Source organism: Nicotiana tomentosiformis, chromosome 6 (genome assembly GCF_000390325.3).
Source record: "Nicotiana tomentosiformis chromosome 6, ASM39032v3, whole genome shotgun sequence".
NCBI classification, from domain to species: domain Eukaryota; kingdom Viridiplantae; phylum Streptophyta; class Magnoliopsida; order Solanales; family Solanaceae; genus Nicotiana; species Nicotiana tomentosiformis.
The window spans coordinates 122030928-122103016 of record NC_090817.1 but is presented as its reverse complement, the minus strand read 5'-3'; the positions used below and the strand labels follow the sequence as shown (position 1 = coordinate 122103016).

Genomic DNA, 72089 nt, shown 5'->3' with positions numbered 1-72089 from the left:
CACATATCGGACTCGGACTCTTAATTAGCTGCCTCAATAGGATGACCTCTCCACTGCACTCGAACTGAAGGGTAACTCTTTGATCTCAACTGGCGAACTTGCCGGGCTAGAATTGCCACCGGGTCCTCCTCGTAAGTCAAATCCTTGTCCAATTGGACGGAGCTGAACTCTAACATATGGGACGGATCGCCGTGATACTTTCGAAGCATGGAAACATCGAATACCGGATGAACAACTGCTAAACTAGGTGGCAATGCAAGCCTATAAGCCATCTCTCCCACTCTCTCCAGAATCTCAAAAGGTCCGATATACCTAGGGCTCAACTTTCCCTTCTTTCCGAACCTCATTACACCCTTCATGGGTGATACCCGAAGTAACACTCTCTCTCTGACCATGAATACAACATCACGAACTCTACGGTCAACATAACTCTTCTACCTGGACTGAGATGTGCGAATTCGATCCTGAATAATCTTGACCTTATCCAAGGCATCCTGTACTAAGTCTGTGCCCAAAAACTGAGCCTCTCCCGGCTCGAACCACACAACTGGCGAACGATATCGCCTTCCGTATAATGCCTCATATGGAGCCATTTGAATGCTCGACTGGTAACTATTATTATAAGCAAACTCCACAAGTGGCAAGAAATGATCCCAAGAACCTCTAAAGTCTACAATACAAGCACGAAGCATATCCTCCAATATTTGAATAGTGCGCTCTGACTGCCCGTCCGTCTGAGGATGGAATGCAGTGCTCAGCTCAACCCGCGTACCCAACTCATGCTATACTGCCCGCCAGAAGTGCGAGGTGAACTGTGTACCTCGGTCAGATATAATGGACACGGGCACACCGTGAAGACGGACGATCTCCCGAATGTAAATCTCTGCTAACCGCTCCGAGGAATAGGTAACTGCCACAAGAATGAAATGCGCTGACTTAGTCAGCCTGTCCACAATGACCCAAACTGCCTCGAACTTCCTTTGAGCCCGTGGAAGTCCAACAACAAAATCCATAGTGATACGCTCCCACATTCACTCAGGAATCTCTAACCTCTGAAGTAAACTACCAGGTCTCTGATGCTCACACTTTACCTACTGGAAATTTACGCATCGAGCTACATAGGCAACTATGTCTTTCTTCATCCTCCTCCACCAGTAATGCTACCGCAGGTCCTGGTACATCTTGGCAGTGCCCGGGTGAATAGAATATCGAGAACTGTGAGCCTCCTTAAGGATCAACTCACGAAGCCCATCCACATTAGGCACACAAATACGACCCTGCATCCTCAAAACTCTGTCATCTCCAACAGTAACCTGCTTGGAACCACCGTGCTGCACTGTGTCTCTAAGGACAAGAAAATGAGGATCGTCATCCTGCCGATCTCTGATGCGCTCAAAAAAAGAATACCGAGCAACTGTACAAGCTAGGACACGACTGGGCTCAGAAACATCCAACTTCGCGAACTGGTTGGCCAAGGCTTGAACATCCAATGCAAATGGTCTCTCACCAATTGGAATATATGTAAGGCTACCCATACTGACTGACTTTCTACTCAAAGCATCGGCCACCACATTGGCCTTCCCGGGAAGATACAATATGGTGATATCATAGTCTTTAAATTGCTCCAGCCACCTCATCTGCCTAAAATTGAGTTCCTTCTGCTTGAACAAATACTGCAAGCTCCGATGATCAATGAATACCTCACATGGAACGTCGTAAAGATAGTGCCTCCAAATCTTTAGCGCATGAAAAATGGCTGCCAGCTTTAGATCATGAACAGGGTAATTCTTCTCGTGAACCTTAAGCTGCCGTAAAGCATATGCAATAACCTTGCCACCCTGCATCAACATTGCACCCAGACCAATACGAGATGCGTCACAATATACTGTATAAGATCTTGAACCTGTAGGTAACACCAATACCGGTGCCGTAGTCAAAGTTGTCTTGAGCTTCTAAAAGCTCGCTTCATACTCGTCTGACCACCTGAACGGGGCACCCTTCTGGGTCAATCTGGTCAACGGGGCTGCTATGGATAAATACCCCTCCATAAATCGACGGTAATAGCCCACCAAACCCAGGAAACTACGGATCTCTGTAGCTGATGTGGGTCTAGGCCAGTTCTGAACAGCCTTAATCTTCTTAGGATCCACCTGAATACCCTCTGATGATACAACGTGACCCAAGAAAGCAACTGAACTCAACCAAAATATGCATTTTGAGAACTTATCATATAACTGGCTGTCTCTGTGAGTCTGAAGAACGATCCAAAGGTGCTGCTCATGCTCCTCACGGCTGTGAGAGTAGATCAAGATATCATCAATAAACACAACCATAAAGGAATCCAAGTAGGGCTTGAACACCCGGTTAGTCAAATCCATGAATGATGCTGGGGAATTTGTCAGCCCAAATGACATCACTAGAAACTCATAATGCCCATACGGAGTCCGAAAAGCTATCTTAGGAACATCGGATGCCCTAATCCTCAACTGATGGTAGCCAGATCTCAAATCAATCTTTGAAAACACCTTGGCACCCTGAAGCTGATCAAATAAATCATCAATCCTCAGCAATGGATACTTGTTCTTGATGGTGACTTTGTTCAACTGCCGATAATCCATACACATCCTCATTGATCCATCTTTCTTCTTTACAAACAACACGGGTGCACCTCAGGGTGATACACTAGGTCTAATGAAGCCCTTATCAAGCAAATCTTGCAACTGCTCCTTCAATTCTTTCAACTCTGGTGGGGCCATGCGATATGGCAGAATGGAGATATGCTTAGTGCCCGGAGCCAAATCAATGCAGAAATCAATATCCTTGTCGGGTGGCATCCCCAGCAGGTCTGTAGGAAATACCTCTGGAAACTCACGAACAACCGGCACCGAATCCATGGAAGGAACCTCCGCACTAGAATCGTGGACATAAGACAAATAAGCTAGACACCCCTTCTTGACCATATGCCGAGCCTTCACATAAGAGATGACCCTGCTGGCAGAATGGACAAGACTCCCTCTCCACTCTAATCGAGGCAACCCCTGCAAGGCTAAGGTCACCGTCTTAGCATGACAATCTAATATAGCATGATAAGGTGATAGCCAATCCATACCCAGTATGACATCAAAATCAACCATGTCAAGAAGTAGAAGATCTACACGAGTCTCAAGACTCCCAATGGTGATCACACACGAACAATAAACACGATCTACAACAATAGCATCTCCCACTGGTGTGGACACATATACAGGAGCATTCAAATAATCACGGGGCACAACCAAATAGGAAGCAAAATAAAATGACACATAGGAGTAAGTAGATCCCGGATCAAAGAGAACTGAAGCATCTCTACTGCAAACTGAAATAGTACCTGTGATTACAGTGTCAGATGACTCAGCCTCAGGCCTGGCTCGGAAAGCATAACACTGGGACTGGGGCCCACCACCCTAAACTACGTCCCTGGGATGGCCTCTAACTGGCTGGTCTCCACCTCTAACAGTCTGGCCTCTATCTCGGGCTGCCTAACCCCTGCCTCTGGCTGTGAGCTGTGAGCTGCCCATTGCTCGAGGGCAAAATCTAGCAATGTGCCTCTGATCACCACAAGTATAACATATCCTCGACTGTTGTGACTGCTGACCCTGAATTTGACCCTGCCGACCTGAATAACCACCATGCTAACTCTAGAGTAGAGGTGCACTAATAGGACCTGGTGGTGCACCATAGGCTAGCTGGTCGGAATAATGCATCTGAGGGCCACAACCACCTGAGGCACCGTGTGATGACTGGAGCACTGAATGAAACGGCCTGGGAGGATGGCCTCTACCAAAAGTACTCATGCCTCTAGATGAGGCACTGCTGAACTCACCGGAATGATGAGGTCTCTTGTCAGACCCCTAACCTACCTGAGTAAGAACCATTTTGACTCATTTGGCGACATTAGCAGCCGCCTGACAAGAAATCTCACTCCGAGTCTCCTTAGCCATCTGCAATCTGATAGGCTGAGCAATTCCATCAATAAACCTCCTCACCCTCTCTCTCTCTCGGTGGGAAGCAGAAGAATAGCATGACGGGCCAAATCCACAAAATGGGTCTCATACTGAGTAACAGTCATACTGCCCTACTGAAGACACTCAAACTGACGGCGACGCTCCTCTCTCAATGTGATAGGCAGAAACTTCTTTATGAAGAGATGAGAGAACTGGTCCCAAGTAAGAGCAGGCAACCCAGCTGGTCTGGTCAACAAGTAATCTCTCCACCACTTCAGGCGGAACCAGTCATCTGAAATGCAGCAAAATCGACCCCATTGGTCTCCACTATACCCATGTTTTGTTGAACCTCGTGACGGCTGTCAAGATACTCCTGGGGGTCCTCTGAAAGAGCACCACTGAAGTGAACAGGAAAGAGCTTGGTAAACCTGTCCAATCTCCATAAAGCCTCAGAAGACATAGCTGGCCCATCTCCGACCTGTGCCGCAATAACCGGCTGAATTAATCCGACTGGCTCAGCTGCTGGAGCCTGATACTGGGGAGCTATCTTCTCCGGAGTGGGAGTGGTGGGAGTCTGGGCTCCTCCCCAGTCTGAGAGACTGCTGGTGCCATGGGAAATGCTCCAGTCTGGGCCACACTCTCCATAAGGCCCACCAAACAGACCAAAGCGTCCTGAAGTACTGGGGTAGCAATGAACCCCTCTGGAACTTGAGCTGGTCTGGTAGGAACAGTATGGGATGGAACCTCCTCGTCAAGCTCTATCTGAAACTCCACTGCTGGGGCTGCTACTCGGTCTCTATGCTGAGCCTTGCCCCTGCCTCGGTATCGACCTCTGCCCCGCGTAGGAGCTACCACTGGAGGCTCTGACTGCTGAGGAAGCGGTATGTGTTCTCGCCATCTGCGAGCGAATAAGAGTAGAAGAGTTCAATCATCATTGAGAAAGCAAAATCGCACGAAGAGAAGAATAGAAGTGAAACGTGTTCGTAAACTTCATAGCCTCTGGAAGATAAGCACAGACGTCTCCGTACCGATCCTCCAGACTCTACTAAGCTTGCTCGTGAATCGTGAGACCTAGGCAACCTAGTGCTCTGATACCAACTGTCACGACCCAAAATTTCTCACCGACGGGATCGTGATGACACCTAACATTTCACTTGCTAGGCAAGCAAATGTTAGAGAATCATTAAACCAATTCCTTATTCTCATTCAGTAATTAACAATAATTAACTAAGATAAAATATAATAAGTGCGGAATATCATAAAACTGTATTAATTACTACCACCCGGATCTGGAGTCACAATTCACGAGCATTCTAGAATTTACTGCAAGTAATAGTCTGGAAAAATACAATTGTCTGAATGAAAGAAAGAGTAGAACAGAAAAGATAGACGGGAACTTCAAGGTCTGTGAATGCCGACAGGTCTACCTTGAGTCTCCGGACAGCGGACCAATAGCAAAATCTCGATCAACCTGAGCCGGTATCAAGATCTGCATAGAAAGCGCAAAGTGCAGTATCAGTACAACCGACCCTATGTATTGGTAAGTGTCGAGCCTAACCTCGATGAAGTAGTGACGAGGCTAAGGCAAGGCACCTACAAATCAACTTGTACAATTTAACAGTGTATATACAAATAACATTAATGAAGAACTAAACAGGAAATGTCGGGAGGGGAACATACTGAGGGGAATACAAGATAAAGAACTACAACAAAATGATCATCGGAGCAGTCAATATACCATGAATCAATAGGAATAGTGAATACAGTAAGGAAATATTCACGGCATCACCCTTCGTGCTTTTACTCTCAATCTCACCATAAAATTAATAGAAAAGGCACGGAATCACCCTTCGTGCATTAACTCTCATATTATGGCACGGCATCATCCTTCGTGCTTTTACACTTATAATATGGCACGGCATCACCCTTCGTGCTTTTACACTCATAATATGGCACGACATCACCCTTCGTGCATTAACACTCTCCCTTAACATAATGCAATGCATAAATAACAACAGGGAGATAGAATAACGAGTACAAACCTTACTTCAATATTTTGTTCCACAATATAAATCTCAACTTTTAAATAAATAATTGATTACCAACAGAAAATCCGTAAACATGATAATGACGATCAATTTAACAATACTAGTATAACACGTAGCAATTAGGCATAGGAAGAGACAATATAAGAAAACGGAAAAAACATGGAAAACAGGTAAATTGGCGGCACATAATTACTCGTCACCTCACATATACGCCGCTCACATGAATTTCACTTAGCAAGTAAACTAAGGTTACTAATTCCCTCAAGTCAGGGTTAGACACAACACTTACCTCGCTCCGAAGGCCACTTAATTCTCAATCACATCTTTTCCTTTGGAATTCACCTCCAAACCACTCATATCTATTCAAATATGACTCAATAATATTAAATATTGCTAATGAAATTATTTATATTGCATAAATTAAATTTTCTAAAATTTCCTCCAAAAAGTTGAAAAATCGACCTCGAGCCCGCTTGGTCAAAATCTGAAGTTCGGACCAAAAAGCACTTACCCATTCACCGCCAAGCCCGAATATATAATTAGTTTTCGAATCCGACCTCAAATTGAGGTCTAAATCCTCAAATTCTCGAAATCTCTAGTTTCTACCCTAACCCGTAATTCTACCATGAAAACTCTAGATTTTAGGTTGAATTCTTGTAAAATGAAGTAAAAGATTGAAAGTAACGAGAAAAAAAATGGTTGGAGTCCAAATTCAATGAACTCACTGCCCAGCGACCTTCGCACCTGCGGTGCTTTGGTCGCACCTGCGCATTTGCACGTGCGGACAGGACGTGCGCTTCTGCGGAAAAGGACTGGGCCAACTGGGGCCGCACCGGCGGACAGGGTTCCGGTTCTGCGGTCCCGTTCCTGCGGAGAGAAGTCCGCATCTGCGGAAAAACTAAAGTCCAGGCCTGGGTCGCACCTGCGGGGCTATCGCTCGCACCTGCGACCAAAGGCTCACAGGTGCAGGCACACCAGATTTGTTGCACCAGCAGCCTTGTTGAGGTTTGAGCTCAACTCGCGCATCGCCCAAATGGAACCCAAGCCCTCGGGTCTCCAAACCAGACATGCACGCAAGTCTAAAAATATCATACAGACTTGATCGCGCGATCAAATCGCCAAAATAACACCTAGAACCAGAATACGGACCCAGCACTAACAATGCCAAACACCAATCAATTCTGAAAAATAATTAATTTTTCAGACTTTTAATTTTCATCAAAAATTCATAACATGAGCTAGGGATCCACCATAATTCGACACGGATCCACCAGGACCATCTAAATACGGATCCGGGCCTGTTTACCAAAATTGTTAACCGAAGTCAACTAAAATCAACTTTTAAGGCAAAAATTCTTATTTTCATTAGTTTTTAACATAAAAGCTTTTCAGAAATATGCCCGGACTGTGCACGTAAATCGAGGAGGGTAAAAATGAGATTTTTAAGGCTTAAGAGCGCATATTCGAGTTCTAAAACATAAGATGACCCTTTTGGGTCATCATACTTGTATGTTCCTTGCTTTATTGGGGAAAGGAGCAGCACTTCAAATTGTCCCCATTATGTTGTGTTTCCCACTCAAATTGTCTCACATTATGTTGTGTTTCCCTTCCACTTTGAATCTCCCATTTTACAGAATCTGCAAACACACACTTGTATAACATTAGTCAAGACTTCTTTATGGATATTGATCATTATTAAAATTCTAAACCTAACAATCTCCCCCTTTGTGATGATGGTAATAAGCTAAAAAGAGTTTGACTAATTTATGGATATTTTCCTTTTCTTTTCAAGTGTGCTCCCCCTATCTTTAAGCTGGTTGTTGATTTGAATCTGCACTTAAGAACCTGTAGCTCACATGTAACACACCTGCAATTCTTTTTCTTCCTTCTCCCCCTTTGACATCAATCAAAAAAAGAACAAGAGAAACTACTTGCAGTAATAGTACTAACTAAACAGGCATAAAATTTGTACAGCTAAGCAGTTATAGTGAGCATAGTCGACTAATACTCACCCCAGACACAACCAAAAGAAATAGTCTTAAACTATCACACAAAGGAAAAAGAATTGTCTTAAGCATCCTAAACATTCATTGCCTTCCAAGAAAATATTTCAGGGTGTTGATCACTTTAGTGCAGAATCTCTCATAAGAGGCATCAATGTCCTTGGTGAGGTTAGTAATTCCTTGATACCTGCAATGGTGTGCTGCATCAGCAACAACTGGTCTGAAGAAGAGGATTTGTTGACTTCAGATTTTAGTCCCACACTGCTCTGAGTAGGGATGACCTCTGATGCTTTGTCCTTTTTAAGCCAAGTTCCCTCAATTAAGGTATACCTCATCATGGCAAAGACGGTCTTGTCATAGGTGCTGGAGATAATCTTTGGAACATAGAGAGATAGGTCCACTTTCATGACTTTCAGAATGTGAGAAACTAGTAAACCATAAGGTAGGCTACTCGTAGAAGAGGAAATATCCCTGATACTTTCAAAACTGTATTGACGTACCCAGGAAAACCAGTTTATAGCTTTACTATTTACCAAACAGTACATAACAAATATATCTCTGAGAGACAAAGTACTCAGAGAACCAGTACGGGGTAGCAAAGTGGTTGCAATAATATGGGCTAGAACACGATGTCCAAATTTCAAGTTCTTAGAACCTATATCGGGGGGTTTTCAGACAGAATACTTTTGGCCTCATCAAAAGATACTTCAAATTTATCTGGCCAGGAATATTTCATAAAGAAATTGTATCCAACAAACTTTATAGCAAAGATTTTTTCAAACTGATAAGAATCAAGGATGATGCGAGTTTCTAAGACCATGGTTTCTAGATCGTCTTTATCATTCACAAAAAATTTGCATAGAACATGCGCACATGCTCTTCATAGACAGTGTTGCCAACAATATCAAATAGGGAGACAAGTTGGCAATCCATTAAGTACAAAGCATAAAAGATTGCATCAAAGACTTAATTAAAGTGCATCTAAAGTAATAAGCTAGATAGACTAGTTACTTTCCTGAAATATTCCGTTTATATCGAGCTTATTCTTCCATGGCAGGTAAAGGCTCCCCCTTATTCTAAGGGTTCCATAGTCATGCTCCCCTTACCGGGTGGAAACATCTTGCAGAAATTATGTAAGCAAGTATTCACAATTACATAATTTAGTCGAAAGTTTAGTATAATCATTAGAATGAAGCGTAGCAAAAATTAAAAAGAAACTCACGAGACACTTGGTTTTTCCAAAGCATCATTTAGCATATAAGAAGGTGTAATCGCACATAATCACTTAAAAATCACTAGATGATTAAAAAGATTAAGAACCTTTTGATAACCTCAAATGTTAAACTTTCAAAATTTTGAACAAAAGCTTAAGACCCTTAGAAAGATTACAGCGTATTAATGCATATAGGAGTCAAGAAATGGTTATGTGTTCATATTACATGACAGTCAATTTCTTTTGTAGAATAGATCTTCATGAAATGACTATTTGACTATTTCCTTCAAACAACTACCCTTCACACATGAATAAAGGAACCATATTCTAAAGGATTCATCACTCAACAAGAAGTCATATAATCTTGCTTATCTAGTCTTAGAACCATTTTTAAGCACAAAATAAGTCATTAGTAACGAGTGATTCATCTGACTTTCAGGTCAACTTTTCTTTTCTCAATGTGAAAAAATGTCTACACGCTGTAATAGCTTCACATGGAGAAATATTCACTCTTGGCTAGATGAGCCAGTTGAACCTTACACTTATCTTTTTCATGACATAAAAATATTAAAAATCTCCAATCCAATAATTATATTTCAGTCCACTTTGTTGCATGCAAGGTTTACATCTGAGTATATCCTACTAGATCAACTCAATTAGTTCTTGCATACAATAAGCCACAATTTAGAAGTCAATCAAAAATCTTTTGTGGCGCTACACCGGTATTCTATAGGATCGGGTATACCAAAATATCTGTTATAAAAATGCAATAGAGAGCCGTTCATACCTTGATACTTTATTCGATCGGTGGACTTACTAATTTTCTTTTTGCTTCACATTATATGGAATGTGAAGATAAAGGTTAATTCTCTATCATGCTCATTTCCAAACCGATCAACTTCCAGAGGCTTGAAGCTTGTCATGCTTTTAGTTAGTATTAGATAAATATGCTCTTAAAAGCATAGTTAAAAAAAATAATTGTCAAATGATAATCATGAAATTCTTTTAAATGATAACGAGTCTTGGTCACAAAAATGTGGTCCAAAAACTTTTAAATTCAGAGAAAGACGAGAGAGCGAGATTATGCTATTTTCAAATCATTTAAAGAATATTTCAACATCCAAGGGTCTTAGGGGTAGGTCGATTGGCCTATCCAGAGGCTCAAACTGGGATCTTTCTCTTATGTATTCACAAGATGCATCCAAAATTTGCAACATCTCCGCAACCTCTTCTTCCAGTTCCAAGTGATTGAACAACATCAATGCCTTTTCTAGTGCATCCTCTTTAAATGCACTTGGCTCAACAACTGGTTCATTTATCTTCACCACAGAAATCATGGACAGGTCCTCGTAATGACGAGGCAACTGAATGGCTCGATATACATTGAAGACCGCTTCTTCATTGTCCACCCTCAGAATCATCTTACCTTCTCGAACTTTGATAATGGCATCTCCAGTGGCCAAAAGAGACCGTCCCAAGATGATAGGAACTAACTCATCAGCCTCGTATTCCAGGATGATAAAATCTGCAGGGAAAATAAACTTTCCAATCTGCAGCAAGACGTCCTCAATTACCCCCTCAGGATAGATATAAGATCTGTCAGCTAACTGTAGCAATACCGTGGTGGGTTTCGGAGCTCCTAATCCCAATTGTTTGAACACTGACAATGGCATCAGGTTGATACTTGCACCCAAATCACACAAGGCTCTACCCACATCAATTTCACCAATCCTCACGGGGATGGTAAAACTACCCGGATCCTTAAGCTTTTCTGGAAGCTTATTTTGAATCCTGGAAGTGCACTCCTCAGTAAGTGCGCCGGTCTCAAATTCAGTTAACCTCCTCTTATTTGCCACTATATCCTTAATATATTTTACATATTTTGGGACCTCACGGATCATGTCCACCAAAGGGATGTTCAAGTGTATCTGCTTCAGCATATCTAAAAATTTGTGAAACATGTAGTCATCATTCTTCTTTCTCAGTCTTTGAGGAAAAGGAAGTGGCACCCTCTCTGATATTTGCTCAGACTCTGTTTTGTTTCTCTCATCTACCTCTACAGGTTTTGACACTCTTTCTTCTTCGAGCCTAGACTGCTAATTTTTCTTCTTAGGCACTTCTACTAACTCTCTCCCATTTCTCAACGTCACTGCATTGACTTGAGGATTTTTCTCTGTATCACTTGGGAGAGCTCCATCAGGTCTAATATTCTAATTGTTAGCCATTTGCCCAAACTGCCCTCTAGATTTCTGAACTCTATGCGCAATTGTTGATTCTCAGCCATAACTTTCTGATTGTCTAGCAAGAGCTTTTTCATCATGTCAGTCAAACTCTCTTCTGATTGCTGTGGAGGTTGAGGTGGATGATTATAATTTGCTTGAGGCTTGATGTTCTGATTTCCACCCCAAGAGAATTTAGGATGATTCCTCCAGTTCGGATTGTATGAGTTACCATATTGAGCATTTTGATTCATCGACCCTCTAGCTTGTTGCCCCACGTAGTAGATAGATTCAGGATTCACGGGGCATATGCCACTTGTGTGACCTTCACCACATAACTCGCAGCAAGTAGACATATGTTGCACATGATGCATCTGTTGTGCTTGGTGCATTGTCATCTTATTCATCTGATTTGCTAATCTCGCTATATATGCCCTCATGGCTGAGAAATCATCAAGATCGATCACACCTGTTGTCTTTTGTTTAAGTGCAATTCTACTAACTCTCTCCCATTTCTCAACGTCACTGCATTGACTTGAGGATTTTTCTCTGTATCACTTGGGAGAGCTCCATCAGGTCTAATATTCTGATTGTTAGCCATTTACCCAAACTGCCTCTCTAGATTTCTGAACTGTGTGCGCAATTGTTGATTCTCAGCCATAACTTTCTGATTGTCTAGCAAGAGCTTTTTCATCATGTCAGTAAAACTCTCTTCTGATTGCTGTGGAGGTTGAGGTGGATGATTATAATTCGCTTGAGGCCTGATGTTCTGATTTCCACCCCAAGAGAAGTTAAGATGATTCCTCCGGTTCGGATTGTATGAGTTAACATATTGAGCATTTTGATTCATCGGCCCTCTAGCTTGTTTCCCCATATAGTAGATGGATTCAGGATTCACGGGGCATATGTTACTTGTGTGACCTTCACCACATAACTCGCAGCATGTAGACATATGTTGCACATGATGCATTTGTTGTGCTTGGTGCATTGTCATCTTATTCATCTGATTTGCTAATCTCGCTATATATGCCCTCATGGCTGAGAAATCATCAAGCTTGATCACACCTGCTGTCTTTTGTTTAAGTGCACTTTGTGGTTTCCCATCAACTTCCCTCCTCACTCTATGAAGTGTTCGTTCTATCTCAGGATCAAGAGGAAGGATATTGTTTGCGCTTCTACTCCTCCGCATTCAAGAGAAGAACCTGCGTTATCACAAATAAAGCAAACTAAAAATTAAAACTTGAATAAATAACGAATAAAATCTTAACTTAGATAAACAATCAATAACTAAGTCCCCGGCAACGGCGCCAAAAACTTGTTGGTTACCCAAGTGCACGCAAGTATACGTGGCCGTCAAGCAATAAAGTGACTCGAAAGTCGGATGTCGAACCCACAGAGACTTAGATCAATTGTCAACTAAGCAAAAAAATCAATTAATTTTCCAAGATATTTAAGAGTGGTGTTTTTTCTATTAATCTACTATTGCGGAAATTAAACAAGTAACAACTAATTTATCAAGAATGCAAATGTGTATGATGAGATTTTAATTTAGAAGAGGTGAAAATTCCAGGGTTGTGGTTGGTTTATCAATCCTATTAAGTTTAATAATTACATTCGTTAATCCAGATTATCTATGGTTGCTAATTAACCGAATCGTTTATATGAATAGCATGTTCCCACAATACTACTCGTCTGCCCATAATATATCAATCCTATATTCCTATGGTATTAATTCTATCATGAACGAATATAATATGGTATTCAATTAAGCAAGACTGTTAGGTATATTCTTATCCTAACCGCGAAATCATCCCCCGAGCCACGGGTTCAGAAACAAGCTCTCTCTAATTCTACTCTAATCTAAACACGGCTTTTCTAAGCATAGCATAGATAGTAGGGTGAATTGGTAGCTACAACAATTCACAAGTTAAAACTAGAATTAAAGAAACAACCACAAGATGATAATCCGAATTAATGAAGATGTAATTAATAAACGTTAATAATCATGTCAACCACAACCCTAGAACTAGAGTGCTTAGCCAACCATGTTCGTAGTAATAATTTTTCAAGTATTTTTGCATAAACAAATTACAAAGAAAAGATAAAGGAATAAAGAACTCGATGATTTTCTCCTCCAAAAGTTGTTCCACGTGATGTTCTTGCCTTCGGTCGCAAAAACTCCTCTAAAAATGGTGTTTAATGACTATTTATATGTGTAGGGAAAAATCCTAGACGAAATAACCAAGTCCAAAATCAAAAAGGAGATAAAATAGGGTTTAAAACCCGGAACACCCTCGCTACAGGCCTCGCGGCCTTGCTGTGAACACCCAAGTTACACGAGTTACACACGATAAAACTATACGAACAAGAGATAAAGCCGCTTTATTAACGTTCCGCCTAGTCCATGGAAGGACAAATCATTGAATTAATTCTTCAAACACAAACAATCCCCAATAATTTGTCTGAATGTGGAAACTTAGGAGTTAAATAATAGAAACGATGTACTCTATTTATTCATTTATCATGAGTAATCTTTTTTCTTTAAAAAAAAAACCAATGTTAAAACTTCCAAAAATATGTTATTTTTACATATGACATTATCCTTGGCTTTTAAAAAAAATAGAATTTGATATTTTTATTTATTTTAAAAGGCATATACTAAAATAATATTGGCAGAATACATAGACAGATATTTTAACTATCCCAGAAATTCCACTTGAACACCTCAACTAAGCCATTTACTAACGGAACACTTTAACTCTATCTTTACTGTACCATTTTAACACGTTCGACTGACATGGAAAATAATGTGAGCATCACTGTTGTTGAGCGCGTGAACATTAAAAATATGCTGACAAAAACTATTTCAACGGTAAAATACAAACGGTAAAAATATACCCCTTCCCTATTATATAAACCCTTGTCCCTTTTCACTTTGTCTCTTAAATCCAGCCATATTTCTTCACCCTTTTCTTGATTTTATGGTTAAAAAATTCTACTCTTCTCTCCAAATTGAAAGCAGTCTCGCCTGAGTGTTCGAATTTTGGCTTAATCTCTCAATTTTGTGGATAATGTCTCTCACACTAAGAATCGATTCATGCTGGTGTGATCATGAATGTCAATTAAAAATTTCATGGTCTCCATCTAATCCTGGAAGGAGGTTCTACGGATGCAAAATTGAAAAGATAAGTGTTAATTAACTACAATTAATTATTTTTACTATGTTGTCCCCGATTTTAGTTTGAATCAATTTCTTTTTTTTTTGAAGGACAAAGGTGGATATAAGTATTTTAGGTGGGTTAATGACGATTTTCCTAGCCAAGCGAATAGGGTTATTTGGGGTTTATTGAACAAGGTCAAAGCTTTTGAAAAAGAAAGGGCTCGAGCAAGAAAATGGAGGAAGAAATTGGCTTATGTTATAGTAATAATGCTAAATATCTGGGTTTGCTATTGTGCCTTCGATCGTTGAAGTTGTGGTTCTGCATGTGGTTGGAGTAGAAGCGTTTTGATACCATTATGTCATCTATGTCTTAGCTCTTGTATTTTGCGTTTGTAATGGTGGTTGATATATTTTGGATGTGTCTTAACTTGTAGTTTGCGTGAATGTAATTGTAGTCTGTGGCCTTATTTCAATGAATTGAAGAAATTTTCTGCCATTGCTTTATGTACTGGTTCAAATACTGAATTCGAAGTGCTAACATGTTGAAGTTATAATTGAACTCAACTGATAAGTACTTAACAAACATCCATCGCAGCCTACCATCTTCCAGATTTACCAAGCACATACAGTCTAACTTATGATCCATATCTTATGTTCATTTGAAGAAAAAGCACAGCAATTGCATTCACAACTGTTGCAAAGGTTGTTGAGGCTGCCAACTGATGTTATAAAAGCAACAAATAGCACGAATGTTGAGGCTACCAATAGCATTTAAATTGCATTCACAACTAAATTGTTATACAACACCAGTCATATTTCCAAAAGTTGAATAGAAATGAAACAAAGCTTGAATATAACTTCTTAAAGTAGTGTCAACTAGTGACCCAAAAAAGATAGAATAATTAATCCAAATCTGGATATTTAGCAAAATACATGAACTCAAAATAGCATAATCATAACACAACTACATTCTTGAGGATGTTCTTTTGCATTATGGTGCTGGAGGGGCTGGACTTGTAACCGAAGAGGTAGTTGATAAAGATCCAATTTGGTTTCTCGTGTTTGCACTTAGTTGTTGTAGCCGGGAAGTAGTAATAACATTTCTGCCTTTAAACTTAATCCCAGAAGGTTTAAAATCAAGATCAATATTGACTGTACTAGTATCCTTCACAACCTTAGTCCCATTTGATTGCTCTTTTAACCCCAACAGTAAATTTTCTAGGAGCTGTTGCTGGAGGTGCATTTGGAATGCACCCATGCCAAATCTAGTATTGTTTCCCCTTCCTCTGCCACTGCTTGTATTAGTTACACTAGATTCTTGAGTTGCTTGACTTCCTTAGTTTTCTTGAGTTGCTTGAGTTGACTGTCTACTTGTAGACTCTCCAATTCCACCCTAAACAAAATTCCAATTATAACATTTATTTAAGTTAGCATTTGAAGTGAAAAGAAAGGTGAAAAACATTACAACTTACCCTTGATTGGAAGGAAGACTTGTTATGGCCTGCTTGATGACATTTTGAACATGTCATCTTCACTCCTTGCTTGGAGAGCTTGCCATACTTCTTTTTTTAAGGCTCATTCTTGGCCTTCCTTCTATTTTTTGGGGGTCTGCCTGGCATTGGCTTTGGTGCTAGAGGCTCAATTACCATGTTATTAGTGTCAGGACACATCTTCATGTTAGGGATTTGTTCAAGAAAGTATTGATATGCCTTGAGAAATGTCTCCTTTCTATGACAGTTATCCACATAATTATATGGTTCTTCTTCTTGTTGATAGATTGCATATATTGAATGTGCACAAGAGATCCCTCTTAACTGCCAGGATCTATAAGTGCATGAATGTGATGACCAAAATGTCATCTTTAAATTTAATAATTAATTTTATATTTTAAGACCTCAAAAAGCACTATTTATTATTTCTCGACTTGCGTGCACAGTCTGTAAAAAATTTCGAAAAGTTTTCAGGTAAAAAATGGATTAAAATATGAATTAGAGCTTTAAAACTCAACTAGTTGACTTTGGTCAACATTTTGAGCAAACGGACTTGGATCAGTATTTTGAAAGTTTTGGTAGGTCCGTATCGTGATTTGGGACTTGGGCGTATGCCGCAAATCAAATTCCGAGGTCCCAAGCCTGAGATATGGAATTTTGAAGAAAAATTAAAAGTTTAAGTTCAAATAGTGACCGGATATCGAATTATATGTAAACGACCCCAGAATAAAGTTTTGATGATTCCAACAGCTCCGTATGGTGATTTTGGACTTAGGAGCGTGATCGAAATTTTATTTGAAAGTCCGTAGTGAAATTAGGCTTGGAATGGCTAAAATAGGAATTTAAAGTTTGGAAGTTTGACCGAGGAGTTGACTTTTTGATATCGGGGTCGGAATCCAGTTCTGAAAATTTTTACAGCTCCGTTATATCATTTATGACTTGGGTGCAAAATTTGAGGTCAATCGGACTTGATTTGATAGGTTTCGACATCAAATGTAGAAGTTGGAAATTCTAAGTTTCATTAAGCTTGAATTGGAGCATGATTCGTGATTTTAGCATTATTTGATGTGATTTGAGGTTTCAAATAAGTTCGTATGATATTTTAGGACTTGTTGGTGTATTTGGTTGAGGTCCCGAGGGCCTCGGGTGAGTTTCAGATGGTTAACGGATCAAAAGTTGGACTTAAAACAGCTACTGCAATTTTTCTCTGCTGCTGGAAATTCTGGGCTACGATCGAGGCAGCCCAAGAAAGAGGTAGCCCAAGATCGAGGCCCAAGATAAGGCAGCCCAAGATCGAGGTAGCCCAAGATCGACGCACCCCAAGATCGGACTCCCCATGATCGGACTCCCATGATCGGACTCACTATGATCGGACTCCCCATGATCGAACTCCCCATGATCGGACTCCCCCATGATCGGACTCCCCATGATCGAGGTCCAAGATCATACTCCATGATCGAGGTCAGCCTAGACAGATCAGTAAGTTATAAAAACAGGGGGGGCTTCGTCCCATTCGCCATTTTTAACAACTTGGAGCTTGAGCAGAGGTGATTTTTGATATATTTTCAAGGAAAAACATTGGGGTAAGTGATTCTAACTCGGATTTTGTCAATATACACGAATATATCATTATTTTCACCATTTAATTAGTGTTTTGAGATAGAAATTTGGAAAAATTTTAGAAATCTCATAGAAACGAATTTTTGAGATTTCGGTGTCGATCTGGAGTCGGATTTGAGTAAAACTAGTATGGTTGGACTCGTAATTGAATGGGTTATCGGATTTTATAAGTTTCGTTGGATTCCGAGATGTGGGCCCCACAGGCAAAATTTGAGCTAATTTCAGATTTTATTGAAAAATATAATATTTTCTTATGAAATTGATTACTATAATTTTTATTGACTGTATCGAATTAATTATGACTAGATACGAGTCGGTCGGAGTCAAAAAATCGAGGAAAAAGCATAATACTTAGTTAAATTGGAGCAAGTCGAGATAAGTGACATGTCTAACCTTGTGGGGGGGAAATTTCCCCTATAATTGATATTGACGTGATTATTGAAATGTGTTGAAAGTCGTGTACACGAGGTGACGAGTGTGTACACGGGCTAAATGTGAAAGATTATACTTTTAAATTGTATAAATTATTGTTGCGCATTAATTAAATTATTTTATTTTGTTATATTCTTCATTATTGATTTAATGTTTATATTTTAAATTTGCTTGACCTTTTCCTGGTAAATATTATTAATATGAAGTATTTGACATTTTTAAACTTGATATTGAAGCAACGTATTAAAGATTTTGAAATATTATTTTCCTGAATTATTTACTCCTGAATATTTTTATAAGATTTTCGTACTCATTGTGATGGAGCAGTGAGCTCTTTATTGTGAAAAAATATTATTGTTGAATTATTTTGACATGAGCCGTGAGCTCTTTATTGTGGAAAAATATTGTTGTTGAATTATTTTGACATGAGCCGTGAGCTCTTTATTGTGGAAAAATATTGTTGTTGAATTATTTTGGCAAGTTAAATTATTAGAGCACCTGAGGTGCAAATTGTGATATATTGTGATATTGATACGCATGCGGTGGTATAAGGTTTGGGTATTAAAATGCATGTGGTGAGATAAGGGTGGCTTGATGCGCATGGCTAGTAGGGGGAACTACTAGAAGTCATGCGGTGTGATAAGGATGGTTAAAATGCGGGAAGCTATTTCGGAAAAAAATATTTTCTTTAAAAATAAATTATGAAGGCTCCCGCGGTGAGATAAGAAAATGAGATATTGTGAATTTATTTATGATTTGGGACTACGAGGCGGTACCTCGGGAGTGCCCTTGTTGATATTGATTTATGGCCGCATTTGCCTTTGATTATTGTTGTGATTTTCTTAAAGTTGAAAAGAATTTTGTTTTGTTTCCACGAGGTATTTATTTGCCATTATTTGATGTAATTAAATGTGACATACTACTTGATTTATTTCCATTGTCATTTTATCTTATAATATTGTTTAAACATTTTACCATGCCATTATTTATTCTCCAGTAAGGCCTGACCTGACCTCGTCACTACTCTACCGAGGTTAGGCTTGGCACTTACTAGGTACCGCTGTGGTGTACTCATACTACGCTTCTGCACATATTTTTGTGCAGATTCAGGTACATCTTATCAGACCACGCATCAGTAAACTAGTTGTACGAGGAAACTTCGAGGTATATCTGCCAGCGTCTGCAGACTCCGGAGTCCCCTTCTATCTTACTATGTTGTCTTCCTTATTTTCTTTAGACTCTTATGTATAGAGACATAGAGAATAAATTCTTAAAAGCTTGTGGCTTATTTCTACCCGGTTTTGGGAGTTAAAATTGTTTGAATTATAGTTTAATTATTTCAGATATTTATTATTATTTTGCATTGATAGGCTTACCTAGTCTTAGAGACTAGGTGCCATCACGACATCCTACAGAGGGAATTTGGGGTCGTGACAAGTTGGTATCAGAGCTCTAGGTTCATAGGTGTTATGAGTCACAAGCAGGTTTAGTAGAGTCTTGTGAATCGGTACGGAGACGTCTGCACTTATCTTCGGGAGGCTATGGAACTGTCAGGAAGATATTCACTTCTTTGATTCCTTATCGTGCGGCATTGATTTAGCTTGAAACATATATCTCATATTCCTTTGTATCCACTCGTGTATGACATTGCGCACTCGGTATCAGTTGTGCGTCGATGGTTCGTGGTGCCGCAGATGAACTGCGAGGGAGCCAGAGATGCTCAAACATTGCCTTAACGTGTGGTTCCGACTGAAGATGCGGGCGTATTGAAAGATCACCAAGTGAATCATGTGCGGGGTGCAACGGAAATTGGCGTCTGATTGATTTATACGAGCTGTGAAGGTTATTATTATGGATCATCGTACGTTGTGACCTATGACTTCACGCCGTCCACTATCAATGGGTGGATTGCGGGGTCATGTATTATATCAGTTTTGGGCCTGAAATGTATATATGTGATACTGAAAGGTTTCCTAAAATTTACACATATTTAAGGCCTGAGATTTTGTAGAGGATAAGGTTGGGACTTGCGGTATGTCCGCCTCCTTAATAATCCTATATTTCAATACCAAATGAGTTATAAAAACAACTCTAAATTTGTAGAAGGTCTACTCAGCGTGGACGTCACTGTTGCGAATTTTGGGGTGCTTCGGAGGAAGTACACTTGTTGACAAGAGTCTGGACTATATGGTTCGTGACAAGATTTGTCTGTATGGAGCTCTACTTTTGTGATTGCTGTGTATAAATAGGGGTAAGGGTTACCCCAAAGAAGAATCGAAGAGTATGTTAAGAAATGGGTCAGCTCAACAGTGTTGAGTCAGCATAACAAAAGAAGAAATTTGCCTTGGGAGAGATAATTCTCCACCGGTGTTCGTGGCAAGCCTATGAAGAGGGCAGACCAGCCAATGCAACACTACCCACTTGGCTCAGTTCTTAGAAAATCTTTTGAAAGAGTTTGTTTCTCGGACTCTTCATAATGCGTGGCGCATAGGGTTTGAACGGTTGCGTCAGGTCACCATTGACGGTGTCAGAATATGCCATCAAGTTCAATAAGTTAGCTCGTCATACTCCTACTTTGCTTTCTACAGCCAGAGGGCGAGTCCACAGACTCATTAAAGGACTCAATTATGATCGTAAAATTTTGTACGACTCGGGAGCTAAAAGTTGATACTTCATTTCTGCTAGTTGTACTAATTGCCAAGATATTAGAATGTATTCGAGGTGAGGAAAAAAGGAAACTAAGGAGACCAAGACGTCTCGAGGTTCGGATAATTGTAAGTGTCTGTAATTTCCACGAAGTTCTGAATGTGACTCTGCGGGTCTTCATGAGATAGACCCATATATTGCCCTGTGGACTGAATCAGTTGTACCATGTACTGTTTGAGTTCAAAGTGACCCGTGATCTCAGGCTTCACAATTGCCTGAGTCATATTAGCAAGATTGGGCCTTGAAACTTCTATCACCGGACGTCCTTCATTACATGCCAATTTCGTCTTCAACGTACCTACACATAAAATAAACTCAATTAAGCACAAATATAGTATAGTTTAGCATTAAAGCCCCAAAATGTAAGGTAAGTAATGCACTAAAAATATAAAATTATAGCCAAACATCAGAAATCACTCGGATAAATAGTCATTCGTGAAAGGGGATATCCTATAATTATAATAGATCAATATACAATCTGTATCAAGAAACTGTTTGATTCTTAATGGTAAAATACTTGCACGATAGTTATATCAAATACGAATTGTCTTTATACGAACCTCAAAAAAAAATTCACTAACTCTGAATCCGTCGGTCGAAATCGATACCCTTCTCCAAGATTATCTAACTCCATCATATTCATTGTTTCTTGAATATGAAGATGAAAAAAACGCAGCGGCCGAGACTAGAGAGTTTTGAGTGATAAAATAGGGCTATATATATGACTTAGGAGTTTAGATACTTTGTATTTATAGAACAAAAGGTTGATTATGATCAACGGCAATGAGTTCGATTTTAGGGAAGTACGTGAAGCCCAAGTATATTCAACAAATTTTACCTGAAATCCCTGCCTTTGTAGGAAACCAAACGTGTAACAATTTAGGAAACTTTCTTCGAACGGTCGAAATTGTTCGTTGTAAAATAATTAAAAAAAGGAACTGTTAATATATGGAAACATGGGAGTCAAATAATAAAAACAATGTACACTATTTATTCATTTAGCATGTAGTAATCTTTCAAAGAAACAAAAGAGTTAAAAGAATTTCCAAATTAATATATTTTTGTCAATCTTACCGTGAAATATATGTTATTTTTGTGTATGACATTATCCCTGGTTTTTTATTTTTTTTTATAGAATTTAAAGTTTATATTCATTTTAAAAGGTAATAAAAATAGTTAATATATAGAAATTGTTCATAGTAAATAAAAATAAAATAAATTGGTAATATGTGGAAACTTAGCATATTCTTTCGTAAGGCAACAAATAATTATTAAACAGCCAAGCCAAAACAGAGTTACGTTAGGGAGAATCCCTGTTGATCTCTAAATGAGAAGCATTAAAACAAAATATAGAAGTTAAACTTGAAAGATAGAAATCCCAAGTTACACTAGTTGCATACGATAAAGCTATACGAGCAAGAGAGAGAGCCGCTTTATTAGCATATCTCACCTAGTCCATGGAAGGACAAATCATTGAATTAATTCCTCAAAGGCAAACAATCCCCAATAATAGAACCAATAATTTGTCTTAATTCGTTTATCATGAGCAATCTTTTTTCTTTAACTAAAAGAAGAAGAAAAAAGGAATGTTAAAGCTTCCAAATATAAGTTATTTCTACGTGTGACATTATCTTTGGCTTTTTCTGAAAATAGATTTTGATGGTTTTATTTAATTTTAAAGGCATATACTATAATAATATTCGTTCTTTAATATAACAATAACAATAACCCAGTATAATCCCACTAATGGGATCTGAAGAGGGTAGTGTGTACGCAGACTTTACCTTTACCCCGGGGTAAAGAGTTATTTCCGATAGACCCTCGGCTCCTTCTCTCCAAGAACTCTCCACCTTGCTCTTGGGGTGATTCGAACTCACAACCTCTTGGTTGGAAGTGGAGGGTGCTCACCACTAGAGCAACCCACTCTTGTCTCGTTCTTTAATATAGCAAATGTTAAATTTTTTATGGAAAATAAAGATATAAAAGACTTCGTTGTTTCTATTAGATATACATGTATATAATTCTGAGTATATTTTCACTTTTTTTATTATTGAAACTGATCCGTCAATAAAAACAAGAAGATTGAACGATCTTAATAGAATTCATTGCTTCTTTTACTTTTAGCTAAATCTGTTAGCACCATACTGACGAGGCATGGACGGTGTTGGAGAGAAAATGATCACAAAAGCCACATCTGGAAACACCAATTATATATAGCTTCATTTCTATTCACTTTCTCCCCTCAAACTCTCAATCCAAGAAGTTGAAATCTTTCATAATACATTATATTATATGGCATTTAGGATAATCAACTTTCCAATCCCTATACATGTATAAATGCAAGCTGACAGTTTCCTGAAGAAGCGTGTGGTAATCAGCTACAAAGCTCTCATATTTTTTAGCAACTCTTGATACCATGAACCATGAACACTGGCTGACACAGTCGCCACAACCAACAGATTTTCCATGGTATCAACCAGCTTTCCTGTGAGTAGAGTGGCACCGACACGTTTCAGGGTGTTCTCCGCCAATCGCCTACCCTCAGCTCCACTTCCTCCAAGTATAATTGCTCTAGCTGCCAAGAAAACAGTGCGGGAAACTCGAGTGAAAATGGCATCCCCTGCTCGCAAGCTCTTCGCCAACACGTTCACCATGATCTCCTTCCTTGCTTGGCGCTTCTCTGGCTCATCACCTTCTAGGCAAAGGTCCATTGTCTCAACAACTTCAGTTATACCAGCATCCTCCACATTATCCAGAAGTTCAAACAGCCTTTTAACAGATTTAGCTACTATATCTTCCATGTCTGAGGGGCTGGTAACCAGACATTCAGCAAGAAGAGTCTGCCGCAAAACCAATATGCTGCAAAAACGAAAAAACCAATCAGCAGAGGATATAATAAGCAAAGAGGCCATATCCCGTCCTTTTTCCTATGTTGGGAGATACCCAAAGGGCAACATCACAAGGCAAAACCTCAAAGGGTTTCAACAAACCGAACCTTCCAGTTGAAAGCACAGAGTCATGGATAGCAAGTGAATTGACACTAGCAACAAGATTAAAGATGGAAAATTGCAATTCACCACTTTCTAACTCTAAAGCAGATATACTACTCACAATGGACCTCTTGAGGAATTGAAGATTGACCAGCATATTCTATTAAGACTTCCCTCATCATATGTTAAAGTCTACATCTCACCCAGTTGAAAGTATCCACAATTTCGTGACAATATATATACTAGCCTAACGCACAGCTGCAACACATAAGAATAATGCATACTGCTTTAGATTTGTAGCTACCTACAAAGTGTCACGTCTCACCTCCCAAGTACAATTTATGGAAGTCGCTAGGCGAAATTCATCCTTTTCCCTAAAATGTCCAAAATTAGAATTAAATTTTACATTTATAGCTAATAGGAACCCTTGTGAATTACCAAAGACAGTTTCCTTTGACCAAAAATAGGATCTAAACCAACAAAATATTGAAGAGAGCATTTTTGCTTTAGGATGAGACCAACAGGCAACAGCTCTTCTGAAATGCAACTTACGAGTCATTAACACAACCCCACAATGAGGAGAATGAAGAAATTAAATTTCTTGTCAGAAAAGAGGAGCATCATAAATATTAAAATGTGTATTGTACATAATCAAAAATATCCAGGAGAAAGGAGCTATAAGAAAGGAAAGAAAAGTAAGAGCACCTAGTACAGATTACAATGATTTTCTGGAGGAAAGCTTGGACAGCTCTCAATCTGGAGAAATTCAATTTCAAAGTCTCTGGTAGTGTTTCCACAGTCAACCCCTCAATCTCACAGACAAGTTGCAACAAACCGAGCCTTAAGAACAGATCAACCTTCTCTCCCTTGCATTCTGGTTGTTCGACTGCTGAAACACAAGGTTTCCACATGTGATAAAAAAAACTCAGTAATGCTTATGTTGTGGTTAGGTACTTTTACATAAACACAGATAGAGATCGAGAAAATGAAAAAGTATCAAAGTTACTAACCATTGGTGTTCAGGTTTGGAGGATCTTCTGATATCCTTAGAGAGCTACCTCCAGCTCGAAGTGTGATTGGAGCTTTCTCCAAAGAATGTGCCCCACTGCTCAACCTCAGAGCTGACAATGAATTCAGGTGGTCATCCCACTCTTGCTCAGCCACTAACATGACAGCAGAGAGCCATTGCTTCACCAACGGTAGAGAGATAGGAGCCTCAACAGGAGGACCATAACGGTTGGAGAAAGCACTTCTAAGATATTCAATACCAGTGGGTCCCTTGATGAAAGGTTCTAACATTTTGATGCGTGCTTTGCTTAATTCACCTTTGAGTTTCTGAACGAATATGTTAGGAATCATCAAATCAAAATACTCACATAAGGACAAGTTACAGCACAGAGAAGGCCAATATAATGATTTCTCTTTCTTCTTATTTCCTGGTTGAAAGTCAAATACCAGGATTCATTTAAGACAATTAAGCTCAATTTTCGACTTGCATTTATTCAAGGAGGCTCAGTCAAAACAAGTTATGCCACATTGTTTTTGAGAAGGAAAAAAAGAATGTGGCATAACTTGTCTTGACTGAGCCACATTAAGAGCACTTAATAATGTGCTACAAGAGGCAAACTGTGTCGAGAACTGGCATAAAATTGGTGTTAAGCAATAGATAGGAATTAAATAGTTTGCCATCTGACCTATTTTAAATACCTTGGGTCAGTTATAATAGGGAATGGAGAGATCGACGAGGATGTTACCCATCGTATTGGGGCGGAATGGATGAAATGGAGGCTCGCTTCAGGTGTTTTGTGTGATAAGAATGTGCCACCTAAATTTAAAGGTAAGTTTTATAGAGCAGTGGTCAGACCCACTATGTTATATGGGCTGAGTGTTGGCCAGTCAAGAATTCCAATGTCCAAAAGATGAAGGTGGCTAAAATGAGGATATTGAGATGGATGTGCGGGCATACCAGGCTGGATAGAATTAGAAATGAAGTTATTCGGGATAAGGTGGGTGTGGCCTCTATGGAGGACAAAATGCGGGAGGCGAGACTTAGATGGTTCGGACATGTGGAGGAGAGACGCAAATGCATCAATGAGGAGGTGTGAGAGGTTGGCCCTGGAGGGCCTAAGAAGAGGTAGAGGTAGGCCGAAAAAGTATTGGGGAGAGGTGATTAGGCAAGATATGGCGTTGCTCCAGCTCACTGAGGACATGACCCGGGATAGAAAGGTGTGGAGGTTGAGAATAAAGGTAAAGGGTTAGAATAGGTCGTCTAGCGTTGTCCTTGTATGTAACAGTAGCTTTAGTACATGAGTTTGCGTTAGTTATGTATTTTCGTATTTCTTGATTTATGTGATTACTTGTCGTTGCTTTCGTTTCGGCCTTCAGATTACAATACTCAGTTTTAGTTTTGTATTTTTTGTATTTTTTCTTCGGTTTTAGAATTGGTGTGATTGCTGCTGCCCTTCCTTTTATCTTTCCTAAGCCGAGGGTCTTTCGGAAACAGCCTCTCTGCCTTCTTGAAGGTAGGGGTAAGGTCTGCGTACATACTACCCTCCCAAGACCCCACTTGTGAGATTACACTGGGTTTATTGTTGTTGTTGTTGTTTCCATCTGACCTATTTGGTTTAGCATTGAAATTCAAAACTTTCAACAAGTAATGAAATGTGGAGGGCTTAAGAATCGAAAGATGTTTACATTCTTTTGTTCCTTCTCTTTCTATATACTCAGAAAGTTTCTCTCTCCAAACTACATCTAACAGTCTCTTCCTTTACTTTTTCTTTTACATCCAAAAAGAATTCAGACCAGAGAAAATAGTAATTATTTAATACTCACCTTAATCTGCTTTAGAACAAATTGCAAACCCTTGATAACCAAAGCAGCAAACAAAGAAGTGGTGTTTTCTCCACCCTGATTACTTTCACCTAGCTCTTTCAGGAATTTCTGGTGATTACTCTTCAATTCATCTTCATACGATGGTGCTGAGAGTTTCCGCAAAGTAACCAATGCAAATTCCAAAATCCTTCCAAAATAATCCATGTCCAATGTGCCTGAGTTTAGAACCTGATAATATGAGAAAATAAGAAACAAAAGCAAGTCAGACAGTAAGCAACATTAACAAACTGCTATCGTGGGCAGCTATCTAATTGGACCAGCAAATTTAGTACCTGTGATAGGATATCAATATCAATGGTTTCGACTATTTCCGGTCTCCAACTCGGAGGAGACATCTCACATAGTTCATCTTGTATTTCCTTAATAAGCTTGAGAACCCAACTGTAATCAGGGTTATCCTGATTCAAGGATTGCATAACACCATCCCAGAAAGCCTTTTCCATTGTCTCTTTCACTCTAGCCTATAAACACAGAGCAAGATAATGTAGGTAATTTCTCAGTTTATATCAAAAAGCTTAACAAGCCTAGGTAACTACATAATAGAGATGAAACAACTATCCATTAAGTAAAGGCAAGCTATTTACCTTAACACTCTCTTGGTCTTCACTAATGATCTCCAAGCCACAACCCTTGTGGACAATTTCATTCACAAGCACTTCATTCTCTGTAGCAAGTAATGAACCGGTAGATATGCTTTTATGAAGGGTTCCAGAACCACGATTGTCGCACAAATATGAATGATCCTCCACAGACACGGGGCAAGAAATGCCTTGTGTACCATTACACCTTTCATTTACATCGAACTCCCCTGAATTCTTGATATCAGAGTTGTCGAATGAACCAGCTAAACTAGGAGAAGCAGTCTCCATGGAGTCAATAAACCTAGACCGCAGCTCAGAAAGAGCATGTTCCAGACGTTCAAGCCCATCATTACCACCCAGCAGCTGAACCTTTGCCCAAATAAGTTTCTGATTCTCAATCACCTGTAACAGTAAGTTAGCTTCATAGAATTGAGCCAATCGACATGTAGTATCCATCCCCAATTCAGTGTTCCATTTTCACCAGAAAATCAATAAAACGAAATTTTGAAAATATTAACATTCTGTTATAGAGAATGCTTATAATAAAGATAATAATTTAATATAGACAAGTGGGAAGAATGAGAGGCCAGAACTTGAAATTTATTTTTCCTGAGACTGAATCTGAAAACCTAAAAGGCAGCTGTGAAGTAACTTGAAACAAGACTGTTTGCGTTATATAACAAACAGAATGTCACAAACTGCCAATACGAAGAAGAAATCTCAACTTTTAGGAAAGTGGACATTATTGGGACGACAAAAATGAAAAGATGGACATTCAGTATTGGAACAAGGGAATAAGAGTCATCAAAGGTGAATTTCCAGAACAAATCATGTCTGCAACGCTCACCTGCCTCTGGAAAGAACTGAATTCAACTGTGAGATCATTGTAATCTCCCATAACCTGCTTGCAAGTCTGCATCAAGGAGAGCTCCAGTTGACAAGCAGTTTTTATCAAATCCTCCTCTAACAACTTGACATCCTTAACTTTCCACATCACAAAGTGAAACAGATAAGAGCACCATGCTTTATCAAAAGCTTTTAGCTGAGAATTAAAAGCCAGCCTTGCTGGGCTTTCTTCTCCTGTAGACTCAATGGGACCTCCTATAATAATTTTAAGCAGCACTTCAAACTCTTTAACAAAGGTTCCAGCAGATTCAGCAAGAGCAACTTCAGACTGCCCCTTTTCAGTGAAAACTAAATCTGGATGTCCCAGAATCATATATGCACAGAGAACTACTCTGGCTGGGTACCTTGATAACTTGACTGGAGTAGCCACTTTCCCTTTAGATGGGCCTGAGGAAGCAACACGATTAAGAAGATGATCAATATTTTCAAAACAAAGTACATCTCTGGAACCGAGAAGCTCATGTTTGATACTAATGCGGCACTCCAGTCGATCGAGTAACCCTTTTGCCTTTTGGATGGTCGCATTTGACCCCATTTTCACTGCAAGTTGCTCAAAAGGCACTCCTTCAACAGATTTTCTGTTAACTTTTAGGGTCATATATGCTTTAGCCAATGAAAAAGTTGTTCGTCTTAGTTGGATGAACTGCCTCCAGCACCTGGAAATCATAATAATTATTGAGGTACTGCATATAAGGCTACAATCTATGTTGCTCCGACTCTCCAAAATACCGATGAGTGTGTGTCGGATCCTCCAAAAGTAGTGCATTTTTAGAGGATCCGACACGGGTGCGGCAGCTGTTTTGAAGAGTCCGTGCAACATAGGCTACAATGAGGAATGCAAGAGAACAACCACAATGCATGACCCATGCTATTGAGGAAGCCAATAAATAACAAGTTATATGTACATTATAAGATAGACTATTGAGTTCCTCTTTACATACAAGAACGTCCAAGTATGAAAAGCGGAAAAGGTGACACCACCTCACAGCGTTAGCACATCAAAACAGAGGGAACAAACACAAAGATTGCAATGTATTCCTTTTGTCTTTTCTTTTTTTAATTAAGATTGTGACGTATATTTCTTTTATTAAAAATAAAAAGAATATGTATTTCTCAAAGAAAAAGAGCAGCAATGATTGCTTTGTATTTTAACCACCAAGCAATATTCTGAAATCGTGGGATATGCTTCGGAGTTTATTGTTTCTTGGAAGAGGATGTAATTAAGGGCAAGCTGTTCTTGCCATTTGCTTTATCCTTAATGCATGGTACAGAATTCAGTACAAGAACAGGTTGATTACGCCATCCCTCCCATAATTTGTAGAACCAACTACATATTTGAGTAAACTGTAAGATATCTTTAAGATGCAAACTTACCTCAAAGCCACAGCCTAACTCCTCAGAACCACAAGAGAGAGATAGAGTGCTAATAAAAGAATGGTCGTAGCGTAATATGACAATATATGCCATGTAAGAATTATGACTATCCCTTCTATTTTACACGGTAGTACTTTAACTATTCCACTGGATCCCTACTATCTCCCACCAGCACGTATACAAAGTAAATCTGCCCATCAAAACTTAGACATATGGGAAAAAATCACCTAGAATTTTTTCTCTGTTGAGATTTAAACCCTGGTCACCCATGGGTTTCACCCACTTCATTGACTGCTAGGTCACACACTCGTGTGCACGAATTATGAACTTTCTCAAGAGCTTATTTGAAATGACATCGAAGTTCAGTATAACATACACTCCCATTTCACATTATGGAAGCCTAATAAACTTAGATACCATTGCTATTGCCTAATTGAACCTAGCATGTTGCAGCAATAAAAGTTCTTGAAATGGCCCTTCCAACCTACTTTTAAACATATTTGCTGAAGGAAGGGATGGAATAGTCTGGAACTCGACTTTCCATTCAGTTTGCTGATTTCCTTCCTTGGTTAATTAAGGGCAAATGACAAATACCTACTTTTAGTTTACAATTGATATCAACATGGGTGATCTACAAGAAGAAACATAAATAACAATGCATGCAAACATAAAGAAAGTATCTCAGAGCTCCAAATTTACCTTGCTAGCTTAATAGACAAAAACTCCCCCCACGCAATTATGTCTGAACAGGCGCGACGTGAACTTAGTAGACTTCTCCTCTGCTTCAAATATTCTGCTCTAAGCCTCTTAGCCTAGCGATTACAACAATATTAGACATTGGTAAAGCAATGATAGCTTGCACTTTCTTCATGTGAGAAAAAATTTAAAATCCAATAAGAACGGACGCCAAATCTATTGGGTTGTGAACATGTTTGTCAGTAACACCAGTCAGACAACACAGGCACATGTCTCATGCTAACCCAGTGTTGTCTTACCTTTTTAATGCATTAATTGAACGTGGACACATCTGTCACTCTACTAGACCCCAAGAGGATACTACTTTCATGTATGATGTTTATGTGAAGAATAGGTTTAGGTATATAGAAGGAACTTTATGAAAGGGTAAAAATTGGTTTAGTAGTAAAGAACTAATGAAAAACAGACTCTATGATTACCATTATCAGACCAAGCCTTAGCTTCGGAAACAAAGATAGGTACATTAATAGATTTAGACAATTGGTGTAGAATTAAATGCTTAGCATGTCAAACTCGTCAAATGCTCTTTTTAATTTTTAATCTGATTTCAAAACAACCCTTATACCCAAAACAATGTTCAACGACTTGAGCTCTATTACTTGTGATGTTAGAACAAATGCAAAAGCAGGAGTGCTGCTCTGAGTTTTTGTATATCTTCTGAAAATTCCCTCTGTAGGTTTTTTCCCCTTTATTTGGCCTCCTATTCATGTTGAGTCCCTTATATCTTCAAACTTGCACTCCTGAATCCATGTCTTTGTATGTGCTACAGAGCCTACTACCTAATTAATGTGACAAAACACGTAGTAATCTTGCACAATCCTTTAGATTACTACATACCTTTTGGAGACGATCCTCCAGCTGATCCTTTAGTCTTATCCTCTCAATCCCCCGTTGACTAAATACAGAGTTTGCTATCTGCTTAACTTGTAATACTCTTGCACGTGCCTTTGATCTCTCTGCTTCCAGCAATCCCAGCCGCTTCTTTTCAGCAGCAGCTCGCTTCTGATAAATAGCAGCCCGGACACACTCCCTGTATTTGCTCTCTTGCATTACCCTCCTCATTAACAACTGTGAAATCCTTTCCTTTTTTGCAGCCTTCCGTTGCCCACAAGCTTTAAGAAGAAGACTCCGATTCAATTCTGCCCGCTGAACTCGTGACTCAACCTTATTTCCCAGCTCATCACGTTCTTTCTCAAAACGCATTTCCACAGCATTTTTAGCCGCTTGTCTAAGCTCATCTAATCTTGCGAGGCGCTTCTGAACTTTTGCAAGGATGCTTAACCTGCTTGAATAACAATTAACAAGTACAAAGCCATTAACATCCATAAGTTTCTCAATATTTGACAGGTGTAGAAAGTTGCATGTACAGTTATTAGACTGAGGCAACCAGTAAAACAATAGGTTGGGCTTCAACTTGTCATCAAGGAAGCCCACCCCTTACCCAAAGGTTAATTGCACTTATTGTAGTCCTCACATTCTTCCATGTTCGGCCTTTTAACCTCATCCTTTATTCTCTTCTACACAAAAGTCCACTATGTCACGTGATTTACATTTAGTACAATTAGAGACTGCTAATTTTAACTCCAAATTATCCAAATGTAGTTAAAAGATAACCAATTAATAGATCCGTTCAGAGCACCAGCCTTTCCTCACCCTTCAACCCAATGATTGAGCCAATAGCCACCACGTTAACTCGCAGTTGCTGCTCCTCCTCTTTTATCCTCCTTGGACCTCTTCTCAATATGCCCCAACCTCAGACTTGCATCATGACTATATCCCTAAAACTAGCACACGAAATATTCATTTTTTTCTCAAAGTAAAATATTTTTTGGAACAAGCATCAAAAGGATGGAAACCACCCCTAAACATTGAAGCATGTAATGACCAAACTCAAACATCAAACACCGCATAAGAGAAGTGTAGAGAACTGTGCAGTTCAGCTTGGATGAATGGCATAATCTTGAGTGCTTGAGAAGCTTTGATCATAAGTATCTAGCTGGGAGAAAAGGGAAAAACATATTTCCTTTCACTCTGCTTTCTATTTTCCCCTTTTAATTCAGTTTTAATGTATTTTGTTTATTCTTTTTTTCAAATGTCAATCAATTTCCATATATTTCAGTTTTGAAATTACAAGCTGAATCCAAAAGAATTTTTTGCATTATGTTTTTTAATCAACGGAAAAATGGAAAACTAAGAATGTAAAACAGGAAAAAGCCAAATTCTCTTCCCAAAAATGAAAAGATGTCTAAAGTCGAAAGCTCAAGAATGATGAAGTTATAAAGATTAGAAATGAGATAAACTCACTACACCCCTTCCCAATTGAAAAATCAAAAAGAACCACAGGCCATATGTGCAACATTGAAGGCTTAATTTCTCCGATCATCATAGCTCAACTCTTAACAACATGACAAAAGTAAAACACTCGTTTAGCAATCAAAAAGGAGAATACGAGATGAAGACAATTGACATAAAGAGCCCGAACAATTTACCTCTTCTTTTCAGCAGCAAGAAGCTTCGCTTCTAGTTGCTTTCTGAGCTCTCCATCCTGCGAAAATGAGCATGTCGATGACCTCAATTTTGGCCGTGCCTTGCTCGCCAATAACTCATAAAATTGCTGCATTTTATTAAAAATTTGGTCAACGACTCAATAAAAAGGAACCACATCAAGCATAATAATATTTTGATAAAGTTCCTAGATTTTTGTCGCTCGGATCCTCCAAAAATGCCGCTGCACTCATGTTAGACCTCCAAGAATGCGTTGCTTTTGAAGGATCTGACACACACCCGATAGCAGTATTGGAGGATCCGTCAACTTAGCCTAGTTTAGCATTCATTTATACTCTATACCATCAAAGCAGCTTGACTTGGGTGAACTGAGTTAACTCATTTCAAGTTAAAAATTGTCGTAGCATAAAACTCAACAAGTTTTGACTAAACTTGATTGCTCACCAAGTTAAAGCGAGTACTTAGCTGAATCAAGTAAGTGAAAATCACACTATTTCAAATATTACATCAGACTAGACCTTTAAGGCTCAAATTTTTCGTAGCAGTATCATTCTATATCTTGTATTGTTCAAGAACTAGGCAAGTTAGCAACTTTCTAAAGTTCCGTTTATTCATAAGGATGAACTGGCACTATTCTTCCCTAATAGAATGCCGCCAAATCACAAACTTATTAAATTTTCACTTTCCACTACAAAACTTGTAAAAATCCTTCCGTTTTTGGAACATTCCAAATTTTGATACCAATCCATTAATAATATAGTCAAGAATGCAAATTCAATTTTTCAACAATTTCTATAATAATTTTGTTTCTGCTACCACTAATATAAATAGAAAATGTTAACATCTAAATTTCCTATCCTAGCAAACAGGATCACATATTTGCAATAATTGTGTAAACGTACAAGAAAATATAATATAATTAAGGGGTTTTGGCATGGTATAACAACATACCCATATAATTGGCAGAAAATAGCCCTAGTTATAGATATTGGCATCAAATAGCCAATAAATGTATATCACAATAATAATATGCATACCACAACTTTTGTTTTCTTCTTTGTCTATATCAACATGTATATTAAAATTTTATTTTCGTTCTTTGTATATAAATAATATTATTCTTTGTATATCAATAATATAAAATTATATATATAGTTATTGCTGCATTTATATCAATGTATATCACAATAAAAATATTGTATTATTTGTATATCACAGTGTATAGCACATCAGACGTGTGTATACCAAAATAGATGTCATAAGTTTATTTTTCTTCTTTGTGTATATCAAAAATTAATTTTCTTTGTATACCAAAATATTATTTACTCCCGCAATTATATTTATTATTTTTATATTTTAGAATTTGCTTAAACATGCTATATCAAAAAAACAATTCCTTTTTTGATCAATAATTAATAATTATATTATTTGTATATCACAGTGTATAACATAATAATAATGTGTATATCAAAAATATTTATTAAAATTTTATTTTCCTTCTTTGTATAATACATTTCAGATTGAAAACTCAAGTTCAAGACGACTCCACATGTGTATCCCCTATTGTAAGCCGTGTATATCTCTATGTACATCAGTGATATCTTATGTATATTATGTGTGTCTGTGTATATCCATGAAAATTTGTGTTATATATATGATATACAATGTGATATACACGGGCGTCCATAAATAAATTGTGTTGTATACACAATATACAAAGTGATATACACATACGTCCTTAAAAACTTGTGCGTGATATACACTGATGTACACGATATACAACGTGATAAACACATGTCGCAGTTGGATTTTTAGGTCTGATTTTTTAGGTCTAAATCACTTCTAATCTTGCTCAAATTTTGTATATAGCCTTGTTTAGGCATTTTCAATCAATTTCAATCACACCCCCTCATTCAATCCAAACAAAAAAAGGAAGAGAGAAGAAAAACGAAATTGAAATATATTTTTTCTCTCTTAGTTTTTGTTAATCTTGCTCAAATTTTGTATATAGCCTCGTTTAGTTATTTTCAACTAATTTCAATCACACTCACTCATTCAATCCAACCAAAAAAAGAAGAGAGAAGAAAAACAAAGTTAAAATATATTTTTTCTCTCTTAGTTTTTGCTTCTTATTTTCTCTGATGTGAGATCAACCTTAACTTTTCATAGCACTGATTTTTTTTGCATAATTTACAAGAATTTTTGCTAAACTATGAGGGAAAAGAGAAGAGATAGAACAAGAAATACAAGGAGAGAAAAGGGGTAGGAAGCCAAAGTAAGCGTGTAGTTTTTTTGGGGAGAATAAAAAAAAAGAGTAGTTTTTTTTAAGATTTGGCTATATAATAACAATTGTTTAGAGCTATTTTGCCAAACCTAATATAAGCTAAAAAATTGTCAATTCCTAATATGTGTTGTTACAGGATGCCAATTTTTCTATAATTAATTACCTGCCGACGTAATTCGGCATCCTTAAGCTTAGCTTCGATATCTTGGGCGGTAATAATGGAAGGGCTTTTGGTTACCAGAAATCGTCGGCGAAGGCGTCTAGGGAGAAACGACGTCGCATTATTCACCGGAATGTTCAAAGCCATTCCGGCGACACGATCGGAATCTGGAGTCGCTGGCTCTATTCTCATCTCCATGTGCAGGCGATGATTGAACGACGATCGATGAAATCAACCGGCGAAAGTGTCCACGTTGAGGAGATGAGAATGGAATTGGCCCGAGCTGCAATTGATTCAATTGTTTCTACAAATATTTTTGGGTAAACCCAAAACTTCGAAAACTTTATGCACGTGCTATCCACGTGAGGTAATAGAAATACTACTACTAGTATATACTTAAAATCGATTTAGCTTATGGTGCTTGCATGAAACCACGTCCAGTTATCATAATTAAAATGATAAATTATGAGAAAATATATTTTAGATATTAATTTATCTTGATTAAGAGATTTAATTCAAAATTGCATGTCATATATTAATTTTTTCATTTAGAAAAAAGAAAAAATAAGGGTAGGAAAAGGAAAAATGGTGGAGGACATTACAGGATGAGTAATCAAATCCTTGCCAATAAGGTGAAAAATTCAGGTAACTAACCAATCGAGCTACTAATATTTTCATGTTGTTGATTGGTCTAGTTTAAGTACCATGTGTATAAAGGTTAAAAATAATACTAATATTCTACTAACATGTAATTCTGAGGATGATTTTCTATAAAAAAAAAAACTCACGTTAAATAGACATAATTAATTGTGCAATTATGATGTGTTTCTTCCCCGAATGCGAATCTATATCTATCTATGTCTATCTATCTATCTATATATATATATACACACTATGTTAAAAGCACGAAGCCCTTAGCGAAATATCGTTTGCGTTTTTTATCCTTTAAAAATAGATTTCACAACGGATAAAATCGTAATTTAAATTAACTTCTTAATATTTACGATTTTCAAATCCACTTCAATTAATACTTAGCCTGATATTTAGGACTACAATGTATAATAAATTCTTTAGTTAAGATTAAAGAATCCTTTAATTATTACAAATCCTTTAAAGCTTCAAATGTACACGAAGTTAGAAAGCCACAAAACCTTGACATCATTGATAGCAAGTAATACTACAAAAGTGTACTTGTTTAATTATTATTATTATTATCATCATCATCATCAATATCGATTATTCGTTTAAGAGCATACCCCGAAAATTAGACATGAAATAACAATACATGAAGCTATCCGATTGCTCATTCAAAATATTATTGATGAAGTAATTTCAATACCACTACCATTGCTTGCCAAAACTCATGATGTTCCTATAATAGCTGGATTGTGGGATTTTCTAACTTTTTCTTTTGCAGGTTCATCACTCCAAGCAGAACTATTGGCATTAAAACATGGCCTTTAAGTAACAAATAATTTATGTCTCCTGTTATTGGAAATAGAAACAGATTCAACAGAAGCAGTACTCAAGCTTCTAAGTGATGATAATAGCATACTGACTTGCCTCACCAATGAATGCAGACTATTAATGCTCCAGGCAAAACACCCCATGGTCAGGCATAACTTCCAGGAAGGCAATGAAGTAGCACATTTACTAGCTAAGGAAGCTTCAAAAAGGTCCAAGATAAACAAGCCTATGTTTTGTGCATGTCCGCGTACTTTTGTTGAATCAAATGCTGCAAAAGAATTCGTGAAGGACTACCTCTTTGTGTTAAGCATCTATCAGATGCTACTTGTAATATGCTACCTAGTCTAGGAAACTTAAATATCCTAAGTGACACAACTATGTTGGAAAATTTTCCACCTTAGTATATATATAAGATATATCTCGTTTTCTCAACAAAAAAAAAAGTAATTTCACAATTGACATGTAGCATTATATTCAATGCGCGTGCTCAAAAATTACGAAAATTATAAAAGTACACTTACTTGCCAATTTTCTCCAAAACAATGAGTCAAGAATATTCAAAGCATGCATGATAGTACAAAAGAACAATCAAATTATATATTTACTGCATGCAAATTTAAACAAAAAAAATATTAGAAGTTAGAATATGTTATGAACCAAATATATGAATAAAATATATGGCTACATGATTGATTGCGCCAACACGAGAATAAAAATTGATATACCTAAAATGCATTATGAATTTGAAAGAAATCAGGATGATCTCAATTCTAATCGACAAAAGATATAGTATATAAATATGACTTGAATCCCAGAATCTTTACTTACTAAATTTTCTGATTATCTTCTTTTTCGGCACAATATTTTTCCAGTGTGTTTTACGACCATTGAGTGGTTCGAAGTTCACCCGCGTTTTTGGTACCAATACACTAGTGAGTTGAATCGTTTTATCCTGGGAGGATAATATTCCAGCACCTCGGGTACTTGAGGGGAATAATTTCCTTAAGGACACACTGTACATTCAGTGGGCTCGATTTATTCTGATATTGTTTTTCAAATTTTATTTTGTCAAACTGGTTCTACTAACCTTCTATTTCTGTTTCTATTTCAGAAAGTTTAATATTTTTATTGTTTATTACAACAATACAGATTGAATAACAATCTTAAGAAAATTAATTTATTGTATTCTGTTTGTGGAGATTAAAACTTGTGTGGTTTTCTACTCCTTCTGAATTTTACTATTCTGATTTGAAGATATAAAAACTTCATCAGAGTATTGAAATTCAGAAACGATTTGAAAAAACATAAAAACTTCATCGTTTTCTATAAAACAGTATATAAAAACTTTGATTTTTTATTTATTAAATGTACTGTTTATTGTAAATTACAATATTGTTTATTGTTATGTTTTCTGCCATTAATTGAACTCTTCTATTATTGACAGTGAGAAATAGCAATTGATAACGGAAATCCTTCTGTGACTGTTGCGACAACGACGATAGCCTCGTCAAGCCGAACTGTTGTTCCACCGCCCGAGAAACCGGGGGAATTTTCTGGAGCCAACTTCAAAGGATGGCAGCAAAGGGTATTCTTTTGGCTTACCACACTTGGTATACAGAAATTCACTAGTGAAGACCCTCCAGTGCCTACTTCGGACATGCCGGACAACGAAAAATTCATGCTTGTTGAGGCGTAGAAACATGCAGATTTTCTTTGCAAAGGCAATATCTTAAGCGCTTTAGAGGATGACTTGTACAATGTATACAGTGTGATGAATACTTTGAAAGAATTATGGGACGCACTTAAGAAGAAGTACAAGACTGAAGATGCATGCTTGAAGAAGTTCATGGTTGCCAAGTTTCTAAATTATAAAATGATAGACAGCAAAACTGTTGGAACCCAAGTTTAGGAGCTTCAACTTATTTTTCATGATCTTATTGTTGAAGGTATGGTTGTGAATGAAGCATTTCAAGTGGCTGCAATGATTGAAAAATTGCTTCCTTCGTGGAGAGATTTCAAGAACTATCTTAAGCAGAAGCGCAAAGAAATGAAGTTAAAAGATCTTGTGATTCGTCTCAAGATTGAGGAAGAAAACAAAGCAGCCGAGAAGAAGTCTCGTAGAAATTCAACGATCATGAGAGCTAATATCGTTGAGGAGACTACTCCAAAAAGTAAGAAGAGGAAGAGGTCTTCTGGACAGATGAAGGAGAAGAACAAAAAGAAATTCAAGGGCAACTGCTACAATTGTGAAAAAGTTGGTCACAAAGCCCCTAATTGTCGTCTCCCGAAAAAGGATAAGAAGAAGGGACAGGCCAACATAGTAGAGAAGAATGATGACATTGATGATCTGTGTGCAATGCTTTCGGAATGCAACCTAGTTGGAAATCCGAAAGAGTGGTGGATTGACTCTGGAGCCACTCGATATGTTTGTGCTGTCAAAGAAGCATTTACAACTTACTCTACTGCTGGTCCCGAAGAAGAGCTTTTCATGGAAAATACTGCAACATCCAAAATTGAAGGTTATGGGAAGATATTCCTGAAGATGACTTCCGGCAAGGTGTTAACGCTCAACAACGTTCTTCATGTTCCTACTATTAGGAAGAATTTAGTTTCTACTTCTTTACTTGTTAAGAATGGATTCAAATGTGTATTTATTTCTGATGAAGTTGTTTTAAGCAAGAATGAAATGTGTCTTGGAAAGGGCTACCTCATAGAGGACCTTTTTAAACTAAATGTAATGGTTGTTGACAGTATGAATAAAATTTCAGCTTCTTCTTATTTATTGGAGTCAAATAATTTATGGCATATTCGTTTAGGAAATGTCAATTACAAAACCTTGCGGAAGTTAATTAATTTAGAAGTATTACCTAAATTCGAGTGTAATAAATTAAAATATCAAATATGTGTTGAATCTAAGTTTGTAAAACATCCTTATAAGTCTGTTGAAAGGAACTCAAATCCTTTAGACTTAATTCATACTGACATTTGTGATATGAAGTCGACACCATCTCGAGGTAAGAAAAAAGTATTTTATTACTTTTATTGACGATTTCACTCGATATTGTTATGTTTATTTGTTAATAGTAAGGATGAAGTAATTGAAGCATTTAAGCAATACAAGAATGAAGTAAAGAATCAATTGGATAAAAAGATCAAAATGATTAGAAGTGATAGGGGTGGAGAATATGAATCTCTGTTTGCATAAATATGTTCGGAATATGGAATTATCCATCAAACTACTGCCCCATACACACATCAATCCAATGGAATTGCAGAAAGGAAAAATCGGACATTAAAGGAAATGATGAATTCTTTATTAATAAGTTCCGGATTACCGCAGAGTTTGTGGGGGAAGCTATCCTTACAACTAACCGAATATTCAACAGAGTACCCTACAGCAAAACACAATTTATTCCATATGAAAAATGGAAAGGAAGGAAACCCAACTTGAAATATTTCAAAGTGTGGGAGTATCCAACAAAGGTACAAGTTCCTTTACCTAAAAGGGTTAAAATCAGACAAAAAACTGTAGATTGTGTTTTCATTAGATATGCTACAAACGGTAAAGCATGTCGGTTTTTGGTTCATAAATCCGATAATCCCAAAATTCATGTTAATACGGTAATGGAATCAGATAATGCTGAATTCTTTGAAAGCATCTATCCGTATAAAACTGAATGCGAGTCATTTAGTGAAAGATCTAAACGACCTTGGGAAGAACCAAAGAAAAATACTCCAAGTGTAGAAGATCCAAGGCGTAGCAAACGTCAAAGAACATCTACTTCCTTTGGACCAGATTTTGTGACATTCTTGCTTGAAAATGAGCCTCAAACTTTTAAAGCAGCTATGTCATCTTCTGATTCAGCATTTTGGAAAGAGGCGGTCAATAGTGATATTCAATCAATTTTGGATAACCATACATGAAAATTGGTTGATCTTTCTCCGAGAAATAAGCCTTTAGGTTCGAAATGGATCTTTAAACGAAAAATAAAAGTTGATATCACTATTGACAAATATAAGGCAAGACTTGTTGTCAAAGGTTATAGACAAAAGGAAGGCCTTGATTACTTTGACACTTACTTGCCAATAACTAGGATAACATCTATTAGGGTATTAGTGGCACTGGCGGTCGTGTATGGTTTTCAAATCAATCAAATGGATGTTAAAACAGCTTTCTTAAATGGAGAATTGGAGGAAAAAATTTACATGGAACAACCTGAGAGTTTTGTGGTTCCTGGTAAAGAAAAGAAAGTGTGCAAACTTGTTAAGTCGCTTTATGGACTTAAACAAGCACCCAAACAATGGTATGCCAAATTTGACCAAACAATGTTGGCAAGTGGGTTTAAAATCAACGAGTGTGACAAATGTGTTTACATTAAAAACACCCCAGGACATGAAGTCATTGCTTATTTATATGTTGATGACATGTTGATAATGAGTAAAAATATGGTAGATATAAATGCTACTAAGCGCATGTTGGTTAGCAAATTCGATATGAAAGACTTAGGAGTTGCTGATGTGATCTTAGGAATCAGAATTCACAAGACTCCACAAGGTCTAGCATTATCACAGTCTCACTACATTGAAAAGGTACTTGACACGTTCAAGTATTTGGATTTCAAAATTGCCAAGACTCTAATTGATGTGAGTTATGCACTTCAAAAGAATGAAGGTGAAAGTGACTCACAACTTGACTATGCAAGAGTATTGGGAAGTTTGATGTATATCATTAATTGTACACGACCAGATATAACATTTGCTATTAGTAAACTGAGTTGGTTTACAAGTAATCCCAGTCAAATATATTGGATGGCAATGAAACGAGTTTTGGGGTATCTGAAACATACTCAAAATTACGCTTTGCATTATAACAAATATCCCTCCGTGATCGAGGGATATAGTGATGCAAATTGGATCACCGGATCATCTGAAGTTAAATCCACAAGTGGATATGTTTTCACAATTGGGGGTGGAGCAGTGTCTTGGAAATCATCCAAACAAATGTGCATCGCCCGTTCTACAATGGAATATGAATTTATAGCTTTAGATAAGACCGGTGAAGAAGCTGAATGGCTCCGAAATTTCTTGAAAGATATTCCATTTTGGCCCAAACCTTTGGCACCAATTTGTATACATTGTGATAGTCAAGCGTCAATAGGCAGGGCAGGGAGCATTATGTATAACGGAAAATCTCGTCATATACGACGGAGACACAATACCATTAGACAACTACTCTTTAGTGGTGTTATCACGATTGACTACGTAAAGTCAAGAGATAACGTGTCAGATCCACTTACAAAATGCCTATCTAGAGAGGCAGTTGAAAGTTCATCAAAGGGAATAGGGTTAAGGCCTAGGACAAGTCATCATGGCAGTAACTCTACCTAGCAGACTGGAGACCCCAAGAGCTAGGTTCAAAGAGATCAAACAAAGTTATGAAGGTTCAACATTGTCAAATAACTCACCTCATTATCGCGATGAAGACAATGTTCAGAAATCGAAGTAAAGCATTAAGCTTAAAGCTTTTTAATGATTTGCTAAGGCTGGCAGGATATGACCAGATAGTATGTCTATAGGATTACACGTTTAGAAATCACCTATGTGAGAGTGAAGTGTAAGCTGCTTCAAGGGGAATGAAAGTAAAGGCCCATTCTCTAAGCACTCATGAAACCAGACTGTGTTCATGGTTGAAACGAACACAACCGTGAGAACCATAGATGGTTAAGGGTTAATTGTGTGACTTATATTGTCTAGGTATACAACAAAGCTCGACGGTTCAAAGATATCAAATCTACTGATTGACCGAGTATATCCGATATAAGTTCACTACGGAAAGTTCAAAGAGAAACTTACTTATCCAGATGCAATTAATTCTTGCATGTAAAACACACACGCGTCCGTGAATTCCTTTATTTTATAGCCATTCTCCATTCATGTGGGGGATTGTTGGGCTTTTAAGTCTGGTGTAGCTTAAAGAGGGTGAATGAAAAATGGAGGGAAAATGAAATATTTGAGTTTCCCTCCTTGGCAAAGGGACATTGTCCCATATTGTAGGAAGAAAAAACTTTTGATGGGTATATATATAATTGCTCTTCTTCTAGCTCTTAAAGAGTCAAGAAGAAGGCAAGCCTCGCGCCGTCGTCGTCGCTCACTCGGCTCGACTTCGGCTTCGGATTTGGTCAAAGATCGATTGATTGATTAATCTTTTTGGACAAAATTTCTTTCAATTATTTAATTAATTAATTTAATTAATTAACAAAAATTCAATCCAGATTAACCCAGGATCCGCGACGCGACCCGGTCTGGTCCATTTTCTTTCCCGGATTATTTTAAATCCGTTTTCTGTTTTCCCGCATTATTTCTGTTGAAATATTCCCACTTATTCCAACAGTTATGGCTGTTTCTGAAAAGTTGCAAACCTTTTCAGAAACAGTGCCAAATAGTCTATAAATATGCCTTGAATCCCAAAATATTTACTTACTAAATTTTATGATTATCTCCTTCTTTTTCTTCCGCACAATATTTTTTCAGTGTGTTTTAAGACCATTGAGTGGTTCGAAGTTCACCCGCTTTTTTGGTACCAATACACTGGTGAGTTGAATCGTTCTATCCTGGGAGGATAATATTCCAGCACCCCGGGTACTTGAGGGGAGTAATTTTCTTAAAGACACACTATGCATTCAGTGAGCTCGATTTATTCCGATATTATTTTTCAAAATTTATTTCGTTAAACTGGTTCTACTAACTTTCTGTTTCTGTTTCTATTTCAGAAAATTTAATGTTTTTATTGTTTATTACAACAATACAGATTGAGTAACAAAAATAAGTTTACTGTAACCGAAATAAAAAACTAAAAAGAAAAAAGAAAAAAGAAAAAAAATCATCTACATGAAAGGATTGTTTTAACTTCTTATAGAGGTTCACGCGACGATCATTATCCTCATTTATCTAAGACCGCGAGCTATCAAATACTTTGGTTTCAAGACTGAATCGAGACAGTGAAAACATAGATGTAACACAATTTTTCTTCTTATTATTTATACATGGTACATATGTAACGCGCTTACACTAAAACTAGTAAACCTAAATATGTTATTATGAAGCTTCAAAGTATAAACGTACAAAGCCAAATCATTTTATCATTTTTTCAAAATGAATTGTTTGTTTTATTTTTATTTTATAACTTAAATATATTTTTGAATAACGGTTATGTAATTCTTAAAAGGATATGAGGTACACATGCGACACATATACTTTAAAATTAGTGAGTAAAATAATATAAATATAACTGTTAGTGTGTAGATTTTCTTCAATGTATCGAGCATTTTCTAAGTTAATTGGCGATATGTCACATTTGACCGGAAAATAATCTGATTCGGGCCGCGTTCTGTCAAATATGCCGGTTTCAAAAGAATAATTTTTAGAGTTATAAGAATTATTTACATGAAAAATTTAGTTCGAGTGCTGGTATAAGATGTCGAAGTGGATTTATTGGAATGCTCTTGTGTTGAGTCAGGTTTGAAGCTTTTGGAAAAGACTTGAGCTAAATTGAGGAGCAAAAATTGAGAATGAAAAGAATTATATATTTTAAAGCGATAATTCTTAAAACTGATGAGTGTGATCAAACAATTAGACAATAAATTGTCAAAGATAAATGCAAGGACCCAATAATTTAAAGAAATTTTGAGATTTAAAATAAAAGCTTATGGTGAATTTATTGATAAAACTTATGTCAAATTTTGTGAAAGCTATTTTTTTTCATTATTTGAAAATGCAAAGTAACGCAAAACGGAAAAATTTAAATAATGTTTCGATATTTGATATTAGTGATATTGGTTTGGCCTCAATATTTAAGATAATGATAAATTATTTAACAACGTATAAGAACATTTCAAGTGAAATAGTGATTTTCACGTACAAAAATAAATTTCAACTTTAATTTTTAACTTCAAATACTTTTGTTCTAATTGCAACAAAAAATGTCCAAATACCTAAATTTTTTACGTTTATGTTTTATTGTGTTAAAAAGAAGGGTTAAGGTTCCCCTAATCCTAGTATAAGGAACCGTTTTAACTATTTATGTCACATAAAATATGCCGATAATTGTTTCATATTTTTTCAGAAAAGAGCATTTGCGGATTTTGGAGGGAACTAGAGTACACTTTTTGAACGCCTTCGTTAGTAAAAGAAAGACATTCCTAGACAGCTAAAAGTACCTTATTACCCTTCTAATCTAGATTAGTCTTCTCATTTAGTGTTGTGAAATTACGTTAAGACCCCTGTTAAGATTTCATCCAACCTTTGATTTTCCCTGATGTGAGTGATTGTTTCGTCAGACTAAAATATCATGAAGGACGAAACTGCCACTTAAGTTGAAATGTTGGTGGCATTTATGTAATTCCATGAAACTACAAACCTTATTTAATATAGTTACCCAAATAAAAATAATGAAGTTTCTAGACTCACCGAATTTCAAATAAATCATTCGCTCTGTTATTTTTTCTCCCTCCATATAACCAGAGCTTCTCTTTTCTTCTCTCGTTCGGCCTGTCTTCCCTTCGCATTTGCCTTTCGTTCTTCGATTTGTGAACCCTCTTTTCGTTCTTTGCTTTACTTTCCTGCTATTCATTTGATTTTTTTCTCAATAATTCAGTATTTTTCCTGCTTATTTATTGTTAAAGAGTATCTGAAACCCTCAACCGACTTCTTGCGCCGCCGCAAACAACTTATATTTTACCTAATTTATCGGAATTTAGCCCTAATCGGCGGATTCTCGGATCCAAAGTTTACAGGCTAACTTAAATTTGTGAGTTTTTTCTTTCCCTCTGTTTCTACAATTTGTACATTTTTTATTGTATTCTTTCGACTTCCGAAACCTAATTTGGAGTTGGAACCGAAGTGTATGATTCGATGGTACTCTTTTTGGGGTTTCTGTTTTTCTTCGAGGAGTGTTTTAAATTTTTAGATATTTTAAGTTTGGTTTGAAGGCTGTTGTGTTATTCTTAGCTTTCTTGAAACCCTAATTTTGTTGCACCTTAGGTATATTTGATGGAAATGTGCTTACTAAGTTTTGTGTCATGTTTTTAATTTGGGTGTTTGCACAGTTATATGGAAAAGCCCTAATTTTTTTCCGGACCATAAATTTTTGCAGTGAAGGTGTTAACCATTCGAAGTCATTTCCCTTTTCTTAGGTTTCTTTTTGAAAAGACATACTTGCTCTTTTATTTATTTTGATAATGATGATATGAGTTGAGCTAAATGAAAGGAATGCGGATTCATATCGCCGATCCCAACTTGTTTGGGACTTAGGCATAGTTGTTGTTGTTGTTGTTGTTGTTATTATTGTTGTTGTATGGTATGTTGCCTCTTCGTTGTTTACTAACTTGCATGTGATTGTCTTTTCTTGTCTACATTAGTGAAGGAATTATTGACGCAGCCATGGTTGAAGAGAGAAATGGAAATGGACCACCTTCAAATGGGAGTGTGGCAGGTGGAAATGCTTATACAATTGACTTGAATACTTTCAGTAGCCGACTGAAGGCCCTATATTCACACTGGCGCGAACATAAAGATGACTTTTGGGGTTCTTCTGATGTACTTGCTATAGCTACACCGCCACCTTCGGAGGACTTGAGATACTTGAAATCCTCAGCTGTCAATATTTGGTTGCTAGGGTATGAGTTCCCCGAGACAATTATGGTTTTTGGAGACAAGGAGATACATTTTTTGTGTAGCCAGAAGAAGGCATCGTTGCTCAATGTTGTGAAATCCGCTGCTAAAGAGGCTGTGAATGTGGAGGTTGTCATGCATGTGAAGGGGAAAAGTGAAGATGGGACTGCTCAAATGGAAAATGTGCTCCGGGCTATCCGTATGCAGTCAAAGTCAGATGGTCGTGATACCTCAGTCATTGGATATATTGCAAAAGAGGCGCCTGAAGGAAAACTCTTGGAGATATGGACCGATAAGATGAGAAATTCAAGCCTTCCTCTTAGTGATATCACAAATGGGCTGGCTAACCTCTTTGCCGTGAAGGACCAGAGTGAGATAATAAACGTGAAGAAAGCTGCATATTTGACTGCTTCTGCATTGAAGAACTATGTTGTTCCAAAGCTTGAGAAAATTATTGATGAGGAGAAGAAAGTTACTCATTCCTTATTAATGGATGACACAGAAAAGGCTATTCTGGAACCTACTAAAATCAAGGTGAAGCTGAAAGCTGAGAATGTTGACATATGTTACCCTCCAATCTTCCAGAGTGGTGGGAATTTCGATCTTAGACCTAGTGCTACAAGCAATGATGACCATTTGTACTATGATTCTGCCAGTGTGATCGTATGTGCAGTTGGATCGCGGTACAACAGCTACTGTTCAAATGTTGCCAGATCATTTCTTATTGATTCAACTTCGAAGCAGACCAAGGCTTATGAGGTTCTTCTTAAAGCTCATGAGGCAGCAATTGGTGCATTGAAGGCGGGAAACAAGCTTAGTGCCGTGTATCAAGCAGCTCTTGAAGTAGTTGAGAGGGATGCTCCTGAATTGATTAACAACCTAACAAAATCTGCTGGGACTGGGATTGGTCTCGAGTTCCGGGAGTCGGGGCTGATCCTTAATGCTAAGAATGAGAAGGTGCTGAGAGAGGGAATGGTTTTCAATGTGTCACTAGGTTTCCAGAATTTGCAAACTGAGACCAGCAAAGAAAAGAGTAGGAATTTTTCACTTTTGTTAGCAGATACAATTATTGTCACAAACGATGGCCGTGAGGTGGTTACTCAGCTGAGCTCCAAAGCCTTGAAGGATGTAGCCTATTCATTCAATGAAGAGGAGGAAGAGGAGGAGGAGGTTAAAGTGAAAACTGAGTCAAATAGGAAAGAGGCACTATATTCAAAGGCAACACTTAGATCAAACAACCAAGAAGAGCTCCGGAGGCAGCACCAGGCAGAACTTGCCCGTCAGAAGAATGAAGAAACTGCGCGTCGTCTTGCTGGTGGAGGGGCTTTATCTGGGAATAATAGGAGTGCTGCTAGGACCTCAACTGACCTTGTTGCCTATAAGAGCATTAATGACCTACCACCTCCTAGGGAGATGATTATTCAGGTTGACCAGAAGAATGAAGCCATTCTTCTACCGATATATGGTACTATGGTTCCTTTCCATGTGGCTACTGTTAAGACTGTGTCGAGCCAGCAGGATACCAACCGCAACTGCTACATCCGTATCATTTTCAATGTTCCTGGTGCCCCTTTTACACCTGTTGATGCAAATGCTTTGAAGAATCAGGGTGCCATTTACCTGAAGGAAGTTTCTTTTCGTTCTAAGGATCCAAGGCATATAAGTGAAGTAGTTCAGCTGATTAAAACTCTAAGACGGAATGTTATGGCCAGGGAGTCTGAGAGAGCCGAAAGGGCAACTTTGGTGACTCAGGAAAAACTTGTACTTGCGGGGAATAAATTCAAGCCAGTTAGGCTGTCCGACTTATGGATTCGCCCCTCTTTTGGTGGTCGTGCAAGAAAGCTTCCGGGTACATTGGAAGCTCATGTCAATGGTTTCCGGTACTCAACCTCAAGACCAGATGAGCGTGTTGACATCATGTTTGGCAACATCAAGCATGTGTTTTTTCAGCCAGCAGAGAAGGAAATGATTACCCTTCTTCACGTTCATCTACATAACCACATAATGGTAGGAAACAAGAAAACCAAGGATGTGCAGTTCTATGTTGAGGTAATGGATGTGGTCCAAACACTTGGAGGTGGAAAGCGGTCTGCGTATGACCCAGATGAGATTGAGGAAGAACAGAGAGAAAGAGATCGGAAGAACAAAATCAACATGGACTTCCAAAATTTTGTGAACCGGGTGAATGATATGTGGAGCCAGCCCCAGTTTAAAGGACTCGACCTGGAGTTTGATCAACCTCTGAGAGAACTTGGGTTCCATGGAGTCCCCTATAAATCATCAGCATTCATTGTGCCAACCTCAAGCTGTTTGGTTGAGCTGATAGAGACCCCATTTCTTGTGATAACCTTAAGTGAAATTGAGATTGTGAACTTGGAGAGAGTTGGGTTTGGGCAGAAGAATTTTGATATGGCAATTGTCTTCAAGGACTTCAAGCGTGATGTCATGCGCATAGATTCCATCCCGACCTCTGCACTTGATGGCATCAAGGAGTGGCTTGACACAACTGACATCAAATATTATGAGAGCAAGATGAATCTGAATTGGCGTGAAGTATTGAAGACCATAACTAGTGACCCTCAAAAGTTTATAGATGAAGGTGGCTGGGAATTTTTAAATATAGATGCTTCTGACTCAGAATCTGGATATTCAGAGGAATCAGATCAAGGTTATGAACCTTCAGATGCCGAACCTGAGTCAGATTCAGATGACGATGACTCTGATAGTGAATCTCTGGTAGATTCCGAGGAAGAAGAGGAAGAAGATGATGAGGAAGACTCAGAGGATGAAAAAGGCAAAACATGGGAGGAGTTGGAGAAGGAGGCAAGCAACGCAGATAGGGAGAAGGGGAATGAATCAGATAGTGAGGACGAGAGGAGGAGAAAGAAGAACTTTGGGAAGTCACGAGCTGGTCCAAATTCTGCTGCTCCTAAGCGAACGAAGTTCAGGTAGTTGTGACGGAAGAGCGTTCCAATTTGGAGCCTTAGATTGCTGAAGCGATTTGTTTTAGAACAATTATCTAGCATATTTAGTGTAGAATCTATTTAGAATGTTGGTTTGTTTGTTCCCTTTTCTTTATTTGTTTTTGCGCTTCAAGGGGGTCGGTAGTTTAGTTTTTTCTTGTAAATTTGTAGCCTTAGTGTATGGCAAGTACTTTAAAACTGTTTCTTCGCACTCCACTTTGGGTGCTTGGAGCACGATTTTGTCAGCTGGTCCAACATTCTGATTACGCTCATTTAGCATGTGTTGTCTGGAGGTATATGGTGGAGTGTCTGAGCAAACATCTCATCTTAATGCCAATGGCAAACTGTTCCTTTCTGGTCAAGAGTTTTTGTTTAGGTTCTAAATTGATTTCAGATGGATGGATTCTTTTTCGCCATAGTCATCTGGGGAGTAAACGCTCCTTGTGTTTCAATGAGGAAAGGCTGTTGCACTTTAGAACTGGATTAAGGCAGCTGTTAAATTTCAAGGAATCTCTTACATAATTTCACTACAATGCTGCAAGTTTGAAGTGGCTTTAAACTAGTTTTTTTTGACTATCGAGCTGATGACTGATGAGCGTTAAAGTGAGAGTGCTTAATTAGTGTCGCAACCCTGTAAAAATTTAAAAGAAAATGAAATACTAACACAAAAGCACGGGTTTAAAATTTAAATGCAACCAATTTTACATTCAAGAAGGGTCTTGTTTTAAACTCAAAAAGTTATTATTCAAAAGAATTCAGAGCGCCAACATCAGCTAAAAAATTGCGACTATTAAGTGTCCCAAGGTAGAAAGATGTTCACGTAAATAGTAAGTGAATGTGTTGGATTGGAGAATGAAAAGCCACGATACTCTTTTTTCAAGAAAGGCTTATTTATTCTCATCAGTTGATCCAACTCTCTGTATTCCGAACTGCAGTCTCTTTGTCAAGGTCAGCAAAAAGTTGTTCTTTTCCTTCTTACTTTCTCTCTTTTGTTTTTTTACTCCTTGTTACTGATTATGCCCATTTCATTCTCGTGTTATACATGATTTCATGTCGACGGTCCAAATTTGTGTTTTCTATAAAATGTAGAAAATGTTATTCTTGTCATCTTTTGCTTCTGTTTTTTATTCTCTACCCCATAACACTGAATGATTGCTCGATGCTATTTCAATTATTTTCCTCCAATATGGTTATATTTCTACATTTCCTCTACAGAGAAGTGCTCGTGGACTCTGCTGTTTCTATTCTGATCCCGACCTGTTGGTGTAGGTAATTTGATTCAACAAGATAAGATGGGTGGAAATGCAATGAACAATGATCGGGAATTTACTAGAAATAATGGAGAACGGACACTACTTGTTGGTCGTACAGGTAATGGAAAAAGTGGAACGGGCAATAGTATTCTTGGAAGAACTGCATTCAGGTCAATGCATTGCTCGTCTGGTGTTACAACTACTTGTCAGCTTCAGCGGACTCAATTAGACGACGGAAACATACTGAAAGTTATTGATACCCCTGGTATATATATAGCCAAATTTCTTCTTTAACTATAATTAGCTTGATTAGCATAATAATATGTTTACAGTATCTTGTAGGAGGATATAATATTTCAGAAAGTAATTCTGAAAATAAAAATATTATGACAATATAATTTTTTGTCTAAAAATTTCTAAAGAATTCATTTGTAAATTTATGGGGATTTACTTGCAGATATTTCCCTAGGAAAATCTGTAAGAAAACTCCTTTCTTTGGTGATCTTTTACCAAAAGTTTCATTCGATTTTTGGTATTTCTTACCAAAATATCCGCAAGTAATTTACGTGCGGTTCTAAAATCCCCGGCTAATTCACATGCAGATTCAAAATTCCCTTGGGACCAAAATATCCGCAAGTAATTTACGTGCGGATCTAAAATCCCCGGCTAATTCACATGCAGATTCAAAATTCCCTTGGGATTTCTAAAATCAGCAAGTAATAATTACCTACGAAGGTTTTTCCATTGGATTTTTTTTGGAAGGAAAATCCGCAAGAAAATTGAATTACCCGCGAATTTTCTTTTATAATTTCCAGAAAAATCCCCATGTAATACGCTATATTCTTGTAGTGTTTGTACAACCACCTTGATTGTCTCTTAAAGGTTTAAGTGAATTTCTGTTTCACTTTCACATATAGTAGCCTTTAATCTATCAATTGAAAGATCTCTTTTAGAAAAGATGTATTGAGACTCCATCCACGGTCCCACGAAGATCTTTACGTACTTGTTTCAATTATTTCCTTCCAATATGGTTATAATTCTACATTTCCTCTACAGAGAAGTGCTTGTGGACTCTGCTTTTTTATATAATTATTCTGATCCGACCTTTTGCTGTAGGTTATTTGATTCAACAAGATAAGATGGGTGGAAGTGCAATGAACAATGATCCGGAAATTACTACAGATAATGGAGACCGGACACTACTTCTTGTTGGGCGTACAGGTGATGGAAAAAGTGCAACGGGCAATAGTATTCTTGGCAGAACTGCATTCAGGTCAATGCATTGCTCTTCTGGTGTTACAACTACTTGTCAGCTTCAGTGGTCTCAATTAGACGACGGAAACATGTTGAATGTGATCGATACCCCTGGTATATATGTAGCCAAATTTCTTCTTTAACTATAATTAGCATAATTATATGTTTAAAGTATCTTGTAGGAGTATATAATATTCAGTAAGAACTCTAAGAGAGTTTCATTCTATAGTCAATGATAACTCTTAAGAATTCTTCACTGCGCTTATGTCTGTGATTTGTTAACATTTTTCACCTGTCTGTAAAACAACAATTTGGTACTTGCTGCGAGAGGCAGATCCAAGGGAGGAAATGATCTCCTATGTCCAGTTAGAATTTGAATAGAAAAATAATAATCCTACAAAGATCTACTGTAATTTATTTACTGATCTCCTGTCAGTTTAATTGATCCCATTGTATTCGGTATGATCTATGTACAAAATGTGCAAATGGTTATAATGTATACAAAATAGTAAGATCAAATTCTCGACTAACATATGTTTGCTGCATCTTTTTTTGTTTCGTGATCTGTTAAGTTACTGATATGGCTGACGCTGTGGAAACTGTAGGACTGTTTAATATATCCCGTGGGCCTGATTATGTTCTAAATGAACTTGTTAAATGCATCGATTTGGCCAACGATGGTGTCCATGCTGTACTTCTAGTTCTGTCCATAAGAACTCGGTTTTCAAGAGAAGAACAAGCTACTTTTCAAAGCTTTTTGGACCTCTTTGGGAGCAAAATTAGTGACTACATGATCGTGGTATTCACTGGAGGAGATGAGTTTGATGAAAATGATGAGACTTTGGATGACTACTTAGGTCTTTGCCCCGAAGCCTTACAGGTTAGATGGAGATCTTTATGCTCGGATATTTTCATACCCTAGCTAGCTTTTGGAGTAAGCTGACAGCGCTATCTACTAATAAAATTTATTTGCATCTGCTTGTTATACAGTTTGTGTGATGGATCGATATCTAGTATAACATCTTAATCAGTTTTCCTTTTCTCTTTATGATGCTCATGCCTGTGAAGGCTGATCCTATATATTGGATTATACAATTACAGGGAACTCTCAGCATGTGTGGAGAAAGACGAGTGCTTTTTGACAATAAGACTAAGGATCCAAAAAAGGTAGCTGACCAATTGAGTAATCTTCTTTTGCATGTGAATTTTGTTGTAGAAAAGAATGGTGGAAAACCATACACAAGCGACTTGTTCAAGGATTTAAAGGTACGTATTTAACTGTTACTAATTGGTTGTATTCATCAAAATCTTGTCTAGTTGCAAATGTTGGTTGGATATCAATTGAATGTTATTCCAAGGGAATGTTGGTTGGATATCTACGAGGGAGAAACAGCTAAACAAACAGCCGCGCGTGTTAACATATTTGACAGGTTAATTCTAACCTTCTGTTGGATATTAAGCATCTTGAAGAAGAAGTGGCAAAGGAGCGTGTTGCTCGGCTTGAAGCAGAAGAAAGTGCAGAAATAGCTCAAAAGAAATTGGAATATACGAGTCGTTTGATGAGAGCTAGCTTGGAGAGACCACGTCAAATGGCGACTGAGGAACTCCAAGCATCAAATCTGAGACTACCTGGAATGTGTCTTATTTTATGATTTAGCTATCAATGCAATGTATTAGAAAGACCTCAGATTAAGTTGAGGACTTATGGTTATGTTTTGCTGTCCTTTAATTTCTACCCCTCTTCTCTAATGTGGTAGAAAATTTTATGCTTTCACAACATATCTATCCAATTTTATGCTACTGTGGGTTTGATTTTATGAGAGCTAGCTCTCATGCTGGTCTGAAGGCTTTCTAATTATAACTCATAAATGTTTTATGATTTGTTGAAGTTTTTGATAAATTGATGATTAAGGCTCATTGGGATATCATTTGAAAGTTGTGATCAAAATTTAAAGTTATTCAATGAAAATTTTAGTTATTTGATGATTTTTTCATGAGTTGGAATTCGTAGGAGACAAAATCCAAATTTTTTAATACAATATTATACATTCAACGTTATATTAAGTCATGTATAATATTATATAATGAATGTATAAATACTGTTACAAGAAAATAAATTGAAAACATGCAATGAACTCAATAAAACATTCAAAGCGCGACTATTAAGTGTCCCGAGGTAGAAACTGTTTACGTAAATCGTAAGTGAATGTCAATGGATTGGAGAATGAAAAGCCACAAAAACTCTCTTTTACCAATAAATTAAGTTGTTATTTATTCTCATCCGTTGCTCAAACTCTCTCTATTCCAAACTGCAGCCTCTTTGTCACGGTTAGCAAACTGCTGCCTCTTTGCTCAAACTCTTGTTTCTATTTGTTGGAGAAACAGTTTTTTTTTGGGAGGATTTAGCCTATTTTATTAGTGTATAAAACATGGTTTAATGTTTAAAATCTGTGCACGTTAACATACTGTTTGTTTTTGCTTCTGTTTTGGTTTTGTTTTTCGACCCCATTAAACCATGAGGTTGCTAGCATATTTTTATGTCGTACGCTAAATGTATTTCTTTTTTTCGCATGGAGTGTGCAAGTTTGGTGGTAAGTTGTAATTTAGTGTCTTCCTTGCTTTATTCACTTACCTAGTATGATATTTTCCTTTTTCTTTTTGGTTGAGTGTTTTGTTTTTGTGGGGTTGGGTTTTTCCCCCTTCCGTTTTAGATTAAGCTGAATTTATTTTTAGGGTAGCCTGTGTTACGTTCTTGCAAAATAAGGAGAACCTCTCATTTTTTATTTACTCTTGAAACTTACCACTTTTTATAATCCCAAACCAAACCAAGTGAAAAGTTCTTACCTGCACTAGGATTTTATTCCAATATGATTTTGAATACCATTTATTCATTTCGAACAATTCATCCTAAAGGTTTTTATTGTAGCTAGTAGGCATATTTTAACATCAGGATTAATCTCACATCTGATTCCTACCTCGAGTTTCATCTCTTATGTATATATATGTTGTTGCTCAACTTATATTATACTGAATTTGTAGTTGTCTTAAGCTTTGAAATGCCAGGAAAATGTAAATACTAAACTCATCCTAGTCTATTGTATGAGAACTTAATCTTCTCTTAAACACTTAAACAGTATATTTCTCATTCTTGTATTATCAGTTGTATGTTCAGAACTCACATGACACTAGTTTTACTGTGTTTCTGTTAATGATGTATTTCTTCTGATGTTTCATCCTTTATTCTGACCGCGTCCTTTGTTGTAGGTATAGTTTGATTCAGAACGATAAATGGGTGGAAGTGCAGTTAATGATGATTGGGAATTTACTAAAAATGAAGCTCGGACACTAGTTCTGCTGGGCCGCACCGGTAATGGAAAAAGTGCGACAGGCAATAGCATTATTGGAAAAAAAGAATTCACGTCAAAGTACAGTTCTTCTGGTGTTACAAGTACTTGTGAACTTGAGAGTGCTCAATTAGACGATGGACTGACTATTAATGTGATCGATACTCCTGGTATAGCCAACTCCTTTCAAAGCTATAATGAACTTGATTAGCATATGTATCTTTTTTTACTTGTACTTTTATTTTATTTTGGTAATTAATGATAGATGATGAATTGAGTTTAATGAAAGGAACGAGGATTCATATCGCTAATCCCAACTTGCTTGGCAGTTGGGACTGAGGCATAGTTGTTGTTATTGATGTATTCTTCAAGAAATCTGTGAAATTTCTGATTGCTAAGGTTGTTGGAATTGTAGGGTTGTTTGACTTTTCTGGTGAGCCTGAAGTTATTGGCAAAGAAATTGTTAAGTGCATGGATTTGGCCAAGGATGGGATCCACGCTGTTCTTTTAGTTTTGTCTGTGCGAACTCGGATTTCTAGAGAAGAGCAAGCCGCGGTGCAGAGCTTTCAGGAGTTCTTTGGTAACAAAATTAGTGATTACATGATTGTAGTCTTCACCGGAGGAGATGAGCTTGAAGAAAGTGATGAGACTTTGGACGGTTACTTAGGTGGCTGTGACTGCCCTGAGCCTTTAAGTGTAAGATTATGTGCATACATTGTTTTCTCAGATATATTTGCACCCTAGCCTTCAGAATTAGCTGACAGTTTATAGAATCTAATGTGTTTACATTGCATTCATCTGTTCAAAGAGGGTTCGTCGTTCTGATCCATTCATGGCGATTTCCCACATTTTGGCGAAATCTTTATTTTTGAATATTGATTCTGCTTGAGAAGAATTCTCATTGGTTTGTAATGTCTAGCATTTTCACACTGTGACTGTGCATATGGTTTTCTAAGTCGAGCGTCAGCCTCTCTGCCTTCTGCGTACACACTACCCTTCCGGGATTACACTGAATTTGTTGTTGATGTTGTTGTTGGTGTTGACTGCATATGGTTGAGAAAATTGTCCTGTTTGTAAAGGTTGTTCTGAAGTATTATTTGTATTACCCTCACAGGAAACTCTTAAGCTGTGTGATAATAGGAAAGTACTTTTTGACAACAAGACTAAAGATCCCACAAAGAAAGCCAAACAACAGAAAGAACTTCTTTCACTTGTGAATTTGGTTTTGGAGAAGAATGATGGTGTACTATATACAAATGAATTGTTCAAGGAATTACAGGTATGTATTTAATAGTTCGGTTGGATTATATTCTTAACTATCCTTGTTAGTACTTTACAAGGAATGTGACTAATAACGTTTGTTGGTATATTGAACATGAAACTTCATAATCAGGCCATGAGGATTAGTTACTTGATTGGTGATGCTGTGCACGAGAAAAATGAAACGACGGAACCAATTCCAAAGTATTATGAGGAGAAATATACGGGACTAACTGTAGAGGTATGTATCATTGCTGAAAAACTTTTGCTTTTTTCTATTTGAAAACATGTGTTTATCAATAGAAAATGAATGTTTGATTTCTGTATCTGTTCGTAGTCAAACAATGCTATCTTGTTTAGAATAAGTTGAAAATAGATTCCATATTTATCAGAGAACAGGAATTTGTTAAATGACTTGAAATCTCAAGCTTGTGCAGACTGCTTATTAGATTTCTTTAATTGCTGATATCATTTCCAACACTCGCTGCCCCCAATGTACGTAGTTATATTGCAGACGTCTTGTACTAGAAGCTAATTTTTGTTAAGTTGGAAATCCTTTAAAATTTGCTTTTAGGTCGATCCTGATTAGAAACATCAGATTCAGTATCCATTTAAGTTATAAGTCTAGATTTTCTAGCGGAGCCTGTGCATCATGCAGAGGAGAAGCCACTCTTTGGTTAGAGTTGTCAATTGACCGCTCTTTGTCAGAAAATTACACTGCATATATATATAAAATATCAGGTTTTAGAGGTACATAACATTTTTTTAAGTTTGAACACCTTGAGGAAATTCTTGGTTTCGCCACTGGCATCACGGTATTTGACAGGTTACGAATAAGCTGATGGAGGTCACGCAAAGGCTTGTAGAGCAATTGGCTACGGAGCGTGCTGAGAGGGTAGTAGCTGAACTGAAAGCTAAAAATGCTCAATCCAAATTTGAGGATGAGATTCGCGTGTTCAGAAAACGTTTGGACAGTGCTCAACGGGATACTGAGGAAGCTAACCGTCGTATGAATGAGAAACGCTGCCATATTTTATAAATCTGATATATATATATGTGCTTCTTTTTGGAAACTCATCTCTAATTGAGTCTATGTTTTGCCAACTCTTTAGTTACTGTTTTTGTTTGCTGTGTGATGTCTAATGACTTTTTTTATTACTTGAACGCATTACTTTGCAAATGGTGAACGTGAATATCTTTAAGCTTTTTGTGTCATTTATCTTCAAGAGTCTTTAGAGAACTCGCAGTATTTTCATAATTTTATCTCTAAATCTTTCCTTTATTTTGTTGCTTGTATGCACTTGTGAACTGGCGTATTTTAATTCGTTAATCTATGTCATGATATGCAGTTGTGTTTTTGGTTTTTCCAGTGGCTTTTTGTCGTTAAGATCTTGATATTAGAAGTGAGAAGGCTTTCGAATTCTGTTACAATCTTTAAAGGCTTTTCTAAAAATTGTTGTGTAGTAAACATTAATATTGAAAATTAAATATTTACACTATCATATTACATAAAGGATCACTTCTTTTGATTCCTATTTTAATTCGTTCTTAGCGGATTCCATCATGTCCCCACTGCTACAAGATCACCATTCTTCTATTTCATAATATATGATCAAGTCTACTCGTGTTAGTAATTAATTGTCCCGTTTAATTTGGTGACTTGACCCAAAATTCACGTAGATACTTTATAGCCGCTCTCAAAATAATAGCCGAATATATATATATATATATATATATATATATATATATATATATATATATTTGTGTATATATATATATATTCCGTATCTTATATACAAAAATTATATAAATTTTACTCTTTTTCGACTACCGATGTAAATAATTTTGGCACGTGCTAAAATCGATAATACCCCAAACTAAATGAGCACTGCTTGGACATCTACAGGCTAAACCAATCCTTCCACAAGTATCAACTGCATGTCCTCCTTGATTAGCACAAATGATTTATATATTCTCTTTTCATTTGTCACCATTTAAGTTTTGACCTTACTAAAAAAAGAACTATAAAAAAAAATAACCTTTTCGCCGGATTATATATGCAGCAAAATCTCAAAATTTCTTATTTGATATTGGGCATAACTTACCTAAACATCTGCCAATAATTAAATGGACCGTATGCTATCAACTAAAATGGTGCAAATAGTACGGGCTAGTCAGTTTTCGGATTGATAATTAAAAAATCGTTTGCAAAGTCATTGAAAAATAGACACTATTTTAGTGCAACACGGAAAGTTCTAGCATAATATACTGGAGATTGGTGCACATGTGTATGAATTTCCAGCATATTATGCTGGAACTCCAAACACGGAAAGTTCCAGCATAGTATACTGGAGATTGGAGCACATGTGTATGAACTTCCAGCATATTATGCTGGACCAGCATATTATACTGGAACTCCAGTATATTATGCTGGAATATTTTTCGGATTTTGAACAGTGTTTTCGTTCATATTTATCTTTACATGAAAAGTGACTAAATATCGATTACTTTTGAAACTGTGGCTATTTTTTAATTATCACTTGTAAATATGACTATTTTTGAATTTCACGGTTTACAGCTAGGGCTGAGCATAATTTGATAAATACCGAATTGCCGTTTCGAAACCGAAAATTTTGGTATTTGGTATTTAGTATTTTAGTATTGGGCTTAAATTTTGTTAAAAACTTGGTATTAGGTATGGTATTCCGTATTCAAAAATAAAATATTGATACCGTACCAAAATATATACTAAGTTGCATAATACACATATCATTATTATAATATAAATATTAAAGTTCTAAATTTTACATCCCTTATTTTTATAATTCCCTTTAACCTTTAACATAATCTTTTCCCACTATACTTGCCTTTTTCACTTTTCTTTGGTTGCCAACCTTTCTCCGTTCTAGGTTTAGCATTTTTGGATTCCATTCTTTTTTTCACAATATTATAATATTTTTATTTTTATATTCGTAAATATCTTACTTAAGAATATTACAGTATATACATTAGTTAATATTCGAGTCGAACAAATCGAAGTTATCTTACCGAATAAACCGAAAAGTGAAAAGCCGAACCATATCGAATTTAATTAGGTATGATATTGGCATAACATTATAAAAAATTGAATACCGAAAAATCAAATCTAAATACCGTACCGTAACGATCAACGAACACCTCTATTTACAACTGTCAACTAATCTGTATCAACTAAGGCGCAATGGGTACAACTATATTCTACCTTCATTTATTTAAACTTTGAATACGTAATCGTGAAAAAATAAATTAAAGGCCAAGCAACACATGCAGGTTAAAGTCAGGAATTGGTCCCAAGTTAACAGTATCCAAGATTTGGACTGCTTCACATGCCTTTACCCGTTCCCATGTTTTGCCTTATTTGCCTTTGCATTGACTATTTGTTGTGTCTCTGCTTCCTGTTTTAGTGTAGTTTTCTGCTTTTGTTCCATCATTGTCCGTTTTTGAATCATCTACGCTTTGTTCAAAACAACAGCCTACTTCCTATCTTTACAATACTTTCATCACATTTTAATTTCTTGTAATGGGACCAAAGTTTCTTTGGTTTCATCGCAAGATTGATAATTTCTTTCTTCTGTGTTTTCTTCTTCGCAAGGAAACCCATCTCGAAACCAGCAAGTTGCCTAAAACCTCCCTTGTTGTCTTGCTTGCTTTCGGATAAGAAAGACTAGTCACTTTAACCTACCTTCCTAGCTTTAGTTGCCTTAAGGCTCGTCTTTCTTTCAGAACCTTGTTACTTTAGGTTAGTAAGCTACCTCTTCCGCTTTCAGGCAAGGGTAGCTCTGAAGGAAGAGTTGAGCGGAACAAGCATAAGGAGCAACAGTTTTCTTTTTATTGCCTTTATCATTTTTCATTATTGGTAGCAATAAAGTGTAGCACACCATATTCTTTACGAGTTTAACGGTGTAATATAATATTTACCCGTAAAAGATAATTACATATAACTACTCGTAATAAGTTAACTAGTAACCTGAAAAAGACAGCCAATTTGCTATAAAAATTCCCTTCACGTGCTATTGCTTTTAAAAAAGGAGTAATGAGTATATCAAAGCGTGTTACTATTGTTTTTCAAAAATATTATATCAAAAATTAAAAAGAAAAGCAGTATTATGAGCTCGTGGACATAATAGATAAACTCTTTGTGTCATGTTTTCTCTTTTAATCTCAGTGGATAAGATGATAATTAATAAAGGGAATTAGAGAATACAAAGCCAAAGTACTTCTAGTTATTTTTTCTATTTAGAAATTTGCAGAGAGATTCCACAGGAAATAGGAAGGCAAACCATAATAATTTTTGTGCCATCTTCAAGTGAAGCATGATTGACATAATTGTTAATTTGCACGGATTATATCTGTAATCTGTGATATGACACAAGGCTTAGCTTTCAGTGAAAAACATTTCCTTTTTACTTTTTCTCTTTTCTCATAAAGCAAACAGAAACATATGCATGTGCTTTGGAAGGTGAATCCGAACTAGATTATTACATATAATATTTCACACAAAAGTATTCTTTTACAAAATTGTTTTAGTTTAAAATTAATTTTACATAATATTTTCAAAAAGAATATTTTAAACCAAATGAGTGTTAGTTTCGTTTATTATTGCTATATTCTTAGTTTATTACTCAATATTTTCTCATTCCCTGTGGCCTGTACTTGTGAATATATAAACTGAATATATTTTCACATTTTCGCACCTCTCTATTATCAACAAAAACACCACAAGCTTCCACTATTGTCGTACATTACTTCATCCGGTCCATGACTATTTTATTTTTTTATTTTGGTCAAATATAAATGTCAATTTACATAATTAAGAAAAAATTAATTTTTCAAAATTTGCTCTTATTTACATATTTTAATATGTCAAGGTAACAATTAATTAAGATTAATTTAGTAAATATTTTTTTTTTGAGATGATCCACCAGAAAAGTACTAATTTAAATTCAATTAAAATGATTAGTGAAGCCATTATTCTTTTAAAATAAATATTCACAAACAAAATGTTCTTTTTAGAAAACCGATGTCCTTTCTTCAGTGAATCCAAAGAAGTCAAAGGTCCTGCATTCACATGGGACCAAAACCAAAACCAAAACCTTGGAACTAAAATTTCCGAGATTCCGGGGCAATGTTCTTCAGTTGTTTGACTAAAGCTTCAAATTTTGGTCAACGGAAGTTTTGCTCTTATCGAAGTTAAGTTATAGGCATTGAACATGGGTGGGGTTTTAAAAAAAAATAAAACGTAAAATGTTTGGATAAGATCAAAGTTTGGTCACATTATCTAGTGAAATATTTTATTCGCACCCAAGTTTTACATCAAATTATAATGGGTAAAAATTATTTCGATCCCCAACTTTATCTTAAAAATCAAATTCCTCCTTCAATATTAAATAACTAGTCTTAGGGTACGCACGTTGCGCGTGTACCCTACTATCAGTGAGTATAAAATTTTAAAAATTATACAAATATTATTAAATAATATATTTTAGCTACTAAATATAAATTATAATATAGTATAAGTTCTTGAAATAATATATGCCAATTCTATTTAGTTAACTCGATAAAAGAAGAAATTACGCCATATTTAAATCACCAAATGTCATATTTATAACTTTTCCATATGTGATGAATAAACCGTTAGATAGAAGCACAAGGTGTTTATGTATATTCTATGTTATTCACATTAATATTTCAACTCTTATATAACCTTTACGCTTCTCTAAAACTATAATTTGAAAAGGCAAGCTCGAATATTGCAAGTTTATAAGAGAAATTATTGAGGACAATTCAAGCTTATCAAACCCATGGTGGTTATGAAAGAGTCCTAATTGAATTAGGGTTCGATTAAAAGCTTGATTAATATTCATTTTTCTTATTATAAGGTTTTACTTTAGCATGAAGATGGAGAGTAGTGGCAGAAAGCCGAGAGTCAAGAGAATTTAATTCCTTGTGATTTTTGGATTTGCCTCCAACTTACCGTAGTTGTGCGATTATCTATTTTCTTAGATTAATTAGCAGAATATACTTGAGGTGAAGAAATTAATTTATAGAAGATTGTAACAATAATCTCTACATCTACTCTAAAATTAGGTACTCGAACTTGATGTATTAGTTAAGTGTCTTATCATAAGAATTTTTAACAATATGATGTTTAATTAATGAGTACAGTTATGTTGAAAAATTGGAGAGATTATACCTAATAATATCTATTAAAATGAATTTATATTTTTCATACATAATATTATATGATTGAAGAGTAAAAAGGTCGTGTGACTTTAAATTGGCATTTTGAGCTATTATTATTATTATTTTTTAGTTCATCCCACTTTTTTTTTGGGGGGGGGGGAAGGTAAATGCATTAAGAAAGAAGCATGAAAATTTACCTTAAAGTACAAAATTTCTCAAATAATATGATTGTGTGTTTTTCTTCAAAATCGATATGTATATAACAAACTATTTGATTCTATCTTAACCAATTTTTTTATTTTTATAAATAATGTTTTTGATGTAATAAATTCTTTATTTTTTCTTCTTTGTGGTCATGATTAATATATTAGTTTTTATTGTTTAAATTTATTCATATTTATTATTATCAGTGTTGGTGACTTACCTTAATAAAGCTTTCGTTGTCTTCAACTTACTCATAATCTGGTATAGCAATATGAATAAATGCCATATCTATTTTTCGTTTCTTAGTTTTTCCTTATGTCCTTTTTGACAACTCTTGAAACCAATAGTCAAATAAAAATTAATTTTATTTATTTATTGATATTTCTACCTTTTCTCTATTTGCTTTGCAATAAATGATTATCAATTTCCTATTACAAACAAATGATTACTATTTTTTACTATTCCAAAAATTAATTATAGACACTAAGTTTTAAAAATAGAAAACCAAGCTTTTAAATAAATATTTACTGTTTAAAATTTTTATAAAAATACAAAGGACAAAGAATACAAAAATTGTTGTGGAGTTTCCTCGTAGGAAAACAAAACTTTCCTTATACTTTTAATAGTTAGTGTGAGCACCTAAATTTTTATTATATTTAAATTTTTATCACCTTCTACTGTGTAAATATTTTTAGAAATGTAATATATACTTTTTAGCTTTATTATATTTATATATATATATATATATATAGGGTAAAAATTTAAAATAATTTAAAAGATCAATTATTAATATTAATATTATTTTTATTTTTATTTTTATCTTTATTTTAAAATAAAATAAATTATAAAATCAAAAAAAATTAAATAGTTTTTAAAATTTTTGGATGAGAATAAAAAATATGAAAAGTAGAAGTATGGATTTAAAAAGTAAAAGTAAAAGTAGGTGGAAATTGTTTAATTAAAAAGTAAAAGAAAGTGGAAAATTAAAAAATAAAAAGTAAAAAAATGTGGAAATTTAAAAAAAAAAAGTAAAAGAAATTTAAAATTAAAAAAAAAAGTAAAAGTAGCTAGAAATTAAAAAAAAATTAAAAGAAAGTGGAAATTAAAAAAGAAATAAAAAAAGTGGAAAATAAAAAAAGAAAAGTAAAAAAAGTGGGAATTTAGATATAATAAAAGTAAAAAGTGATAAATTAAAAAATAAAAGTAAAGGAAAGTGAGGAATTTATTATTATTATTATTTTTAAAAAAAAATGAGAAGTGAGAATTTTATTTAATTAAAAAATAATAAAACAATAATTAAACAAATCTGAATAAATTCCTAATTTTTTTCTTTAAATAGAAGAGAAATGTGAGGAGAAAGAATGGAAGAACGAAGAAAAAAAAAGAGAGAGGAGGGAATGGAGAGAATATTTTTTCTTCTTCTACGCTAAGAGAATTTTTACTCGTGTCATTCTTTCTTCTTCTTTCTTTCGAAAAATCCAGCAATTCATCATCCCGTTTAAGACTCCAAAAAACCCCAAAATCCAGCTTCAAAGCACCCAAAATCAGCCCCAAAAAATACCGTCAAAAGCCAACGCCGGTGAAGTCGCGTTAGAGCTCCGTCGTTTGAGGTTCTGGTTAAGCGCTATTTTTTTTTGATTTTTGCTGTTTTGGAGCTTCTCTTCACTATACCTGCCGGAAATTTTAGCAATAAAGGTTCATCCTCTCTTTAAATTTCTATTTGAATTTGTCATGTTGGATGTTTATTGATAAGTAGGGATTTTAGCCTATTAATTGCTCTCTTTTACTTGTGTTTTGGACCAAAAATGCGTGAAGGTATTCCTGAAAACTAACTTAATATGATTGCTTGCAGGGATTGTTCAAAATGAGCCAAAGGAACCATAATCAACTTATAAAGGAGTCAAAACTTGAACAAAAATCAAAACTGGGCCAAGAGGTGTGGAACGCGGACCGCGACAAAAAAGTGCGGCCGCAAAAGTATCAACACGGATATTATTTCACGGTCCGCGATATGAAGAATCAGAGAGATAATTTTTTAGGCACAAACATGAACGCGGACCACGACAAGAAGATGCGGCCGCGAAAGTACCAGCGCGACCGCAAAGGGAATTTCGCGGACTGCGGTTGCTAAGGTTCAGAGAGTGTATAATTCAAGCAAAAATGAGAAAGGCGGTCCGCGTCAAAGTTACGCGGCCGCGGAAGTCTCTCACGTGGACGCGGTAGATATTACGCGGTCCGCAAAACAAGGTTCAACCCAGGTCCAGATGTGAAGAAACGCGGACCGCGATCAGAATTACGCGGCCGCGAAAGCAAGTGTGCGGCCGCGGTCAGAATTACGCGGCCGCGAAACTTCCGCAGGGGTATTTCTGTCCGAAAATTTCAGCTTAGTATAAATAGATCTTTTTGTCAATTCTAGGTTATGTTATTTTTTTGCTGAGCGCGTGAGACGTCTAGGTTTTTCTTTTTGGGCAATTTTGTACAAGATTTACTTTATAACATTAGATTTTCATCTTTTAATTTAGTATTATGGATTATATCTTCTCCTTATCTTTGATTTCTACTATTATTATGAGTAGCTAGACCCATAGCTAAGGTTGTGACACAGTCCTAGTGTGAGTATTTAATGGGTCTTGAATTTTAGGGCTTGGATATTTATGGGTTAGTGATATTTAGCCTAGTTCTTGCTAGAATTATAGAATTAGTGGTTGCAAACTCTGATTCATGCCTTTATGATTTGGTTTCTTCTTGAGAAAGAGGGATTAAGTCTGGAAAAACTAGGCTAACAAGGAATTGGAGTGAACTCAAGAAATTGATAGCCCCAATTAAAGGGTTAAACCTAGAGATAGTAATACCCGACTTTAGCTAATAGCACATGACTTGCATGAATACCCAGTTGGACTTGAGAAAGCCAAATTGGGCAAAATCACTCAAACTATCGAGAGATATAGAGTGAGTACTTGGGTGTGATGGCTATATTACAGTCCCAAATTAATCAAGCTTGCCCTAGATTCTTACTACCCGTTAGATGTCCACCTAGGCGAAAGTCACTACCCTAGTCCTTTTAAATACTTGAAAACCAACATAAAAAATATTGTACTTAGCTTTAATCTTAGCATACAATAGAAATAAAAATAGAAGTAGAATCAACACCATCATGTTTGGAAGTGAAATTAGGAACAACACACACAACTAGATTTAGATAAATACCTAATTTCGAATCAATTAACTCCCTGTGGAAATCGATCCCGACCTTGTTGGGTAAAACTACATCGACCATCCTCGCTACTCAATAGTGGTGTAGGTTTGGACCAGATTAATTTTTGGCGCCGTTGCCGGGGAGTTAGATGGTCTTAGCTATATATCTAACTATTTGTGTGTTTTGTTTTTCTTTCCTTTTATTTTTCTAATTTTTGTGTGTCAATTGCTTTTAGGTACCAAATGGCTCTTAACGAAGTCCTCGGACATATTCCTCAGGGGGAGGAGGTAGATGAAAATGAAGTGGACGAGGTTCATCTTGAACCTCAAGTACAAAGAAGAGGCCGCCCGTCTCATGACAACGTTCCAAACCTTCCCCCACCTCCTCCAAGGGCAGCACACCGGGTGTTGCCCAATGAAGGCTACGCAAGTGCAATTGTCCCGCCCCAAATTCGGGTTTGGTAATTTTCAAATAACCAATGTCATGGTTACTCTATTAGAACAAATGAGTTTCTTCACCGGAGCTCCACATCAGAATGCATATAAGCATCTCAAAGGTTTTGTAGACACATGATGTGGGAACAAGCAGACGAATGTATCTGAGGACGCTTTGAGATTAAGGCTTTTCCCTTTATCACTTAGAGGGAAGGCTTTGGATTGGCTTGAGAGGCTAGCCAACCATTCCATCACCACTTGGGATGATTTGGCCGAGAAGTTCATAGCAAAGTTCTTTTCTCCGGGACATATGGCAACATTGAGAGATGAAGTCCTTGCTTTTAGACAAGAGCCAAATGAACCGTTACATGAGATTTGGGAACGGTACCAGACAATGGTCAAAGAGTGCCCCAATAACGATATGACTAAAGCAATGATCCAACAACCTTTTATAGGGGTATCAACAGAACTAATCAGTGTGTGGTGAATCAGCTCGCAAGGGGTAACTTCATGAACACGCCATATTCAGAAGCATGTGAAATATTAGATGAGATGACGGACACCTCTTCAGCTTGGCAAAGTCGGGCCAACGTTCCTCAGGGTGACCCTAATGTTATCCACCTTCACAAGGAACTCCATGATCACGGACCAGCCATAGCAGAGTTGACAACTACCATGAATCAGTTAGCCAAGGCACAACTTCAGCAGGTTCAGGGGTCAAAGCAAGTAAATTCCATGGAAGGAGTGAATGTAATGGTTAACAAGAGGAGACAAAGATGTCAACAATTTCAACACAATCAGGATCAATTTGAGCAAAATGGTAGTGGTTACGACCAAGATGACGCTTATGACGATCAAAGTGAAGAGGTTCAATATGTGAACAATTACCAAGGTCAACGGAGCAGTGCTCCAAATTAACAACAATGGAGATCACATGGAAACAATCAAAATTGGGGTAACCAAAGCCAAGGGAATTGGAATAGTGGCAATAACAACAATCTGAACAATTGGGGGAACAACAATCAATATTGGGGGAATCAAGGAAATAACCAAGGCAATTGGGGTGGCAACAATAATAGTAATTGGGGAGGCAATGGAAACCAAGGGGGTTGGAACAACAATAATCAAGGGAACCGGGGGTCGGGCCCTTAAAGGCCCCCGATGTATTAACAACCTAACAACCCGCCTCCATATCCGTCACAAGGGCAAAGTTCTTCCAACAATGAGATGGGACGGATAGAAAGTATGTTCAAGCAAATGATGGAAAGAAATGCCGACTCCGATGCCAAAATAGCCTCTCACATTACTTCTATCCGCAACTTGGAAGTGCAAATGGGTCAAATTTCTCAAGCATTGAATACCTGCCCTAAGAGGTCACTACCAAGTGATACGGTAGTAAACCCGAAGGGTGGGAACAATACAGGCCATGCTATGGCGGTGACTACAAGAAGCGGTAGAGGTGGATATGCAAGTACCTCCAATTCAAGAAAGATTGTGAATGATGATTTGGTTGTGCAAGAAGATGATGAGATCTAAGCCAATGATGCGAATGTGAATGATGAAGATAGACATTGATGATAACGTGGAGGAGACACAAAATGATGTGAAGCCGTCTAGGGAACATGTGATAGACATACCAGAAATGGTAGTGCCCAAAGCCAAGGCCCCTTTGCCAAGGCCTCCTCCACCGTATCCTCAAAGGCTTGCAAAGCAAAACAACGAGAACCAATTCAATAAATTCATTAATATGATGAAAAGTTTGTCCATAAATGTACCTTTAGTTAAAGCTCTAGAACAAATGCCGGGATATGCCAAGTTCATGAAGGACTTGGTAACAAAGAAGATGTCAATGAACTGTGAGACGATCAAAATGACAAATCAAGTGAGTGCTATTGTGCATTCCATGGATCCAAAGCTAGAAGATCCCGGTGCCTTTACAATTCCATGCACTATCGGTAGTGCCAATTTCGCCAAAGCCTTGTGCGATTTGGGAGCAAGCATTAATTTGATGCCATATTTTGTGTTCAAAACATTGGTGATTGGGCAACCAAGACCTACTTCCATGAGGTTGCAAATGGCGGACCGAACAATGAGGAGGCTATTGGGGATAATTGATGATGTGCTAGTTCGGATCGACAAGTTCATACTTCCCGCAGATTTTGTGATACTCGACTGTGAGGTTGACTATGAGGTGCCAATCATATTGGGGAAACCTTTCCTAGAAACAGCGAAGGCATTGGTTGATGTAGAAGCTGGGGAGCTCACCTTCCGGGTGGGAAATGAAAAGGTTATGTTCCACGTATACAAGTCAATAAGGCAGCCTAATAGCAATGAAGTATGCTCTTTTGTGGATCTTGTGATAGAGGTGATTGTTGATGACATGAATGCTATGATCAATGTGGAAGACCTTCAGGAAGCTGTGTTGTTGAGTCATGAGGATGATGAGAAGGCAGGCTTGATATGATGTGCAAATGCTTTGCAAGGAATGGGATCCTACACATATGGACCCCGTAAACTTTCCCTGGACCTTGAGAACCGGAAAACTCCGCCAACAAAGCCCTCAATCGAGGAGCCACCAACATTGGAGTTGAAGCCCTTGCCTTCATACCTCAGGTATGAGTTCTTAGGCCCTTGTTCCTCATTACCTGTTATTCTTTCTTCGTGCTTAACTAATGTGCATGTATATTCCACCCTTGCGGTGCTTCAAAGAAGGAAGAAGGCAATAGGTTGGACATTAGCAGATATTCGGGATATAAGCCCCGCCTTCTGCATGCACAAAATCATATTGGAGAAAGATGCCAAACCCTCCGTGGAACATCAAAGGAGGTTGAACGAGGCCATGTAAGAGGTAGTCAAGAAAGAGATCATCAAGTGGCTAGATGCAGGGGTTGTGTACCCTATTTCTGATAGTCCATGGACTTTGCCGGTATAATGTATCCCAAAGAAGAGGGCATGACTGTGATCACAAATGATAGAAATGAATTGATCCCCACAAGAACTGTCACCGGTTGGAGGGTATGCATGGATTATAGAAAGCTGAACAAAGTGACCCGCAAAGACCATTTTCCATTGCCATTTCTCGACCAAATGTTGGATAGACTTGCCGGGCGTGCTTATTATTGCTTTTTGGATGGGTACTCCGGGTACAACCAGATTCTCATTGCACCCGAAGACCAAGAGAAAACCACCTTCACCTGTCCGTATGGCACATTTGCATTCTCACGGATGCCGTTTGATTTGTGTAATGCACCGACTACCTTTCAGTGGTGTATGATGGCAATATTTACAGATATGGTGGATGACTCCCTAGAGGTGTTCATGGATGATTTTAGTATTGTGGGGGATTCCTTTGAAGAATGTTTGGATAATCTTTACAAAGTGTTGGCCCGATGTGAAGAGACCAACTTAGTGCTTAATTGGGAAAAGTGCCACTTTATGGTCGAGGAAGGCATTGTCCTCGACCATAAGATCTCCAAGAACGGTATTGAAGTGGACAAAGCAAAAATTGAAGTGATATAAAAACTCCCTCCTCCGACTTCCGTCAAGGGAGTGAGGAGCTTTCTTGGTCACGCAGGGTTTTACCGTAGGTTCAGCAAGGATTTCTCAAAAGTGGTGAACCCCTTGTGTAAGTTGTTGGAAAAAGATACCAAGTTTGTGTTCAATGATGATTGCATGAAAGCTTTTGAGATACTCAAGTATAGGGTGACTACCACTCCCATCATTATCGCACCTAATTGGAGCTTACCATTTGAGCTCATGTGCGATGCTAGCGACGTTGCGGTAGGAGCGGTATTGGGGTAAAGAATCAACAAGATATTTCATCTGGTCTATTATGCAAGCAAAATAATGAACGATGCCCAAGTCAACTATACGGTGACCGAGAAAGAGCTATTAGCCATTTTCATCGCCATGGAAAAGTTCCGCCCGTACCTCATGGGTACCAAAGTGATTGTGCACACCGATCACGTGGCACTTCATTATTTGATGAGTAAAAAGAACTCTAAGGATAGGTTGATGAGATGGGTTCTTCTTCTACAAGAGTTTGACCTTAAAATCATAGACCGAAAAGGGAGTGAAAATCAAGTGGCGGACTATTTATCCCGCTTGGAAGAGGAGGGGCGGCCCCATGATGGCCTCGAGATTAATGATTCATTTCTGGATGAACAACTCCTCTCTGTGTCTGTGACTGGGATACCTTGGTTCGCCAATGTGCTAACTTTCTTGTGACCGGCATTGTCCCGAATGAGCTCTCTTCAAACCAAAGAAAGAAGCTCAAACGGGACTACTTGGATTATTATTGGGACGAGCCATATCTTTTCAAAATTTGCAATGATGGTGTTATCTGGAGATGTTTTCCGGAAAAAGAGCAATTGAGTATTCTTGAAGCTTGCTATTCCTCGCCCTATGGTGGTCACCATGGTAGGTCAAGAACTTCTACAAAGGTCCTAAGCTGTGGATTCTATTGGCCCACCTTGTACAAAGACGCTAGCGAGATTTTTAGGCATTGTGATGAGTGTCAAAGAGCTGGTGGCATTTCCAAGAAGAATGAAATGCCCCTCACCACTATTCTTGAGATTGATATTTTCGATGTGTGGGGCATTGACTTTATGGGGCCATTTGTGAGTTCATGTGGGAACACTTATATTCTGGTTGCTGTTGATTATGTTTCTAAATGGGTTGAAGCTGTGGCTTTTCCCAACAATGAGGCACAGAGTATGGTGGCTTTTTTAAAGAAAAATATCTTCACAAGGTTCGGCACCCCAAGGGCTATCATTAGTGATGGGGGTTCTCATTTTTGCAACAAAGCCTTCGATACTTTACTTTCTAAGTATGGTGTCAATCATAAGGTGTCAACACCTTATCACCCACAGGCTAGTGGACAAGTTGAGGTCTCCAACAGGGAGATCAAGAGCATATTATCCAAGACTGTCAATGCAAACCGGACTGATTGGTCAAGGAAACTTGACGATGCTTTATGGGCCTATCGTACATCTTACAAGACACCAATTGGTATGTCACCGTACCGATTGGTATTTGGGAAAGCATGCCATCTTCCAGTTGAATTAGAGCACAAGGCTATGTGGGCACTGAAGAAGTTGAATCTTGAATGGGATGTAGCTGTCAATCTCTGGGTAGAGAAACTAAATGAACTTGATGAGTTCTGATTCCATGCTTATTCCAGTTCATCCTTATATAAGGACAAGATGAAGTACTTACATGACAAATATATCCAAAACAAAAAATTCAAGGAGGGTGACTTGGTTCTTCTACTTAACTCTCGGTTAGGATGTTTCCAAGAAAGCTCAAGTCAAAGTGGAGTGGCCATTTTGAAGTGGTGCATGTAACTCCGTTTGGTGCTCTCGATTTGAAAAACAAAAATGGTGAAATCTTTAGAGTCAATGGGCATCGAGTGAAGCATTACCTTGGGAACATTGATGATAGACACGTAGTGGCCTTGATCCAGTTCAAATGATGATGGTAACATGCGTCGTGCTGCGGCG

General features: G+C 37.1%; 4 protein-coding genes and 1 pseudogene across 5 annotated transcripts; 4 read left to right on the top strand and 1 right to left on the bottom strand.

Annotated features, from left to right (window-relative positions):
• Window positions 1-23067: 23067 nt before the first annotated feature.
• LOC104108216 (uncharacterized) lies at window positions 23068-35637 on the bottom strand. Of its 2 annotated transcripts, none has more exons than XM_009617199.4 (11): window positions 35326-35637; window positions 32863-32987; window positions 31211-31655; window positions 30317-30429; window positions 28185-28899; window positions 27341-27739; window positions 27029-27217; window positions 26697-26924; window positions 24875-25199; window positions 24570-24753; window positions 23068-23733 (listed from the first exon to the last, which is right to left on the bottom strand). In XM_009617199.4, exons 1-11 carry the CDS (start codon window positions 35518-35520, stop codon window positions 23253-23255), a joined length of 3399 nt encoding a protein of 1132 aa, XP_009615494.1. In that variant the 5' UTR covers window positions 35521-35637; the 3' UTR covers window positions 23068-23252. The 2 variants fall into 2 exon arrangements, with proteins under 2 accessions (XP_009615494.1, XP_009615495.1); XM_009617200.4 differs by having other exon boundaries at window positions 24570-24750.
• Window positions 35638-45261: 9624 nt separating this feature from the next.
• LOC104108217 (FACT complex subunit SPT16-like) lies at window positions 45262-49693 on the top strand. Its single transcript, XM_009617201.3, has 2 exons — window positions 45262-45595; window positions 46206-49693. The coding sequence occupies exon 2, from the start codon at window positions 46228-46230 to the stop codon at window positions 49408-49410; it is 3183 nt and encodes a 1060-aa protein (XP_009615496.1). The 5' UTR covers window positions 45262-45595; window positions 46206-46227; the 3' UTR covers window positions 49411-49693.
• A 1408-nt stretch (window positions 49694-51101) lies between these two features.
• LOC104108218 (immune-associated nucleotide-binding protein 1-like) lies at window positions 51102-53661 on the top strand (annotated as a pseudogene).
• Window positions 53662-53984: 323 nt separating this feature from the next.
• Window positions 53985-57571, top strand: LOC104108219 (immune-associated nucleotide-binding protein 9-like). The gene is made up of 5 exons (XM_070179398.1): window positions 53985-55442; window positions 55688-55968; window positions 56387-56551; window positions 56666-56773; window positions 57359-57571. Exons 1-5 carry the CDS (start codon window positions 55217-55219, stop codon window positions 57569-57571), a joined length of 993 nt encoding a protein of 330 aa, XP_070035499.1. The 5' UTR covers window positions 53985-55216.
• Window positions 57572-68146: 10575 nt separating this feature from the next.
• LOC138894679 (uncharacterized) lies at window positions 68147-69052 on the top strand. The gene has a single exon (XM_070179397.1). The coding sequence runs from the start codon at window positions 68147-68149 to the stop codon at window positions 69050-69052; it is 906 nt and encodes a 301-aa protein (XP_070035498.1).
• The last annotated feature ends 3037 nt before the right edge of the window (window positions 69053-72089 follow it).

Bases quoted from the DNA above. Each gene is read 5' to 3' on its own strand.
- LOC104108217 (XM_009617201.3), top strand. From the start codon at position 46,228: ATGGTTGAAGAGAGAAATGGAAATGGACCACCTTCAAATGGGAGTGTG.
- LOC138894679 (XM_070179397.1), top strand. From the start codon at position 68,147: ATGAAGATAGACATTGATGATAACGTGGAGGAGACACAAAATGATGTG.
- LOC104108216 (XM_009617199.4), bottom strand. From the start codon at position 35,520: ATGGAGATGAGAATAGAGCCAGCGACTCCAGATTCCGATCGTGTCGCC. The intron at 32,988-35,325 runs GTAATTAATTAT...AATAAAATGCAG, and splicing joins ATGCCGAATTACGTCGGCAG to CAATTTTATGAGTTATTGGC. The intron at 23,734-24,569 runs GTGCTCTTACTT...TCGTTTTTGCAG, and splicing joins ATCATTGTAATCTGTACTAG to CATATTGGTTTTGCGGCAGA.
- LOC104108219 (XM_070179398.1), top strand. From the start codon at position 55,217: ATGGGTGGAAGTGCAGTTAATGATGATTGGGAATTTACTAAAAATGAA. The intron at 56,552-56,665 runs GTATGTATTTAA...CTTCATAATCAG, and splicing joins AATTGTTCAAGGAATTACAG to GCCATGAGGATTAGTTACTT. The intron at 56,774-57,358 runs GTATGTATCATT...GGTATTTGACAG, and splicing joins ATACGGGACTAACTGTAGAG to GTTACGAATAAGCTGATGGA.